Below are 72,089 nucleotides of genomic sequence, written 5' to 3'. Positions count from 1 at the left end.
TACTGAGTAGCTGTAGCTTGACAGCACTTGAAGAAAATGTTTTCAGATTTGGGGAGATGGGAAAGTTTTTTAAAAACCTCAGAAGAGCAGCGAGGACTTAACACTGCCTGAAATAAGCTCGTGATTTTCTGGGTATCTTTGAAACCTGGTCTCAAAGTGAGAGAAACTAAATCTCTATGTTTTGTGACACAAATCCAGTGCCTTGATTTCCAGAGTCTCAAATCTGGTTTGTGCTGACCATATAGAATATTTAGCATGGCTGAACATCACCTGTCCCAACAAAACCAACTTCAGCATTCGGGGTGACATTTTTCTTTTGTGCTTTTGTGCTTTTGTCATAAAGGTTCCTCCCCCACGAGGGACAGACAGAAACAAGGACAGTGCCTAGCCATTTGCCAGGGATTCTGATTTCAGCCTAAAGGCTTATTTCAGCAGAAAGAAATCTGTTTTGGTGGAAAATCCTACAACAGGAACACCTCCCAGCACCGTGGACTGAAGCCAGCTGATGTCAGTGTAGACACCAGAGCATCTGCAGGGATTGGGGTTGAGTCCCCACAGCCTGAATTGAGGGAGCTGAGCCCTAAGGGAGGCAGAACCCCAAATCATGCCTGGATTCCTCTGAGCTTGCCTGGTTCCTTAACTTCAACACCAAACCCATCTCTCTAATGGGAGTGCAATGCTTACCCTATTCCCCTAATTTTTCCTGCAGACTTTGAAATATGCTTTGGAGGCACTCGAGTGAAAAAAAGTTGGAGCACAGAGAAAGAGCCTTTTGAAAGCCAACATGGAGGTGTCCTGTGAGGGAGGAAGGAGAAGTTAGTTGTCCTCTAAACACAGCACTTAAATGTAAAAGCAAAATTTAACATTGCTGGAAAAAGAGCCCCAGTATGGAATTTCTCTAGGCTTCACTTGACAAACTCAAAAGCATTTTTTGAAACACTCATGTTGTTAGTTCCTTGCTTGGAAAATTACCATTGTCTCCTCTGAAGAGAAATGGAAAGGAAGCAAGGAGCAGGGTGGAAAGGGGAAGACACATTATTTGATGAAACAAGACGTTTCTACCAGCCTGGGGCTCGCTGCCTGGGCACACACTCCTGCCTGCCAGCCAAGGTCCACTGGGTCAAAACTCGGCCGCAGAGACTGCCCTGAGCTAGTGTTTACCTAGAGGAGCCATTGCAGCCTCTCAGGAAATAATCCACATTTCCAAATGAGCCTGCGTGCCCAAATATTTATTTGCTAGTTAGGTGGTAATGGCCCTAGAGTGGTTGTTATAGCCTTTTGGGGACAGTGTGCAGCTTGTACAGCTACACAGGGTTTGTGTAGCAGGTGAGGCATGAATCTGGCTAGCTGGAATACTATGTTCTGTCCACAAATCATTAATGCTGGCTCCAGTGCTGAACGCTGCTAACACGTGTTCTTCAGGGCTGGTCAGTCAGCCCAGTCCCACAGAGCAGACATTTAGCCCAGAAAGCTCTGCAGACCTTTCCCAACCCCATTTTTTTGCTGGCCATGCTGCTGGACCAGCAGAAACCAGTGCAAGGCATGGGACCATGGGAGGAGGCTCTGGAGTTACAGCTGCAGCAGGGAAAGGCGGAGGAGAGCAAGAGATCTGCCAAAACAAGCAGGGGTGGTGTGGCTTTCAGAAGACAGGGGCATCGAGCAGCAGGGAGCAGAGCTTGCTGGAGTGGTTTTTAAAGATGTCTTAGGAAACAGGCTTTGATTTTAGCAGCCGGTTCTACCAACAGAGACCAAACTGCCCTCGGCACAGCTCTGTCCTTTTTCTTCGCCTACACAGCACCACAAGCCACAAAGCACTCACCAAGACTGTATAACAAACTGAACTTCAAAAGACCAAAAGCCACAAAAAACACAATGTCCCACAAGAAGGGAGCAGGAGCATAAAGGAAGATAGTAGTAGTGATTTCCCCAGATTCCTTTCTGTGAAAAGCGAGAAGTGGGCAGCCAGGAGGTTTAGGATACACTTCTACCTCTTCTTTCAGCTCCCAGAACTGCTCCAGCTCCCCTTAAGGGTTCCCAGCTTCAACTGGGGGATACAGAAATACAATGTGGATTCAAAGTAATCATGCAGAAGATTTTTGCTTCCAGTGAGTACTGGGAACCTCTTTCTAACCTCACCAAAGTTGTCTTTCAGGGGCAAACAGTAAATGGCAGTAATGCTGCACTCCCCATGGCCGTGCTGTGTTCAGATTTGAGGGACACCCCAAACTTTGTGAGGACCCATTCTAAGGCTGCTGTTCCCTCTCTCAGTCTTGCCATCCATCTTTTTTCTCAGATGTGGACTTGACTTTGCCTCCACTGATAGCAGCGTGGGGATTCCATTAAGGAATCTGCTCTTGGAGCATTACTGGAAAAAGTTGATTGCACAACATGTGATTGTTGGGTGTACATCCCTGCCTCTGCCTTCAGCAGTGTTCCTCTCACAGGAGAAGAGAGCACAGAGGATGCTCTTCAGGGAAGGACATTTTCCCCCACGAGTGCCTTGGTGGTGTCACTGGCAGTGAGCAGAGTGTCACTGCAGTTTGCACATGGCAGGCATGATCCGAACAGATCCCTCCTAACTCAGAACAGACAGCATGTCACTGGGATGGATTCACCATTGGCTTGCTCCCCTGCACAGCCAGGATTAAAACTAAAACAGAAGAACCCAGTGTTGTGTGTAATCAGGGATGTGAACACCAGCCCAGAAGTTGCACATCCCACACTAGACAAGCCAAGTCGTACAGAGATAACAAAAGTTCAATAACTCCTTCAGCAGATTGAGCATTAGATTACTCTGAACAATCTGCTTCAAAGAGCTGCAGCCTTGCCAGGGGGGATTCATTCACCCTTCCTCGAGCCAGGAAGCCACCTCTGTTGCTGCACCATGGGCTGGGAAACCTCCAAACCCCTCCAGGAGCTCTTGAAGGTGCTTTTGTCGTGGAGAAGGTGTCTCCTCAGTCGTGGTGAACTCAGCCTGCTTTCAGAAGGTTTTTCAGGCCAACAGAGGCACCTGAAGACTTAGAGAAGGATGACACTGCCAGATGGCACAGCCCAGGGAGAGGATGAAATGAAGGCTGCGGGGGATGCGTACACTGATTTCTCCAAAGACTTATAACCACGATGAAGAAAGAAATAGCTCTGCCACAAGAGAGTCTGATGAGAAAAGTCATTTGCTACTGAAATGTAATTTAAAAAATGTATTTAATACCACTTAGCAACACAAGCCTGTAATATCCTCTTATCTAAACTGCTTGTGGATTACTTGCTTTTCACTTACTAACCTACCCAATAATTTCTACAAAAAATAAAAATACAGGTCAGGCTTTTGCTACCAGATTTAGTTATTTTACTACCAGACAAAGATGAGCCAGAATGGTTATCAAGAAAAATAAGGGGGGAAAAGAGAATTGGGAAATCTTAGACATTGTATTAAAACAACAGTTTTTAGGGTGTTTGATTTACTATTCAACTGTGCGCAGCTGCTGCTGTGAGAAATAGGAAGCATGCCAAGGGAAAGAGATGGGGGAAAAAATTAACGGGTGGGGGAGGTTTGCAGAATCAACTGGTTAATGAGATATGAAATTTTTTATGAGTAAGCCCCTGCTGAAAAGCTCTTGTTTGTTTGAACCAGCTTACTGCTTACCCACTGACACGGCAATTCGGGTTCTCTCTCCCAAGGACTTAATCACCAAAATGCGAAATTTAGACAGCATTTGGGTTTTTCAAGAGCTGGTTTAGATTCTCTGTGTTTTCTCCCCCTTATGCTGGAGCAAGCTAAGCCTGCTGGGGTCCTGGCACAGGTTTCCTCCTCTCTGCAGGCTGCAGTGTTCTATGTGAAGAGGAGCACTGTCCGTGGGGAGGACAGTAAATGACTCCAATCCTGCCACGGTGTGGGGAGGAATCTCATCAGGGTGAGGTAAAATCTGTGGGTTTGAACGCCTTCAGGAAGAGCACAGAAGGAAAGTGGTGCTCTCAGCAGGCTGTTTCCACCTTCTCTCCTGCTGCATTAGAGAGCAGAGAAGAACTTTCCTTTCTCCACCGTTAGTGGAAGGATTCAGCTTTCAAATATCCATGGAAGATGCGCAACCAGGATTTGTTTAAGAAGGAAAGCTCTCTGCTTGGTCCCGAGGAAGGCCCCTAAATCTTTTAAAATTCACACTTTCACTTTGCTTATCCTATAGGGAAAGGCCAACTTAGGCATTCCCCTGCTGATGGTCCTCAGCTGTGTGATTCCCATTCCTGGGCTCTGAGCACTTTGCAGACACTTCGCCTGGAAACCTAAGCACCAAAGTCAGGATTATTCAGCACCCTGAGTTTCACAACAGTTTTACTGCTTCTTAATTTGTTTTCACATAACCTAAACCTTGTTTTGTAGTCCAGGGAAAAAAAATACTTCAATATCCTCAGAACAAGCTTGATGTGTTTGCAATAATTTCTTGGATTACATTTTTCCCAATTTCTCCTATGAGAAAGCCCATCATATTTACAGATGTCTTTGCCATCACTTGGTGGTTTTCTTGTAAGTGTCAAAGGCTTAACAATTTTGGAGAAAAATAAATGTCTCAAATTCTCTAAAAACAAAACACACACCCTGAGGCACAGAGCTCAAGTTTGCCCCAAAACCTGGTCTGTGATATTCCCCATGAGGAGGAGGGAATAGGCACCACCAGAAGTCCTGGTTTTCCTCTTGGTTTACTCACTGGTGAAAATCTGATGCTGGAGAAACTTTTGAACTCCAAATGCTCATTTGCAGTTGATTGATAAACACCCCCAAACAATGTTTTATTGTCATGTAGATCCAACCATATCTACAGCCATGAGGCAGCTAACAGGCTTGGCCCCAGCCTGCTCCTACTGACATTAATGAGGGGTTCTTTTCTAGAACCTGTTCAAATAAAAAGCATTTAAACCAAGGGATTAGAGCTCTATGCAGTGCTCCTTTACAACAGAGCCCCGTGAATGGCCCTGTTTGCATCTGCTGCATGGTCAGGAGAACACCCATTGTGTTGGCACCCCAGAAGGCCCCACTGTGGAATATTAGACTTGAGAAGTCATTTATTGGGATCTTATCTTGCATACCTAATTGAGATGTCAGGCCACTGCATTTAAACTATAACTTGCAGACTAATTAAAGGCAACAACTTAGTGCTTACCTAGGGATTCAGGGAGATTGCATGATGACCTGCCTGTGTTGTAAGGAAAGATTAAACAGACTGAACTAAACAATGTCTGTATTTTTCTGGTGGTATCTGATTTGGGGGAGTAATCCCACTTTAACCCCCAAACATAAACCTTTTTGTTATTTAGAGGGATATAACCTAGAGGTGCCTTATGGACCTTTTCACCTGGCTTTGATGTCCTAACAGTTACCAGCCTTAAGCTTGTTGTTTTCCTGTTTTATCTGTGTCTGAATTGCATCCAAGCAGCTATGTGGTTAGTGGGAAAACCTCACTTTTCTGCAGGGAAAATGGGAAATGAAAGAAATAAAATTTTATATATGGTTTGTTTCCGTTTGTTTGCAAATGCATATAGTCTTCTAACTCCAAATTCTAATCTTTGCACTGAATACCAGCACATGGGATCCTCCTGCAGAATAGAAGATCTGAAAAGGCAAGTTAAAAGCTATGGGGTCACTGCTGGGACAAGAGGAAGCAGGAGGCAGTTTTCCTGCCTTCATGAAGATGATGATGATGCCTTGATTTCACACGGTGAAGAAGGAGGGAGGCAGACACTAAATATAAAAAGCAGAAGTTTATTTGACAGTGTTATGAGGAGGGTATCTGGAGGCAAACATTTGACATTGACATGCTGGAATGCTGTAAAAATTTAATTAGATGGGTACATTAGTCATAGTTGTATTAGGGGGTTCATACATGACATGCAAAAATGCATGCTCCAGTACAAAAGAAATATTTAAGTCCTTCCTGTAAATACCATTTCCCTCATTATTGGGAAATGTGGTCTCAGCGGGACCATTGACCATGTCATTGTATTTACAAAAGTATGGTTAGAATGAAATTAACAGCATTTATGGGAAGGGTTTTCCTACCCAGAGAATGATACCTTTTATACAGGGAAGGCTGTGCAGCCGAGGTGCAGTGAAGTAGGCATATGTGGCTGCTCTCTGGTTTAATGCAGGGTTTACTTCTACACTGTTAAACTCCCTTTAATAGCCTCATGCTCCCTTATACAAGGGCTATTGGTGAGCTCAGATGCACTGAAGCACTTCAAGAAGTCCCACTGCAATTCTTTCTGCCCCTGGAAACTCTTGGGGTACTTTTTATGGCTTCACATCTGTCCCAAGGAGAGCTCAGCTGACTTGCTCACTCAGTCTGGGTAGTTAAAAAAAGTGTTCACAATTTGGTCCTTGCAAGGTGATCCTTTGGGAGTGAGTTTATTTGAGAAGTTCATCTGAATCCAGTGCAGATCACTCTGTTTGGGGTTTCTCATAGCTCCCAGTATGGATCTGCATGACTGTGATTAAAAAAATTGGATAACTTGCAAGATTAATGGTTGTTTTCTTAATTTTTAAGCTTCAGCTATATCCAAAGTCTTGCAGGCAGATATTTAGATTTCAACTATCCTTTTCTGCTTTGTGGTGAACAAATAAACTATTTAGTGCATTTAATTCAAATATTTCTCACATGCTTAACATAAAGAACCAGGCTACTGTGGGGCTGCTCTAAAGGCTGCAGAACCCAAATCTTTGCAGAAAAGGTTTGAATGTGAAGATCAAGGTGGTAACCCAGTTCCAAAACAAAGAACTGGCAAATCAGTTAGAAATCACAATTGAAAGGACATGTTCAGCTCTGTTGCTACGTACTCACAATGCTCCTTACCTCATAGAATCTTTGTGTCTTTAGTTGGAAAAAATGCATATTTCATGTAATTTGAAATTATTTCTTTTCAGCAATCCCTGCAGAAAAGGAGTTTGGACCATTTGCCTTCGTTTTCTTTCCCTTCAGCTTTACTACATGTGGAAAAATAGATAACGTTTTGATTTGACAATGTTAATTTAGTAGTAAATAAGCAAATAATTGGTCATGTTTTATTTCAAACAGTGGTTCAGTTGTGGTACCATGTGGGACATTCAAAAGTAATTATGAGATTGAGGTACCGGATAGGAAAGGGATGAAAACAAAGGGTGACTCAACCAAAATCAACTAATACTTTGTCTTAATCAGTGTTTGGATTGTTTTGATGAATTTGATATCAATGCAGAAAAGGAAAAGGAGAAGGCTATGCTGGTTATCAATTCATTTCCCAGAATTCAGGGAATTTTAAAAGGGAATAATGTTGTCTGCAATTTCCTGTAAGCATATAAAAAAGGAAGATGAGTAACTTCTGAGGAAACCAATTGTGACCCTAGAAAATCCCATGCTTAAATACCAGGAATTTATATTGGGAAAAGGTGTCTATATGTGTGTGTCCAGGATTATATACATAAAATAATGCACAGCAGCCTGTGCTTTTGATTGAAACACCAAAAAGTGGACAAAAATTCACCTTCACTCTGGGCTACTATTTACACAAACAGAAAAAAAAAAAAAAAAAAAGTGTTGCACTGGAAAGAAAATTAAGCCCAAACCCACAATTTTTATTAAGAAGACTTTCTTTTCTAAATCCCAACTACAGAATCACGACCTCACAAAGAGAGTTGCCCTTTAGTGTCATGTTGGCTGTTTGAAATCAGTAGATCAGTCAGAGCAACTGAATTGCTCTATCGGAAAGGATAACCAACCCAATGACCACACATCGATCACAGCGCAGATGCATCTGCACAGAATGGTTTTAAACAAGCAAGAAAAAAAAAGTCTACCCAGCTCTAAAACATCTGTTGTGAAACTTCCCCAGAACAGCTACAGTGAGAATCAGTTTGGGGCTTTTAGGGGTATATTGCCATGGAAGATTCAGCCAAAAACTGTATCTATTCAAACACTGGCATCAGTATCTCAACAAATTTGGGGGATCTCTGCAGGAACAATATAAGTGGATAAAAGTCTCAAGAGACTTGATTCCAAGGACATACTTAAGCATTGATCCTGCTACAGTCAGCAAGTGACAAGTGGGATTTTAATTTGTACAGCTCCAAGCAAAGGGAGTCACTCAAGAAGAGCAAGACAGAGAATGAAATCAAATTAAATAAAAAATATTCTGCATGAAAATGTGTAAAATTTACAAACGGTCACCAAAATTACACTGAGCAATGATCTTCAAAAGTAAGTAAGGCAAAAAGGCCTTACTTTACATGGGTCTTCTGAAATTATATAGAATAAAAGCTCTAGTGTGTTCTAGGGTCAGTAGCATGATGGTAAAGAAAAGCAAAATTTTAACATGGTAACACTATCATAAGGAAGGAATTAAGCTGAAATAGTAGGCAGCAACTTAAAGAAACATACAAAATGTGAGAAAGATTACAATGAGATCACAGCAGAGTGGTTTGGATGTGAGATGTGTAATAGGGGACTTGTTTTGGGCTGTGTGCCCACAAACACCACCTAGACACCCACCAACACCACTGGAGCAGGCAGCTGGATGAAATCAAGGCTCTAACACATGGTTTCTAAGTTTACCTGTCTGGTAATCACATTGACTTACTTTTAAGTTCAATTAAAACCAAGGCTCCCACTAACATACCAGCTGCAGTTCTTTAGTGATTTAAGAATTTAAGTCCCATTTGAAAAAGCCTGACAGACACTTTTGAAAATTGGATTCATAATTAGTAAACCAGACAACTGGACTCTTAGGATCATTAGAAAGATATTAGGTGGAAACTTCAAAGTCAATGGGATTTGTACACCTTAGTCACTTAAACTCCTCTGAAAATTTTTCCTTCATGTCAATCTGCATTCAAATAATTCTCCCTGCACTTGGATCCAGTGTGTTTGTCATGACCACTGAGCACGATAAATTGAATCTCAAAAATCCAGTAGGACTAGGAATTAAATAAATGCCTCCTTAAAACATTTTCTTTTCTAAAAGGTAAAAGAAATTGTAACTATACCGCAGGGAGGAGGAAAAAAAACTATCGTGTTAAATCAGACTGAAGTCGATCCAGCTCGTCCACAGCCTGTTCCCAAGTGAGTGCTGGAAGATCAGAAGGCTGTGACCAGCAGAGCCTAGGCAGAAGCAGATGTTGTGTCCAGAGCTCTCACTGTGGAATTCAATAGCTGGTTTGGTGAATCATTTGAACTGGTCACTTGGGAAGGCAGTGCCCACTTAGTTTATGGTAAATTTGAACAGTGCAGTGTTTGAACAGAGTATTCTTACCTCTTACTGGAACAAAGAGGCTGTGTTTGTAAATAAGATGACAATTTGTACCCTATTAGGGTCTTTTGCAACCAACAAAGCATTCCCATTTTCCATAGAAAAGGAAGCATTTGCCTGGGAAGAAATATCATCTGGCAGTGTTTCTAGAGCCATGTTTCAAAGAGAAATTTGAAGCCACTCTTGTACAATGCACAGGCATTAATCACCAAAAGCGAGATCCTCATAAACAAAGTAATCCAAACCAGCAACACAAACCCAGTTCCTCTCCCTTGCTGGGCACTGGTCAGTGTGGAGCACATGGAAATTTGGGACAATACTGGCCCAAAGTCACTGTCCCTACTGCCTGTGTCCTTGTCCCTTACAGCAAGAGCAGAGCGGTGCTGAAACCTTCCGGCAGTGCCAAACATGAGCAAAGCCAAGGAGACTGGAACAACAAAAATAGCATCAAAGGAAGCAGAGAAAAATGTCAGGTGTCTGTGGCAGAGCACAGGATGAATGGCAGCGTTACAGGAGTGCCACCTGAGCGAGGAGATCAATGCTATTAACACTGAGTCAATCAGGCTCTGGACAGGCACAGCAGTGCTGCAATGATGACAAATCTCTGGGTCCAAAGGGAGACATCCTTCACCTTGCTGGAAAGTGAGGAAGTGGCTACTGTGATCAGTTTTGGCAAGGCTTTCTGATCCATACCTGAGCTGCTCCCATCATATGTTGGGTGCTGGAGCTTTATGGCTTCCTGTGTGATGCTGCTGCTGCCACACCGAGCTGGAACTGCTGTGGACAAGCAGCGTTGACTGCTGTGTTTCACTAAAATGAATAATTATATATCTCCCACTCAAGCTGATTGTTTGAACATGTGAGAGGGAGAGCACAAGGGAGATGCTACCAATAAGGGAGCTTTCATTGCAGCTAATGTTTCCTCTGAGGAAAAGCAGACTGGAGGAATGAAGGGTGGATTCTGGTCCTGCCTGTTCACAGCATCAGCAATGCTTCAGTGGCATCTCTGTGAGCTACTGCAATGTTGAAGCTGACAACTTTTTTATGGAGGGGGGAATGAGGGGACCTTTTCCTGAGCCCATTTAATAGTCCAGTCTGAAAACAATCTTCTTCTCTCTCTTTACTGTTCTACCCTTGTCTCTCCTTCTTGGCATGGTGCCGCTTCCCCCCCGAGCAGCAGCTGTGCACGCTTGAATAGTAAATCAAACACCCTAAAAACCGTTGTTCAAAAATCTTTTCAGATCTTCCCTTCCTCTATTTCTGTTCTCCTTTTTCTTGCTAATGATTAAGGCAACTGGCTCTTTTTAAAAATTTTTAATCTGGTGTGATCTAATTCCGTGTTGCTAACAACTTGATGATTCACAGTGTCCATCAGTGAAAGGACCTGGAGGTACATCTGGTTCATCTCCCACCAGTGCATGAGTATCTGGGGGGTCCATGGTGAGGGGCTTCACATTTCCTCTGGGAGCAGATCCCAGGTCATCTTGTCAAAGGCCAAAGAAGATGGTAACAGTCTGGATTTCCAGGAGATAGCAACAGAAATCCACTCCAGTCAGGGCTGATTTACACTAACCAGGGACCTGAGCCCAATGTCCTAAATAGCATTTGTTTTTATGGTTTCAAGACCATTTCCACAACAGAAATGCCTAGAGGATTAATATTGCAGAGAGAGGCATGAGGACAGAACAGCAAAATACCAGATAATTAGCACCATGCAGTATATCATATGTTTTTCGTTGAGCTCAACATTCATCACAGAGCAGCAGTGAGTTACTCCCTGGAAAAATGGGTGCATTTTTTTCCCATAGAAGTTAGATTTATAGAAGGTAACTTAGTTGACTGAAATACCTGACTCCTGCCCAAACTACCTTGCAGCCTAACTGTTCCTGTATTTTGAAACTATTGCAAGAAACTGATGTTGCACCTTAAAAAAAGCCCAATTTGGAAAGAAACAAACAAAAAAGTGTATAATTCTGGTAATTCCCCTTTAACTTGTGTGATACACTTAAGCCCATGGATAGATTCTCCCATTTAGCATGTACATCTGTGAAAGGGATGTGATGGTAGGGCTTTGGCTGTGAAAATACAATGTATGCTTTATTACAAAGAAAACCACAGTTTGAGAACCAGGGAAAACTCTGATTCACCAGCATGACTCACACACACACCATAGAGCCTGCAATCCCTTTAGCAAAGATTCAAGGCCAGCAGCATGTAAGTACTTGCAAAGAGAACTTATTTTCTCTAAATGAATGATCTTTTCAAGTGCCTTATCTTCCTCTTTTTGAAGACAGTGGAAAATCTCTCACTGGACTTTGGTCGAGGCCCTTAAATGCAGGAAGAAAGTCAGTAGATACCATGTAAATATCCACAAAAATGACTCAAAGCCACCATCAAGATAATATTATCGTAGGAGATGGGAAGTGAGATTTCTGAGAAGGCTGTTACAAGCCCAGGAGGACCTGTTACATTGGGTAGAGTCTGATTGTGATTAGTAAAGCTGAACTTTTCAGGAAATGAATACTTCAGGGCTCCCACCTCGGGAGAGAATTATGACAAGTTCTCAATTTCAACAAATGAAATTGAGAGGGGATTGGAACTGGATGATCTTTACAGTCTCTTCCAACCCAAACCATTCTAAGAAAAATGCCTGAAGGCAAAAAAAATTGCAGAGGATTTTTGGACATCTTCAGAAAATGGAAACAACTAGACTGGAGGCAACAACTCAGTAGACAGCAGCATAAGGGAGTTCAAAGGATTTTCACATCCAGTGATGAAATAATTTTTTTTCCATTACTCCAACTCCTGAGACCACTGGTCCAACAGATTATAACAAAGTGTAATACTGGAGTAACATGGTGAGGAGTCAGGCTGTTAGAGCTTGCTACCTAACAGAGCCTCCACAAGAGGAAAGAAACCTCTTTGAGGTGTAATTACAACTCATTTTATCTGTTGAGGCTATGAAAAGCAGTGTAAGAATGTGCATGGGCCTTAGAGGGAGGAACTCGAGGTACAGATGCAGGTAAACTTGTTTATTCAACTCTCTCAAATAAGTGGCTTCTAATTCAGAAATGCAAAGCCCCATGTCGCTCTCACTGAACCAGACTGACAGGGGAAGGAGCCAGGTTGGTGCCCCTGGTTTCTCACTCACCATCACAGCCATACCTGATATACCCATTTTCCCAGTGAAAATAAACAATGAAAGGTTTACTTTTAATGTTTTTAACATATAAGTTAAAGAATAAAGCTCTTATTTTGGTTTGCAATGTTTTTCCCTTTGTTTCAGAATAGAAAATTTTTCGTATATTTTGAAAATTCTCATGAGGAAATTGTCTCAGTTCAGCACACAAGGAAGCTGCACTCACCACTTCTGCCCACGTTTCTGTGGCTGTGTTGAAGTCACCCCTCTGCCCTGGGTTTCTTTGAAGCCACTAATTCTGTGATATATTTCCCCATCCACACACCTTCTGCCTGGGCACCCCTGTGTGTGCTCAGCTCTACTGCCTTTGAACTGCAGGCCTTTAGCTGTATGGGCTCATTTCCCCTGGTTTTTGGACTCTAAATAGCATCCTAACCTTCCTCTCATCCACCTATAACAGTCCCAAATTGGCTGAAACCTTGGCTTTTTAGCCTGAGCCATGGGACAATCAGGGCAGAGCTGGTGTTACATGCAGGAGGTTGATGTTCCTCAGCAGGGAAGTGAGATGGAAGATAAAATCAACTGAGAACCTGCACACTCATCTCTGAACCACCCTCTGCTCACATGAAAGGTCATCTCAGTCCCATAAACTGTCATGCTTGTAGTTCCCAAGCAGACAAACGCCTCATTTGGACTCCAGAGCTGCCTGGAGTCTTTCCATGCTGGAATTGCTTAACTCTGGAGCCGGTGGTGATCATTAATGAAATGTATTGCCTACCATTTCCATGCCATCAGCTAACTTGGCTTTGGACTTCAGTACATTATACATTACTTCTGGGTGAAAAATAGAGACAGTCCTCTCCATTCCATAATATTATGTTGGGCCTGCAATCTTCTGAAAGGCTAGAGTTAGAAAGTATTATTTATCTTGCTTAGAAAGAACAGAAAGTAGATTAGTAACCATGCATGAAGTGTGTATTAAAGTTAATTAGTACCTGTGCAAAACCTCGACATAGGGAATTAACATTGAAAAAATGGTCTTTAGCATTGTCTGGGAAGAAAGAGCTGCATTTCCCTTTTTGTGAGTGATAAACCTCTGTATTCAGAGTTCCTGGTTCTGTAGGTATTAGATCTGTGATTGACCAGAGAATGCCATTAAGCAGAACCAATTTATTTCATAATTCACAAGGCTACTTCTGGGGGAAGAGGGCAGGTGGGAGGATGGACTAGTGGGAGAAGTTATCTGAGGAATGTTATCCTTGATTTCAGTGGAGACAGGATTTTTCCTGGTGTTCCCCTTCCTGGCACCCAGCTCAGACCTTCTCTGGAGCAGTTCCTCCACAAATCAAGAAATCACGAATGCAGACGCCTGAATGTGAAGCTATTCAGGACCATCTGCCTGCACAGTCCAACCCAGAGATGTCCAAGGAGCTGACATAATGAAGCATATTTATTTCTGCAGTCCATGAGCGAAAGACCCATGGGATTAGAGGCTGTGCTCTTCTCTAACTAAGCAAACTAAAACCTCTTTCTGTGGCTCCAGTGCCTGTCTTTGGATCCTCAGCAAGAAACTTCAACTATTTGATTGCCATTCTCCCATTTCACTGCCATCAGTGACAAAAATGCAGGAGTACCAAAGCCAGGGAGGGTTTATCTCCATTTCTTTTCTGCTTCTGTGGGGACACTGAGATTACTCTCTTTAGAGTAATCCTCAAACACTGAGGAAACACACACAGCTTGTGTTGCCCAAAAGCCCTTTGCATTACCCTAATCTGGCATCGACAGCATCCTGAGCAAGGGCTTTCCTCTGGTGGGAAGAGAAGTGTTTTCCAATGTTTCCATCCAGAGAGTCCTCTCCTACATTGCTGCATAATAAACTTGTTGTAAGAGGGATCTTATTCAGATAGGCATCTGCGTTTATGCTACAGAAATATTTGTTATTTATAGATGAGACTGTGTGTTCTCCCTCACAGAGCTAGATCCTATCTCAAGGACACACCCCAAGAAAGGAGAGGGAGGAAGATATTCCATTCTGAGGGAGCACAGGAGAAATTCCTCCCTAATTCTGCTTTGCTCCAATAGCAACAGCAGATATGCCCCCATTTCTAGATGGACTAGCTTGTGCTGGGGTGGTGCAATATTTGGCCTTTGTCTTTCTCCACCCACTGGTTTTTGTGTCTAAACCCAATCTCACAGCAACCACAGAAGTGTCTGTGCCTTTCCAGGAGCTCACACTCCACAATCCAGCTCAGGTACTTGTGTTTCTGCATATGGATTCAGGGAAGTTATGAACATGAATCTGCACGGCAAGATGAGAGAACACACAGAGAGAAACCCCAACAACAATGAGCATTTAGAATAAATTGCAAATAGAGGTGCATAATTTGTGGTTAGAGAGACTGAGTGCTAGTCATTATTCAGTATCACTCACTTCTTTCCTCCAAATATATGTTTGAAAGCCAGGAACAAATAATATTTTTATAAACAGGGAGGAGGTTTTCTTTTTTAAATTAGATTATGTTAAAAAATAATCTAGGATGACTGCAGTGAGATTGTACCTATATGGAGAAATTACTATACAGCCAAGTGAATGATTTATCCAAATATAATGTATAACTTTGTAGCAAACAAAAGCCAGACATAATAAGAATGAATTGTTTACAATAGAGAGTTACATATTAAAATGTATGTATAATTGTAACCTCCTGTTAACACCCTCTAGAAGAGAAAAAAACCCCATTTGCAGGCCTTAAAATGCTGTGTCTCAGAACTCTGTATGTAATGAAAGCAGCAGACATAGGAGGGATTCTCGCAGATTAAAAGGAAAATAAAATAGAAGAAAGAAAAACAGCTCCTACAAAAGTGTTTAGCAGAAGTTGCTCCTTCTTCATTTGTATCAAAGGAAATCATTGTCATCTCCAGAGACAAACTTGGGGGGAAAGAAAATGTGCTTTATTGAAAGCACGACATATGATTTAATCTGATCTCACCAGATTTTCATTCTAGCTCTCGGAAGGTTGCCCTGGTGACATCACACCATGCATGATGTCCTCATCCCACAGGCATCCATTGTCAGCTCTAGAAGGAACTTGGGATTAGTTTGGAATGGGAAAACACACATGTTCTGGAGGTCTGATGAGAGACATCTTCCATCTCTGCCACTGAAGGAAGCCCAGAACCTTAGTCTGGGTTTGCACTGAGTGTCTCCTTCTCCTCCAGAGAACTGGCAGAGACAGGGACAGTGAGCACCACATCTGCACCAAGCTCCTTCCCCAAATCTTTGGAGAGCACAAGGCAAAGGAGGATAATTGTTAGGACTTCTACTGTTTAAATTCAACCACCACAAATGACTTCTCAGAGCAGTATAGAAAGCAAAGAAATTAGTTTTATATATCTCTTCCCATTAACAAATTTATTAGAAGAGCCTTCTCATCAGCCATGAAACCTGAGGGGAATGAGAACAGAGGAAGAAAATAGAATCCCTTGAACAATAAATACCCATTTTGCTAACAGGCTGGCTATGTTCCCCTCTAACCCACAGTAACCAGTGGCATTACTCTATTCCACCAAAAATCCCCTAAATAGCCTTCTCTGTTTATTTGCTGCCCTTTGTATGCTCACATCAATTCGGCAGTAGTGTCAAAACCCAACTATTTTCCTTGTCCCGTCAAGTTCCCTGTTTTCCTCAGAGAAAATCCACTTCTGATAAACAACCCTCCTGAACCCAGCCCTTTTTGCCCCTCAGCTGGAGCCTCACTCCCCAACACCCTGTGCAGTGCATCCACAAGAGCTCTATGACTTCTAAGATCTGGGAGATTAGCAACAAAACTTACTGCACTTTTTGGATATTACAGCACTGGAAACCAGGGAATACAGTAGTTCAGGGGATGGAGACATAGAGAGATTTTATTCAGAGATAAAACTCCACTGTAAACCCCATTGCATCTGCCAGACCTGCCAGGAAAATAAGAGGAGCCACAATCAACGCAGTATTTGTGTGTGTCACACATATTCACATTTCACTGTAATCTCCAGGTAATCTCATTTCAATATTTTCCATCTCACTGAATAAATGGACAGGACTTAAAAATCCCTCAGACAATGTGGAGCAAGAGTTTCCTAACACAGAAGAACAACCCTGTCCCTCTTACCCCCTTTTCTAGAGCCAAGTGCAGGAAAGCTCCTCTGCCAAGTGCTCTGGGCAGGTGATAGACTCACCTGAACGAAGACAATGAGAAAGTGAAGATTGACTTGCTTGTTATCACAAGGTTCCCAGCTGCCTCATGCACATGTTGGGAGGATAATTTCAGAGGAGCTTTGTTGCAAGTGCCCCTCTTTTCCAATCAGTAGGCATCATCACAGCCAGATAAGGAGCTAGCACAGATACCAGCATTCGAGTCATTACAGAGACATGCAATACTACAATTTTCTGGGCTATTGATTGCTGCTGTTCTGGCTTTGCAACCCAAAACACTGGAGGAAGTCGAGTGGAGAATGAGAAGAGGTGAATTTAGCATGCTGGTGAGCTGGTTAAAATACCTTTGCTGAAAAGAGCTCCTTTTGTCGAAATCACAACTTTTGGCCAAAAGGTATGAATTTTGAGACAAAGGTTTTGTAAGTAGTTTGGGGATTCTTGTCTGGGTCTCTGACCTGCCAAATTACTTCCCTAGTCACACAGCTAACATTAATGTTCTCTCAGATTATACTTTGTTTTATTTTAGCATAGTTTCATTCTGATCTGCACACAACCAAATTTTTCAAACATCTCAAAAAAAAAGAAAAAAAGTGTTTTTCTGTCCCCAACCCCTCCTTAATGTTCAGATGGAGGTAAGTAACTCTGTCGTAAACTCAATGGGGAGTTTATTGATAACATAAAATAATACATTTTGCTTTCAAGACATTTCTTATTACAGTCAGGAGAGAGAGGATGTGAGTCAGAAGCTTTCTTCTCATTTTCGCTCGGTTCATTTATTCACTCCGTTTACTGAAACTTAAGTAGCTGTTAGAGCTAGAAGTCCCAAGGCACATGTGTTCTTTAACACATAACTTAATTTCCAAAACAAATAATTACAACTCCTTTTCTGAGTGTCACCCTTCCCGGGAGCATCTGATGCATATGCTAAAATGTAAAAACCTGCAAGCTGAAGCTCTGCTGCAGTTAACTGCTCTGTGTCTCAGGGAGATTTACCCTCTACCCACCATTTCTTCCACTCAGGCAGTCATTTCTACATCTGGAGTGCTTTTGGATAGTTTACTCCGAGCAAGCAGAGAATGGCAGGTCACAGCTTTTTCTTTTACAGATCCCTCCAGAAAAACCTTAAACACTGAACAGACCTCCCTCAACATCAGACAGAGGTGACACTCAGTTGCCCCACGGAGAAAGCTTTCTAATTGAAAGGTTGAGGATTTTGCATCATTCAAGAGTGGCTCCTCCTCCCCTTCACTATAACACTGACCTAATTATACAGAACCTCAACGCTGCAGCGCCGAGTGGTTTCAAGTTCGCTTGTTATGTGATGCCTGCAACAATATTTATTCACCAGCTATTCCAAATAAAACGCCTTGTTTCACTGCGTGAACATCAAAGCCAAGCTTGTAGATGGCATTGGTTTCATTTATATGATATGCATACCTCTACATGTATGTATTTATATATATGTGTACACACACAGATACACACACACACTCTTGCCCAGGAGAAAAGCAGTGCAGGGCTGCTCATAATAACAGCAAACAACAAATGATGCTTGTGATTTTGAACCTGGCAGCACACACCTTTCATATTGAAATGCATGTGGGGAGCAAAGGCAGGCAGCTGCCTGCACAGTGCCCTGCCCATGGCCCTGTCACACTGAGCACTGCAGCCTGCAGAGGTGCCATCCTTTCTGCCCCAGGGGAATCCCTTTTCCTCCTAGCCAGGCAGGCAGGAGTTTAGGGCAGAAGTCCCTCTCTTCCAGCATCTCTGTAGGTCAGTAGAGATTTTCATCACACCTTCTTGCACAGGCAGTGGCTGGAGGTGGTGGATGGCTGTGTGCTGAGCATTAATGTATTCCAAACCAGCAGTGCTGTGTTAGAGAATTCAAAATGCTGTCCAGAAGCTTTTTGGTGAATTCTTATCTGCAAGACATCATTTCTGGTGGGCTAAGAGCAAGCTGTGTGGGTTTCCTCCACACCCAGTGAACTGCTTGGGGTGGTGTGTACAGCACACCATGTGTTCCCAAAACCAACCAAGCCAGTCCACTTGCACACCTGCAATGTCTGTCTGCTCACAGAGACACATGATTTTTCCTTGTGTCTGATGGTGGTTGAATTTGAAAAAAATAATCAATGTATACTAAGGGATGATCATCTCAGCCATCACTAGGTCACTGTATCATGAAGCAAAGCAGTAAAATATCTGCTACCCTCTTTCTCATTTCACTGTTCTCTGCCCCAATCCTTTTCTTCCTTTAAAAGTTGAAACTGAACATGTACAGAGCAAAGTAGATGAAAATCAATATCCATAGTGAGCTGCAACATAGAACTTTGGGCCAAGACACATTGTGAATAATACAGATTTGTCAAAAATATATGCTCATGAAACCAAGCCCTTGCATTTTGAGGTGTTCTTATTTTTGGACTCTAAAATCTTTGCATTCTCTTAAGTCCCCACACTCTTCCTTTCTCTCTCTGTTTTGTTCATTTGGGTTATTATTTTTTGTCGTCTCTGGAGGTCTGCACAAACCTCCCTAGAACTAGCCAAAAGAAGAGCTATGATCCAGAAATAATCCTTAGTTCCTTTCTCCAATTAAGCTGTGGGAGTATAAACTATTTGGTGACAAACATTCTGCCGTTTGGGAAGATGAGGCTCAAGTGCTCCTGCTCCTCACTCATCAGCGTGGGAAAGGAAAACATCAGCTAGGATTGCAGAAGGTTTTCTCCTCCCTGTCTTGGTTTGGCCAGTGCTGAATAGCTGTGTCCATGCTGCTGTGGGGGCACAGCTCAGCACGAGCCAGCAGGAGGAATGTGAGAAGGTGGAGCCAAAGACTTCAACTGGAATAATCCCATAAATGTCGTTATCACGTGTAAAAGGGACAAACTGGGATCCTTCCGAGGTTTCCCTGCAGATGCAGTGCTTCTCTTTGCCAAATCTGAACTCTTCTTGCACAACATAAAGCTTTCCCAGCAGAGGTGGCCTGGGCAGCATCTTATTTTTTCATTGCCAGCAAGTATTTCTGAGAAAGGCTAGGCTAGAGCGTGCCAGAGTCTGGAATTAGATACAAATTAATTGCATGTAATTACTCAAGAGCATCAAGTATCTTTTTGGGATTTTATGGTTATTGTTATTGTAATGATGTTCAATTTGCAAATACAATTATTGTAAATTACTCTATTGATAACTTCAGCTCTCCTATTGTGTGTGATCACCTCACTGGTTTTCTTGTGGTCTTTTGTAAAAAGTTTTTATAGTCTTGATGAAGACACAAGTAGAGCTGAAAATTCACTGCTGTTCTCACAATGGCTTTCTGTTACTCAGAAGTGGAGAATTGGTAAATTATTAGCTTATGATTAAATTACAATGTCACTGCAACATCTAAGAGGTCAAAGTCATAAACAAACTTTATTTTTGTCTTTCACCACAAGCCTGATAATAACAAACCGAGACACATTAACTCTTAGACACATTTCCCCTTTGATTTAATTTTATTTCTCATTTTTTCCTTTTACATCCACCTGAGTCACTCTTATCACTTCATGTGAAGGACTGCCAGTGCTTCAGGGAGGTGTTGGGAGGCTAATAAAACAATGCTTAAAAGACTTTCAAAAGCCAGTTTGTATGTGAAATATGTAAGATTAGTTACAATTTTTTGTTCTTGGGCTTCTCACAATGTGTAAGCAGGTATTGATATACACAAGCAGAGAAAGAGGTCTGAAAATGTTTTGTAGTGGAGTATGCATTCATTTACAGTCACTGATGTTGGTTTGGCCTCAGAAATTCCCTGGGCATACTGCACCCTGACAATTTAATACATTGTTTGGTCAATAAAACCTATAGAAGAAAAAAAACCTATAACTATAGGGAAAAAAAAAAACTATAGCAGAGTTGGAAAGTGGAATACTAAGAAGCATGGAGAGATGCAAAAGAAAAAAAGGTATAAAGAACATAAAAGGGGAAAGGGAAAATCATTGAAAGGAAAATTCTTACTCTCAGAGACTCTTTTCCCTCCCCCCAGAAAATGTTTTCTTACAGCCTTGTGCATGGAACTACATGTCCTCCTCTGCATGGCCTTTCCTCTTGACATTCACTTCCTTTTAAGTAAATTTTCCAGTTAAACATATTTCTTTTCTTCATCCAACTCCCCTTTTTCACACAAATCCTCTTTTTCCCCACCATTTTTTCCTTGCCCAGCTTGGTTATTTTTCTGTATGGTTTAAACTCGAGGAAGTTTATCAGGTTAAATATTATGAAAATCCTCTCTGATAGTTTGGACATTCTATGCACTGAAACAGATTCCCCCAGGAGGTGGTGGAGGTTCCATTTCAGGGTGGTTTTAAGGAATGAATTCAACAGAGATGTGCTGGGGATTTCCTAAGTCTGGCCTTGGGGCAAGGGGATGGACCATTCAACCCCTTCAGATCTCTTCCAGCCTCATGTTTCCATGATTCCTTTCACCTCTCCAGGGTCTGAGGGTATTTAACTGGCTCAGGGTATGTCAATGCTTAATTCAAACTTTACAGCACAGGGCAAGTGTGTAAACCAGTATATTCTGTTTTTCCAGGGTCACTGTGCTTACATCCAGCAAGGTGCTGACACAGGAACACAAACACTCATGGTGTTGTAGGAGGTGTGCTCATCAGTTATTTATGAAGTTTATAATCTGACACTTTAGGGGAAAAAAAAAAAAAAGAGATCCTAACAGGCTCCAGCATTCCACAGCTGTTGAAATGTCACCTCTCACATACAGATATTGATTAACAGTTTGAGTCCAAGCACATTGTATTCTGTGCTAGCAAGCTGGTACAACTCTGCTTGACATTTCTCACCAGAGGAGAGGACTAAGTCATGCTTGGTGGCTTTTGTTAGAAAGCCCTGAGTTTGTGGGTGTATTTTAACATTAGGCTGTGAACTGGGGAGCCTGCAGACCTGGCTCTGTTCTGTCTGAGTGAAGGTTAAATGAGAGCATCAGGTTTTTATTTAGGGCCCACAGGGCTGCAAAGAGGGTTTCTGAAGGAGCTTGGTGTTGGGAGCCCCATGGAAAACAAGGTCTAAATGAAACCTGGTCACTTGGATGTTTCTCTGGCATGAAATGAAACAATTTTTATCTCTTCACTTTCACAGCTTTATCGAAATCAATTCAGCCACCAGATGATAGTTACTCCAAAAAATATTGTGCAATAGTGTTGGTTGACCTTTTTTGAATAATCACCTAAATTAGATGATCCAGCTGGAATCCAGGTTGTCTGAAATGCTAAAAATAGCAGCCACAGGTCCTGGAGAACACACCAGCTGGCACACACAGGGAATAAACCCATGATGGAGGTGCTGGACAGCTGACCACCAGGGAGGCAGTGAGATCTACGTGGTAGCTGCATGAAACACAGAATCCCAAAGTAACGATTCTGCTTCATTTTCATGGAGCTGATTTATAGATCAGAAGGCAAACACCTCAGTTCCAGCACAGGCAATGGCAAAGTTCCTGCTGACGCTGCTGGGAGAGCAAAAAAGTTTTCAAGACTTAACTTGAATGAAAACTTCCAAAAATTAAATCCCTAATGAACGGATCTGTATATTTTTCATCATAATCATTAGCACTGAGGCAGATGCAAGACACGATTGCATTTGCTGCTACTTTTTAAGTAAATTTGTAACTTTGGAATCTGTCTCAGGTGTTGATCATCCTGTACACCATGCCAGGCACAAAATGAACACACCATCCTTAATGGCCCCCATCCCTAAATCACAACATAAAATGAGGGATGAGCCCCCCTTGGTGACAGTCTTGGCCATGATCTGCTGGTTACTGCAGTTTTAATTGCTGTTTTCTAAAACACACAGGCTTGAGTGCCTCACTTGCAAAGAGCTGTACACTGAATTGATAAAGCTCACAGCACTGGAAGGATAAAATAACTTACTTTTGCTCTCTGTGTATTTGTTGATAGAAAGACAGGCCATGCTGGGAAGAACAGGTGAGTTTCTGATAACCAGGAGGTATTAGCAGATTGTCTTAAAATTTTCGTCTTTCTTTCCAAGCATCTAACTTGGCTGCAAGTTTTATTTTAAAATAATATATTTCCTTTACATGACTTGGTCCCAAATTTCTCCTGCTTATTTAAAGAATTGTTTGCCTGCTCCTCAGATTTTATTTTGTCAAAAGATAAGCTGGAAGATCTACTGAAACCTTTTTTCCGCATTTCTTACCCGAAGCAATCCAACAATGTTAACCTTTCTAATATTACACTGAAGAACTTCCACTCAGCCTTTATTTTTCAGAAGGGCTTTTAATGTCTTGCTTTCTGGTGCCAGCCTTTATTTATTTATTTGTCTATTTATTTATTTATTTTTTATTTACAGTGGTGCTTTGTGGTTGGTGTTGGGTGCTCGATTGCACCAGTGGAAGGATGTGCAATCAAACTTGCAATGAGACAGTAGTCTCTGATTGTCATCAGCTGCAGCTCATTATTCTCTCAAGGATTCCTTGTGCCAATCGATGATAAACAATGTGTAATCACTTGCAATTGATTGCAAATCAGATTGCATAGACTGGCATGTGGAGTCCTTGACGGAATAATGAGCGATGCCTTTTGCCCATCCTGGGTCTGTCAGGCCCCCATGCCATCAGCTGGGAGCTCCTCTCCTCTCCTCTCCTCTCCTCTCCTCTCCTCTCCTCTCCTCTCCTCTCCTCTCCTCTCCTCTCCTCTCCTCTCCTCTCCTCTCCTCTCCTCTCCTCTCCTCTCCTCTCCTCTCCTCTCCTCTCCTCTCCTCTCCTCTCCTCTCCTCTCCTCTCCATCTCATCTCCTCTCCTCTCCTTTCCCACAGCACAAAACACGTCAAAGTTGTGTTTATATTTGGCACACAGTATTCTGGTACTCATTCCATCCTGGCCTTTTCTCCCCCCAGCTGTGCTCCAGGGCTGTTTCCCTGGGATGTCACCCTCGGCAAAGTTGCAGAGACAAAATCTGAGTGGCTAAGGGGAAGTTTATGATTCAGTCCATCAACGGGGCACTGAACCAATTTTCTTGTCTGAAGATTCTCAACTCCCTCTGTTTTCCCCTTCAAAGCTGGCTCAGTTTTGAAGCAGTTGTTAGAGAAATGGTCTGGACAAGTCACAAGGAACAGAGGAATAAGCTCCTGCTGACTTGTTCCAAGGCCAAGGCAGATACGTGGTGAGCTCCGCTGGGTTTTGCTATTTAGACTTTTACCTTCTAAAGTAGTGCTAATCAGATCTGCTCTATTGACCATTGGTGGCCTGAAAAATGCCACAAAAAGCAGACAGTGAAATTAGAGAAAAAAATAAGAAAATGTGGAAAATGTCTTCAGTAGCTCTTTTCTGATTAATGTTCATGAGTGCACCAGACATAGTTGGCACTAATTGAAAATGTTGGTAGCCAAACACTGATGTTTCGACCTAAGAAGTATTTTGTTTAACTAATTTTTAAATACATTGTTATTTACCAATCTCCCTCCCAAGTTCTGTAGGGTAGTAGATTTCTGGGCCAGAAACACAGTTTAGAAAAAATATTTTCTTTTACATATTTGGTTAATTAATTAAAGGAGTTCAAGAAAGATAATTTTAAATCTGTTCTCTTTCTGGTTTTAACTTTTCAGGTCTAGGTCTGTGTGAGACTGCAATATTCTCATTCCAAGTACTGAACTTAGAAGAGGACATGAAATCCCATCTGAATTCCGCATTAAAAAATTTTTAAAATCTACTAAAAATATTCATGGAGCAGTTTGCTCAGCTGATAGTGGGGTTTTTTGACTTCAAGCAAGCAGGGTCTTGGCTTGATCTTTATATTTAAATGAGAAAAGAATAACATTAGCATTCACTGAATATTTTGATAGAGATAATAATCTCTATTGATAACATACTTCCTTTTAAACATCTGTAAGGCAATCAATTGGAAACTGATGCACTGCTCTAATCTTACTTCAGAATCTCGTTCTTACTAAGGACTTGAAAATCATAAAGGACCAAAAAATAGACTTTAATGGAGATGAAGCTCTTCCAGTAAGTATGCTTTTAAATGTATTTTAATGTGGTGGGGGTTTTTTCTGAAGAAACTTTTCCTTGCAATTTTATATAAACCAATGGAGCTCCACACATTTCAGCAGAATTAATTGATTTCCCCAAGTATCAGTGAGGTCAGGGAGAAAATTACTCAATGAAAAAATGCACTGCTAATAATTAAAGAGATGGCCTGGTTTTGTAAATCTTTTTCCAAGTGTTTCATTAATAGTAATTGGTGTGTTAAAGTACAACTTTTTGAATCTGCAGAGTGGCTTGCAATTGCTCTTCTATGAGCTTCACAACAGCCATCATTAAAGAGATAAAGCACATCTATTATCTCCAGCAGCCTTCTAGAAAAATAACATTCCCAAGGGAATTCCCCCTTCAGAAACAAAAAGGGTCATGAATTTATTTCAAGTCCATTTTCCTTCACTGACCAGCACTGGTATGTCAACAAAGGAAGAAACAAGACAAGTTTGGGTTTTTTTGCTTCATAATTGCAGTTTATAAACAGAAACAGAAGGAGATATTTTCTTAGCTTTTTGGATTTGTTTTTTTGTTTTGCTTTTTTTTAGGCACGGTCTTATCATCAATCTGAAGTATGTCAAAATCCTCCAGTGTTCTAAAAGGTCAGATATTTGTGTAGTTGGTTTAAATTACCTATATTAGAAACAAATTCCCAGCAACCCACCTCCCAAAGTGGACAACACACTCTGAAAATATGTGAAGCTTTTGAAATATTACACACAAAGCGTGAGCTGAAGGGGTTTGGAAGGGAAGGAGCAATTTCTCTCTGGTGTGAGCAAACCCCACAAGGCGAGGGCCATGGCAAGGCACACTGCTGGCTTTAGTGGCTTTTGGATCAGGATCTTCTACCCTTTCCCAAATGAATTTTGGTTGTTGAATTGAACACCTCAAGCTCTTCACCTCCGAGCAGCATTAGCCCAGGACAAGAGATGAGTTTTTGGGTGATGTTCCCAGGCTAGCACAGTGTGGATTCATTGCTGTGAACAGAACTCCTCTGTGACACTCATCTTGGAGGTCCCTAGCACCAGCAGCTGGCTTGCATTGCCTCTGGAGCTGCAGGTACAGATGGCAGCTCCTTCCCAAGCCAGGGCACTCCTGTCTCCATCCCCTCTCCAAAGAGGTGGCTCTCTGAAGGCTCTGCTGCAGGAATTGCCCATTGCCCCCGAGCAGAGCACACAGGGCTGGCTGAGCTACAGAGCTAAACCTGCCAGGGGTGCTGAGCTGAGCTTTGTCTGCCCTGCTGAACACGAGGGTGGTTTGTGCATGGTTGGTGTCTGCTCAGTGCTGAGCTGAACAGACAATTTCAGGTTGGCTCTGTTACCTGTCTACAAAGGCAGAGCTGTACCCAGCCCTGCGATAAAGGGATGATGAGGGTGCAGATGGCACGCTGGGATCTCTGCTGTGCCTACAGATCTCTTGTGCAAGAGGGGCTGTGATGTGGTGTAAGCTGTGGGAGACATCCCATATAGTCTTATTTATTTACAGTGAGGCTCCTGTGTGACAGATATCCAGCATTTTACATGTGTGTCCTGTGTGAGTCAAAACGTTGGCCAGTTTACAAACAGAGTGGGCATGGATGTTCTGCAAAGTGCTCAGTAAATAATTACACCCAGGTTTGTATTAACTGCTCTTGCTTTCTGCAGTGTGCTCATGGAAATATGCAATTGGTGAGCATTTCTGGTAGGAGTTGGGCTTTTTTTTCCTGGTTTTGTCTTAGTGTAAGAAAAAGCAATTTAATTACGGACTCTGAAATAGATAAAACATAATTCATTTCTGCTTTGACACTTGTTAAGGATTTTTAAGCATTAAGCAGTAAAACAAGAGCTATAGTTCTGACTAAAGATAAATAATTGCAGAAACTGTGTAAAATTATGGAAACACTAAGGTGGGACTTAAATCTTCAGTGTGATAGTAAAGAATATACAATCTTCAGTGTGATAGTAAAGAATATACAAGCTCTCCTACACAGACAGTTCTTTCCCTGAGTATTTATATTTTTGGTGTGTTGAGCAACATTTTTAAACCAGAGGTGAACAACTGAGTTCACATCTCATAATCAGACAGGATTGTCCATACCAAAGAAACCAGACTTGTTTTAACCAATGTCAAAAATAAATACAGCATGAAATACAGAATGGTGAGAAAGATGTTCGTGCCTGGAGGTGGATTCAATTTAGGGCTAGTCTGGGTGCTGAGTTGAGAAATCAAGAAAAAAGGTTGTGCTCAATTGCAGAGAAATCTCAATTTTTAAATTATCTTGGCCAAAATCTTCTAAGAATCACTGTTTTCATGAGATTATATTTATAGCATATACAAGTGGTCCTCTGGGCTTGCAAGTGACTTAGAACCAAAAAACCCAACAAACCAACTTCAGAAAGTTCAGATTTCAAAATCTAGCTTAGGTCATTTTTGCCTAATGGTAACAAATTCACAGAAGAAAAATACATTAAAACACCATGAAAGTGTGAGAAAACATTCAAATTTGAACCATGGAAGATGATGGGTCTCTGTCACCAGCCCATGTCTATTTAACTTGCTACCAGAATCCATGGTCTCCTGTCAGACAGTCCTAAACTGCTGAGCAATGTGATATATTGTTGGAAAGTACTTAGAAAATGTTCATGGCTGAAGTGTGATTTACAGGTCTAGGCTTACAACAGCAGCACACAGAGCACGAGAGAACCCTTTTACTGCATTTTTGAGCAGATTCTTTGCCATACTCTGCTTTGCAGGTAGCTTGGCGCATTTCGCGTCCAAACCGAGTTCACTTTTATTTTCTCCTCTGCAAATCTTTAAAAACTTTTCCTTGAAGATGAGGCCTCTATTAAATGGTGTGTGTTACAGAAATTAATAAAGCTAATGAAATCAAGCACCGTTGGCTCTTGTGTGACTCATCAGTCACACATCTCTGCTTAATGTGCACAGGTTTGGAGCCTGCTTCTCACTTGCACAAGAGTCTCATTGTTAGTTTAAGAAATGCTCATATAAATAGAATTCATTTTCTGATGCACCATAAAATATCTAAGAGCAATGAATGATTATAGTCACAAGAGCTATTTTGGCTGTGCTCATGGTAGTTCCCCAGGCCCAGGATTAACACTGCTTTCCCTGCATTTGGAGAACAGAGGAATTGTCAGGATCCTGCAGCAAGCAATGACTAAAACCAGATGTTTCAGTGGAACAAACCTCTCATTAGGCTTGTAGGGAATGAGCTTTGAAAAACTGGTTTGCTTGTTTGTTTGTTTGTTTTAACAAAGGGGAGTGCAAATGCACCTGAGTGTAAATGCAAATTGGGCTTTTTGAGTTTCATGTTGATACAGCAAAGCCTAAAGGAAATGACAAAAATACCCAGGCAACAAACAACCCTATTAAGTTTGTGGTTTCAGAACTAAACTCCAGCTTTTCAGGATCACTGAAGGCAAGTTCAGGTGAGAAATTTTGTCCTTTAGCAAATTCTGCTTTTTATACTAAAACCCCAGTCAGGTGAGGGAAGTTTTGTTGTAAAGAGCTCATGCAGGGCTACCTTCATTACCAGGTATGCAGGTTATTTAAAATGGTGTTATTTGGTTATAGAGAAACAAGAGATGATAAGCTGGAGCCCTAAATGCAACACTGACACGTGTCTTCAAGTTGGACAGGTTTTTAAACAGTAGCAGTAAGGCAGGATAAAATGAAGCTCAGATCCAGCAATGCCTCCAGTAAAAACACCACCCAAGGAAGAAGGATGGAGGGTGGTGTGTGCTCTGGCTGTGGATGAAAGAATCCACTTCAGAAAGCAGGCATGAAGTGAGGCATCCTGGCTGTAGCAGTTTGCTTTGAAAGTGAACTCCTCTCTCCAGGCAGTGCTGTTGTGTCCCAGCTGCAATCAGGGCACATTTGCCTGACAACTGCATTGAAATCAGGCTTTGCACAAGGCAGGAAAATGCTGAGGGAAAGATCCAGACCTCTGCAGCCAGGGACACCTACTTCAGCACTTCTTTCCCCTTGTCTGATATCTATCAGGCCATCAATACAACAATACAATATGGGGTTATGGGCAATTAATAGAGGTTGAATGTTCAGCTCGTTGGGAGTCAGCTCCATCCTGGGAACGGTGAAGCCAGGACATGCTGCCTGAAGGACAGGTGTGGATAAACACAGCACCATTGCCCTGGCTTGCTCAGCCCATGGCTCTGGAGCTGATGGGACAGGGGGAAGGTATGAGAAGCTCAAGCATTGCCGTGGCCTCTGTGCCAATAGCAATATCTGCCAGGTGAGTGGCTTGGTCTGACTCATGTTTCTCTGCAGTGAGACATTGCAGGGTCCTTTCTGAGGGGCAGCAGGAGTCCTTGAGTCCTCCTGAGGGCTCTGAGCAGTGCAGAGCCCCAGAACAGCCTGTGCAGAGGGGAAACCCCTACATCCTTCCTACTGCAGGGTTGAAAACCACTGACCCACAGAGTGAGGCTATAGGGATATATCCAAACCAGAGAAGGGCATCCTTGAGGGATTATGCATTTTCTGCTTGAATAATCTTGTGTGTCCCCACTGTGGGGCTTTGCCTGACATTGTGTTCTAGGTTTGCAGCTAGAGAGGTGTGCTCAACAAAGTATCTCAGAGAGCACACTGCACAGCAGTGGAACTTAGTGAATTTTGGATTGTTATTTCTTTTTCCATTTAAAAACAAAATTCCAGTGAAATAACAAGTCCTTAAAGCATGTATTATTTATTTTCAACTGAGTAAAAGAGCCCCTACAGTATTTTGAAAGAATGTCTGCTTCATAGGTCTGCAGTGATAACATGTTGGAAGTAACTAACAATTGTGTTATTTTTGTCCTCACTAATAATGCTCAGGGAGCAATTGATGTTTCTTCTAGAGTTAATAAGAAACATTTGCAGCAAAAGCAGGAACTGTGGAGATAAAGCAATTGGCAAGAAATAGTATGTTTAAATACCATAAAACAGCCAGTATCCAAACAGGTGTGAGATAAAGTGGTATAAATAAACTGCTCTGTATGCAGCCCATCATACAGCAGAGTTGGGTAAAAAATTGCATGAAATAACTTCGCTTCTATTCAGAGGAAAATATAACAAAACTGATCCTTGTGTCTCCTAATTAGCTTTAGCAGCTGAGAAAACATTTCTCACGCAGAAATTTCTAAAAAGTTGCTCTTTCTAAAAATGGAAGACAAACAAAAGAAGCAGTCAGATTTGCAAACCTCTTGGAGAAACTGCTTCTAAAGTTTGCAAACCTCTTCTCCAGTTAAAGCCAGTATCCTGAAGAGACAGTGGAATTCCTTTCTACCTTGCAAAGTTACAACTGGCTCTTGTAGTAATTCTGCATTGCCTGATGGCATTACAGTCTTAGATGGTGTCTGTGTTATTTTTATTGGTGCTGCTTTCCCAAACACACAGACATTTGCCCTTTCTTCTTCCAAACATTTGGTTGCACTAAGGGTTGTTTGGTTTAGATTAAAGATTTTCTTTTTTTAAGACCAGTCAAATGCAGAGTAAATCAGTGCTAGCAAACATGACATGAAAATAATTGCCCATTCTCACATGACTGATAAGCAGAACTATGGAAAATTTCTTACAACAAAATCCACCTGGTTTCTGTGGCTCCAACAAATGACAAGCCACAATGGGTTCATTGAAAGGTTTGTCAAGATCCATCAGCCTTTTGGATAAGTGGAATGGCTGTATTTTTTTTGTTTAATCAGCATGTGAATTTGTTCAACATGAGTTTTGTGAGTCTTTGGGTTCTTCCACACTCACAGAAAGGAAGAAAAGGATTTGCATATGCCCATGTGCATGTTACCCTTGAGGTGAAATTGCCCAATTACAGATGGTTTTAGAAATCAGAGCTTTCAAATATTCCTCACTGTAATTCTCTTTTATGTGAATCAGGTCCCTGAACTCAGCTCTGTGCAGTCCAAGACATGCAAAAACCCAAGAGAGAAACCACAGCACCTCTTTGGAGACTCATTCCGTGACCTGTAACAGATTGTGGCCTGGGACAAGGAGCCTCTCCACTGATAGTCTGCTGACAAAACCCTCCCTGTAATTTGTGTTCTGTACAGCCTGAGGAGTCCCCAAACACAGCAATGTGTTCCCATCCAGTGCCTGGACTAAGGAAAACACTCTTCATGTAGCACCACTGCTTGCTTCTCCTCTGCCATTCTGTGCCGGAAAGATTCAGAGGGGTTGATATGGAAAATATCTATGCTTTTGCTATCTCCCCCTGAGCTCCCACACTGGGATTGCTCCAGCCTCCCCTCATCAGGAATAAATCACACCATACCCAGCTGGACTCCACACTTATTCTGGAGTCCTTTGAATCAAACATGAGCATGGCTCCCTTGGCCAAGTCACACCTAAATAAATGTGGTGTCACAGAAGGCCTTGGCCCCATGGCTCTTCAGGAGCTCATGTTCTTAGCAGCCAAGCTCCACTGTCTCAGTGAGTAGAGGTGATTGTTCTTCAAGGATGCTGCTGTGAGATGCCCTCGAGGCAGCTGGAGCAGCCCCTGTTAGCCAGCCTGGAGGTGCTATGGGCTTGTCCTGGTGCAGCACCAAACAGACCTGACCTTGCTTTGGTTGCTCCTTTCTGTGGTTAAAAATCTGCCAGGAGAGCTGCAAGCTGCCCTGTGTGACAGCCATGGGGTGTCCCTGCTCCTGGGAGCAGAGGTGCTCAGAGAGCAGCTGGAACCTCACAGACAGAAACAGAAATGGGAACACCTCTTCTTCATGTCGGCCCTTTTCAGCTAACCACTGATAGAAGTGATAAAATCCCAGTGCTGCTGCTAATAAGCAAAGGAAAGGAAGCCAATGTTCTTTTATCCTCTGACACGTGGTGCAGTTTGGTTTCACTCAGAGGAGCAAACCTTTCTTTCTCGTAGCAAGCATTATAAATAGGCCCACTCCTTATCAGATCCTCCTCTAAATGTTTTTCATCAGAAAACCACAGTTAATTTTAGATAATTGTTGGAGATAATCTCAAATTTGTGTGTAATGTATGCCCCAGTTCTAAGAAAAACATGACATTGGGGAAGGTACTGCCTGCCTAACAGCTTTTCATTTACAAGAGTGGTGTGAGATCTCTCGTTCTTTTCAATTGAACTCTCATGTCTTAGACATTCAGACCCCTATCTCTCAAAGCAGATAAAATTTTAACTTGCTTAGTATTTATTGTCTTCTCTGTTTTGTAACGGCTTCTGAGCAGCGTGTTCAGGGACTGAGCACATGTCCTGCCAAACAAGAAGAAAAAGGTTTCCAAGCAGTGTGTGCCAGAATTTTTGATGGCATATCTGACTCCTTAAGCTTTCCTGTGGGAGTCAATTTTACTTTATTTGACAGCAGTGGCATTTGCTGCCAGAAGAATAAAGACAAAACAGTTGTTTAAAAAAGCACGTGTGTCACCCTGCACTATCAAACAATCTCCTCCACATTGCGAGAGTTTTAAGATAAAATGAACAGATGAATTCCCAGGACCAAGGAGAAAAAGTGTTTCTAGCACCAAAGGGGGAAGGATGTTCATTTACCAATAAAAAAGGATTAAAAGCAGACTGCAAGTAGTCCATCAAGCTTTCTGGAAAGGATGAGCAAAACCCAAACATGATGAAACTTTAGAAAAAAACATTATACATTCAAGGGCAGTTTTTGTTCAGTATAATTTCTGGATATCTCTTGAATAGCCTGAAAATAAACATAAAATATAGTGATATTTGGGCTTACTGTCTGCAAGACATTCATAAAGGTAAACAGAAAAGAAAGGAACTTCTAATCTTCCACTTTAAGAAAGGCAATGAGGAAGAGTAGTGCAGGGATTTCCTCGAGATGGTCAGAGAGAAAAGTGAAGGACTGAGATACCCTGGTCTTCCTAGTCCCTGGCAAAGACATCTATTTCCTGAGCAATGTTTGCTTTAACAACCAGGGCTGGATGCTGCAAATATTTGTAGCTGAATTATCTCAACATTATGAAAACTATGTACCTTGAATGTTGTGTTTTTTTTCTGGGAAACTGAGTGGAAAGACTTCTTCTTGGCATGCAGAAATGCTAGGAAATTCTAACATCATGCATGAAATTTCAAATCTGCCTTTAGGAAAAGCCAACTTCCTTCATGAATTGGCTCCTCCTCACTGGCAAAGGTGAGCAGGGTCAGACAAAAAAGCAAACACAAGCCGACTTTAAACTTTGTGAGGAAATTTTAAACCCCATAAATTTCAATACATTTTGCCTCTTATTGTGAAGTCCTGGCATATTTCTAATAGCAAGTTTCTTGAACAAAGTTTAACCCTGCTATTCTATACTCTCTGTTTATGATATGTGTGAATGGATGTGTATCCAAGTTTAGGGCTGACAGATCCATCAGAAGCTTGGCAGTCTGCAAATTTTTGGGGTCAGTCCCACTTTTCATCCCTGTGGTCCATGCAAATCCATAGTTTAGAGACCTTAATAGGGGACCATGGTGTTTGCAACCAGAGTGAAATATGTTTGAAACCATCAGGCAAACAGTTTTTCTCTGATAAACACCCAGAAAAACCATCTCACTTTCATGATAACTGGTGAGGGAGAACGAACTGAGGGTTGATCATTTTATTCATACACAATATCTCTGCTAATAAGCCTCATTTCTTGTCTTGTCATTCCTGTCTGGCACCTCAAATGAACAGAAAGTGCTGGTAAGATCAGAAGATGGAGTGTTTTTAGCAAAGTGGTATATTAAACTAATTTTCACATGTGATCAGAAGCCTTTCCAGGTACACTTAAAGAAGTTAAATGTTAACGTGTGTAAAGGTGTGTAAAGCAGAGATTAACCAAACTGGGGTATCATAGAATGCAAAATTCTGCTTTTGAGTGTAGAATATTCTTGTGACTGCATTAAAAAATGAAGAGAAAAAAAAAATGCAATGAAAAACACATTTCATACTCTTCAAAAACTATCCATTAGATCATTACTTATCTGCAGAAAAATCAAGTTTTAAGACTTCAAAAGTCAAAACTAGTAGGTTTGCACTAACTGATTGGTTCTTGCTGTCACTGTAGTGCTTTGTAGATCAGCAAGATCAGGATAGCTCATGTCGTGTATGTCCTTCATCATAAGCTTTAAACCACAAAAAAAATCTCTTTTTCCTGTTTTAAAACTGCAGGTATTTGTTTGACATCAAGATAAGTTTGGCCGGAAAGTCCATACTAAAAATCCCCAGGGTGAAATTTAACCTTATATAGCTGATTAACCCTTTAATAAACATGCTGGCAAAAAGGCCAAGCCATTGCCTGCACCCTTCTGGCCAAGAACAAGGATAATATTGGCTTTTAAAGCCATTTTTTGCTTGCTGAATTATGCAGCGTGCTGCTAAGTGGGATCCTCTTCTCAGGGCAGCTCTCATGGGAAGGTTTATAACTCCCAACACTTGCCTACACAAAAATCTAGCAACGAAATTCACACTTAAACAATGTCATTTGTTTCAGGCGTCCACTAAGTGACATATTTACAGAAACACAGACGTGGATTTCCTTTCCCCTTTTCTGCATGTTGAATTGAGCTCCATGACAAGAGTGAACCAAGACCACAACCTCAGGTGTGTCCACTGTATTGAGGCGATTAGAGGATAAAATCCATCCTACCAACCCCAGCAGGCACTTTGGTCCTCCCATTTCTATCAGTGGGGAGAGGAAGACAACACTACAAATGGAGCTTTCTTCATTGCGTGGGGCTGCAGAGGAACTGGAGGAACCTTCACCCAATTCAAACCCCTGAGCTGCTCACAGCTCTATGGCCAAACCTGCAATTCATCTCCCACCTGGGCTGCAATCACCACACGGTGATGGAGATGACCAAAAAATGCATCCCACTTTCCGAGCGCAGCACAGCAAAGAGCGGTTTTGGCTCGGCTGCTCTAAACAAGGCAGTGATTAGCCAGTAATCAGCGAGCGATTAGCACAGACAACTGGGTCACTGCGAGTTCAGCTCAGCATTGTTTGCTTCGAGGCACTAAAAGGCTCAGCCCGGCAGGAGCACAAGGCTGATACCATTGTCCACCACAAACATCCACTCAACAAACTTGGTTTGGGGTAATCAGCTTGCCTCCCAGAACAGTTTAATCATAAAAATGTTGCAAAATAAGAATCATGGTACTGACTGGCTTTGAGAAGCGTTATAAGGTCATTAATGGTTTGGATTGAATACTCCAGTTTGTCCTACATAATCAAGAACACTGGGCAATAATGAAGAACCATCTTTTTCTTTCCCAAATATTATAATAAACAAGCTGTATCAGGCTGTTCCACAGCTTAGCCACAGTCATTCGGTATCAGATCAGGAGGTACCAAAGCCACTGATAGAAGGTTTGCATAAAGGATAACTATGGATCAGTCCTTGCTGGGCAGAGCCACACAGGAGATACACACAAAACCACAGCTGGTCTCAGCCAGAAGGTCTTCATTAGGGGCAGCTGATACCTCGTGCATTTGTAGACCTGCTTCTCCACCTCCAAATCAAAGCTTCTATTGCCATTGGTGAGTCAAAGCTACTCCCTGTGAAAACTGTGAGTCCTAGTTCTGCACTTTTATTCTGTGTGCCACCTCCTAGACATCAAGGGAAATAAAAAAGACAGTAGTTTTCTACCTCTTAAACTACAGGGATAAACTGAGACAATTCCATTTTTTCCTCATTGCCCATTGCAGTCATTTTCTGTTAGACTGAAGAACTCACTGTATCTCAGTAGCTCCTCACCAGGTATGTTTGAAATCTTCTCTGTGTATGGAGTGTGTGAATGGAAGTGGTCTCACTTCAGGAGAGCATGGCAGACAGGGCATGGGATGGCATTTTGGCTATCTGGAAGTAAGCAGGTTTGTATACCAACAACCTTATCCCTTTTTTGTTGCTGTTTTGAATAACTATTCCTGCCAAAGGCAGAAAATGCCTGTCTGTCTTCTCAGCTGAAAGAGCTCCATGCCAGGATCATCGTTTTGAAACTCAAAAGTCAGGAATCACGATAGACCTATGGGAAAGATCCTTTCTTCACAGGCTGCCTCTTCCTTCTCCCCTTTTATTTCTCTTTCAGTTACAAGACAGAAACAGAAACATCTTGTAACCAGCACAAGCCTCCTGTGTGGTGACACTGCATTCCCCAGCACTCTCCTTCCCCTTTGCCTGCAAACACAGAGCTTACAACCTTTCCAGGCATGATTTCCATGGAAATCTGCAGCCAGACTGTGCAGCACTTTGGTCTAGCAATGGCCAGGGTGCACGTGTGTGTTTGCACACATGCAGTATATACACATTTATTTGTGTCCATATATATATAAATAACATGACTAATAGTGCCAGAAACTTGACCCTTAAGACTCCAGCTAAGAACTTGAATACAGTGCTGTGCAACAGGCCTCTTAAGTAGTTTGCATTTCCTTATAATATCAATTTGAGTGCCATGGGACTTCTGTTCCTGCTTCGAACTTTGTTATTGTTGACTTTAACAAAGATTGTAATGTAAACTTCCAAAATCCAATTTTTTTGCCAGGTTAAAAAACAAAAATAATAATAAAAAATTCCATGTGAATCTGGCTTCTTTTCCTGTAGTGCCTTTCAGTGAGTGTTGTAAGAAAGCAGCTATTCAGTTTTTACAAGCAGTGACTGTTTTGCTAAAGCACAATATTTGAAGTAAACAGTTATAGCAGAATAAGAGTATGTCCCAAAGTTAAGCTAAGACTAGAAGCTGGATGCACTGAACTCAACCAGAGTTAAATTGAGCTGGAACAAATATGGACTCCTCCAGCCAAGAGACAAAATAGCTGTTTGTTTCTAGCCTCTAGGACAGTGAAAATATCCCGGCATGGCAAGACTGTAGAACACTTGAAGCCTGATAAGATACAAAACAAAGTCTGAAGATGCTCTGCTGGATGCATTCCTTGCATGAGCTCTGAATTTGGTCCATAAGCTTGTGTTCCATCAGAGGGTGACCCCAGCCCCACTTGGACAGGCAACTGGGGGTGCAGGAGGAGGCTCCAACCTCAAGCAGAGTCCCAGTCCAGTGCCATGAGAGGGTGACATGCTGGAGAAACTGGTCATTTAAGACACTTCTGCTCTCATCCTCTCTGCAGAGTCTTTTCCTTCTCAGGGGACCAAGTGGGACAGAAAGATTAGGGGTGTCACTTCTGTGTCCAAATCTGGGCTGCTGTGCTGAGGGGAGCAAGAACAGTTCTGGTTTTGCCCCATCCAGGCTGTTGTAACCAAATGCATGGAGAAATGCAACTGCAGATTGCAAAGCAGAAATGAGGTGTGCAAAGATTTACAGGAAATGCAGTAAAGGGAGAGGAGAAACATTTGAACCTTTTCTCCTTGCCAAAGTCATACATAGCCATAAAGTCAGTGCCACACCAGTGCCTGCCCTCAAAATAATGCCTATAGGGCTGAGGGAAAACATCGCTGTAATTATTACAGAATGATTAAAGAGTCTTTACTCCAGAAAAAAAAAGCAGGACTGGAAGAGCAGGGCTTCTCATCATGACTTCATGGACAACTGAGTTATAAAAGTACCTTTATTAGCAGAGAAAATGCTCCAGAGGTGGCAAAAATCATCAGGAGAATGCAGAGCAGGGAAAGAAACTACACCAGCAAAAGTGTGGGTGCAGGAAGCAAGTTTTACTGCTTTATGAAACCCCCTTGATTTTTATTTCAGCTGGAAGTGGTTAAGGAAAGTAACAAAACCTCTCATGTTTTTCCAAAAAAACCCACCACTGTATGTGGAATGAGGACAAGGCTGACCAACTTGGCAGCTTCAGCATGAACCACCTTGTGCCTATGAATAGCATCAACCAAGCTGAGATGAAGAGGTATTATAAACTCTTCTTGCTTAAGCAGAATGTTTATGCTCTTAATTGCAAAACATCTGCATCTCGTTGTCCATAAAATGAGCAAACATTTTGAAGACACCCAGGGAAGAAATGAACTCATAAAACTAGGGGATTAAGAAACACGAGAAGCTATTTAATGGCAGCCTTTCAGGTTGGAGAGTGTCTAGGCCATGAGATTTTGACTCAATCCCACACTTTTTAAGATCACATAGACCAAAAATAGGAATATAGTCTGCACGAGACAAGCAAGGGAAAATTTGATCATTAACTGGTCCTTGCACTTTACCTCTCTCACCAGTATCTTCAATCCTCTTTTTTTTGGTAGATTTCCAAGCATATTACCCTGATCCTTACAACAGAGGTGGTAGGAAACTTTGAATCCATATGGACCATGGAGCCCTCCATAATTTTCATTATGTACTTTCAGGCGAAATAAAAATTTTCTTGATATTACATCAGAGCTCTTCTAGAAACAACCCATTCTGGCATTACTTTATTTTTATGTTTTAGCTTAAGGCATCTCTTTTTACCCCTTTGGAGGCTCACACTGGAGCACACTGAGCTCCCGGTCAGGAACCAGAGGCAAAGGAAACGAAGCAGAGCTGCTCCTGCTCCCGACGATGCACTAACAGTGCTCACTGCTGCACACGGGAAAGCAAGCAGCTCTTTCAAAGCTTCTTAAGAGGATTTGGATGGCTCTTTTCCCTTAATTCCAGAAAGTAGAAGTGTTTCGGGGTGGTTATGCAATGACCCCAAAGCTGACAGAAGTGAAGGAAGAAAGAGCACAAGGGCAGCCACAAAGGGGAGTCTCTTCCATACTTGAGAGATTCTGGCTTCCTACTGCACTGGGATTTTGGCTTTTGATTGCTTACAGTATTAAACAGCTTGATGCATTCTACTGGAAAATATAGCAAACACTGGGCAAGGATGATAATACATGCACGAAGCAAAAGGCAGAGCTTGCATCATTCCTCAGCCTGTTAACTCACATTTGCCTCGTGGATTTCCTTGCCTGCTGTTGTTAAAATAATCCTAAAATTACAATTGAGCAGATCTCCTAAGAAATACAGCCAGAATATCAGCTTACACTGCGAGAGGTTCCTGTGCAAATAGAAAATGCCAGCTTCTTGGAAACTGGAAATTCCTATCTCCCAGCCTGCAACTCCATCCTGACAGTCATGTGTTTGCAGCCCATCAGGGCTAATAGGCTCTACAAAACCCAAGGACTGATTATACTCAAAGCACAACACAGCACTGAATATTATGTAGCAACTTAGCTGGTATATAATTACTTTTGAGGAAAATGCATTGCAGAACAACATCACTGCTCAAAGATTTAAGTTATTAAGGAAGATTAAGGAATTTCACTCTGGAAAAGAGACTTCACTGTGACCTAATTGAAGTTTTTAACATTCTCAAGGGAACTAATAAAAATTGGTTCATGCAAATTCTCCATACTTTCAAAGAACATGAACACAAGAGAACATTATCTTAAAAAAAAAAAAAATTAGGAAATTGAGATCAAAAAGAATTTAGAACAAAAAAAAAAGAAAAAAAAAGAAAAAAAGCCAACAACAACAGAATCCCAAATAAAACAAAATAAGAAACATAACCCAAAACAGAATAATTTGAATTAGAGGGGACAATTTTACCAGGTCATTTAATCCATCCCCTCCACCCCATGAATCACAGAAGGATTGATTTCCTTATCCTTAAATAATCCCTAATAGATGGGTGTCTAGGTGAGCCAGTGATGACTATTCCACAACCTCTCTTGGCAGCCTGTACTTTCAGAAGAATAAACATATTGAATAAATTATTAAAAAAGGCCACTGTGGGCAAGGCGAATCAATGAAATCAAGGAAAAACTTGTTAATATAGAGTGGGGGATGAAAGGTAGGGAGTAAAAATAAGCTCATTAGATGAATGAGAGACAAAAATGGCAGAGAGAAGCAGAATCTTGTGGTATATTCCTTTACTCTTGAAGTACTGTTTTCACTCACAATTTAAAGAAGTTGCACAGAACACCTACACATTTGTCCAAGCACGAAGCAATTTCAAGAATGATCACATGAAAGCTGCAGCCAGTGTGCTGTCAGTCTCTGACAAAGGAAAATGAACAAAAGCAATGCCCAGCAGTACAAACAGGAACAACTTTCTTGCGAACTGAAACCAACACATTTGCAAAAGACAATTTCAGGTAGATTCATAATGAATTCACGTTCAGGGAAGCATACAGAGGAACAAACCACACTAACCAAGCACTTACACATGAAAGCTACATTTTCAAGGACATGAGGTATAAATACATAAAGCCCCTCACCCAAAAAATGCAAGCAGGCATTTATTTAGCTTCACACATAAGAGCAGCCCTGGGCAGCTCATGGGGATTAATCACCTCCACAAATTGTTTGCCAAGTCCCCAGACAGTGCACAGCTTCTCCCTCTGTGAGCACTCTGCACCTGTTAACCTTGCCAGTGTCTTTGGTGCTAGACTGTCACCAGAAAAACAAGTATTTTCCCCAGAACTGTTACCTAAATACATCCTGCTAAAGCACATTTATGATTTCACATTTCAGTTGGGGCTGCAGGGGAGTTAGATGGGTGCTGCTGCCGTCCCTTGCTGCTGGGGAGGACATGGGCAGTGGAGAACCATGTGAACAGACTGTCTCATCAGGAGAAAAACTCATCCGATTTTTTCATGGCTTTTCCAATACCCACTTGATGTGAAATCATGCAGGAGATACTCCTACAGGACAGCAGGAACCCTTCAGAGGTTGCAGAGCAGGGTTGTGAGAGCCTCCTGAGATGCTCATACACATTGCAAGTGGCACTATATGCTCCACCTGATCTCTGGGTATAATTCAGATTATTCACATAAACTTTTACACTGGAGTGTCACCAGCTGATGCACTTTCACCAAAATACCTGGAGATATTTTTTTTTCTAGAAAGGGGTCAAAACTCACAGCTCCTCCTCACTTCCCTTTCCTCAGAGTGCCCATGGCAGGTTATTTTTAGATGTATGTGAGTCTCCAGAGAGGAAAGAGATGGATGTGGCTTGATAGCTTTTGTTTGGAGGGATTGACTAACTGCTCATGGTTACCTTTGACATTTGGATTATTTCCCTTCATGCATTTTTGGGGTTTGGATTTCAAGTGGGGTCAGAGCACTTCTGATAGACTTTTAATAGAGACTGAAAAAACACAAAGAATATGCAAGTGAAAAAAAATCTTCACTCCCTACAAAGTCCTAAATAAGCATGATTAAAGAGGGACAGATGTAACTACCAAACACTTAATATTTCTGATTTTTTTAGATCCCTTCGAGATACTCATATACAAAGTCTGCAGTACATGTTCACTCACTGGTATTCCTGAAACTCTGGATCACTCTACTTACTGTCACTGTTGCTTCCTGACAAGAATGTTTATTTTTCATTAGCCTTACTTCTACATCTTTACTATTTATTCAAGCTATTATTCATAGTGCCTGTTCATATTCTGTTTATGGACTGTCCATGCAAGGCATTTAAGTGACCTGCAAGCTGTAATTATAACTGTATAAGCATATTTTGTCTCTTTTACTACACACCTTATTGATTCACACAAGATTGTACCTACTTTATTTTTAAATGTAGCAAAATTTTCCTCAAAAAGAAAGAACAACTCTGATTTAGGAGCTCTTCTGCTAAGTTTAGCCTGTATTTTCTCAGGCTTTAGCTGTTGTGCAGCCCTTGCTGAGATTATTTTATGTCTATGTAATGGATGCAGACCAACTTTTTTGTTTCTGACAGGTAAAACTATACTTCCCCAGGCATTGAGTGCATTCAGTCTCAGGCAGTTTTATATTTTTGCTAACTCCTTTGTTTTTGGGATGTGAACTCTTGTTCTACCTTGAATTACATTTTGCATTGTACTTGGACTGGTTACTAAAATCCAAATGACCTCATTTCAGTTCAGGACGCATTGTGGGAAAAAGAAGACAATTAAGACATAAAAATTTTGGGTTTGTGCATTTATGTTTTCTTTTTCTCCTAAGGAATATTTAAGTGAAATTGAATGTAACTTGACTTCAAGTTTGTTTAAGCTCAACCGTCATTGGTTTATTGCAGTTACTTTCAGAGAATTTTTATCTTAAAAATCTTTGGCAATAAACCAGAAAACATTCTAGCTTTCTTCTCCTTCGTCTCTGAGCTTATGACTTGCTTGTGCAATTGTTGCATGAAAGCAATTCTACATTTTTTTCTCTTATAGGAAAACAGATGGAGAAGAATTTATCTGCAGTTGGGATTTGCTGCTTATAATTTATTTCACAGGATCAAGCAAAAGATAACTGTGAGCTCACCCTAGTCAAGCTTCCAGGACGCCGTCACTTCTAAATTATATATATTTTTGAGATTATAGTTATGGAGAGACACAGCTAGAAAGCCATTGAAGCATTTTTTCAGATTTCCATGAGATCTTAATGCTTCTCTGCAGCTATACAGCACATTCCTAGTGCTCCCTCTTGACTGGGTGGCTCCCATTAATAGAAATATATTTCATATTCTGTTTCCCATCCTTCTGAAGCACTTGGTATAGGACAAACAATCTACACACCTATAGGAGTTGCTCCCTTCTCCACAGCCTGCACAAAGACATGTCACTCCACCATATGCTCAGGTTCTGGGAACAGGATGGAAATCATTTTGACATGAGCTTATTACAGAGCCCCATTCCTCAGTGGAAATTTTTCTGGTATGTCCTATTGTTTTAACATTACATTTTATTATTTTTTCGTTAATACAGTAGGAAAATCACATTGCTTCCAGGACACGTTGATGCTAGTCAGGACGCTCTGGAGGCTAACAATGAGTCAGGACTCTGGACTGAGACCAAGCTTTTCTTCCATTGAGCTCTGCTCTTTTTTTTCTTCCTCCTTAAGGAACTGGCTTTTATTGGCCTCTTTAGCTTTGGATTAACTTACATCATACATTTCATGGTATATATATTCCAGTAAAAGAATACGCACAGCACCATGCAAATTAACCTCCTAATCAAATTAAAAGGTTGAGTGACTTGTATAGAGCAGCTTGGAGAAGAGGTTCCACACGTCAACACAATGGCTCACGTCATGTGCCTCAGGAGAAAGACACCTACCAAGCACCCAGGGAGGGAGAAAGCCAAACTTGAGCCAAATGCTGAAAGAGTCGTGACAGAAAGTTGTGCAGAGAGCACCTTTCCTTCCCAATGGGTTCTGACACATCAAGCGCAGCACCAAGTTTTGGGGAACATGTAGAAGGTCTAAAGGGAGAGGAGGAAAGGAAAAAAAAGTGGTTTTCTGTCAATGGCATGAAGGGACATAGAGGTACAGCTCCTTTTATTTTCCTAAGCACCTTTAAAAACTTCCCTGGGAAAGGTGTGGGAGCCATGAGCAGGCACTGGGCTGCTGAGAGCAGCAGCTGCTGGGGAGCATTTCCTGGGATTCTGGAGTGTGGGTATCCATGTGCTCCTCTGCTCTCATGCTGGGAAACTCTCCTACACAAACAGGGTCTGTGTTATGGCCAAGGTGGAGGATGAAATAGTGCCAGCATATGCTTTATGGCAGGTAAAAGCCTCCCAACACCACTTCAGTGCCAACAGTGCTGTGATAATTCCTCTCTCCTCCACACCTTCAATTGTTTCATTTCTCAGCAACATATTTTAGCTCTATGGCTCCATTAGCTTTTTTTTTCCTTTTTTTTCCCTTCTGCTTCTAAGCATGGGGTCATTGACTGCCTTAATCAAATCTCATACCATAATGAAAAGTAAAAGGCATAATGTAGCATTTAACAGACCAACCATCCCCCGTGCTGACTGGCATATGATGTTTCTAAAAGAATGAATCTTCAATGAGACCTGAATGGTTTAGCTTAGGAAGAGAGAGAGGCCAAATAGTCTTTCTAATCACAAACCTTTGGCCCATGTGGTCTGAATTCTCACTTTAAGGACCACATCAGAAGGTTTATGAAGTTTGCTCTTTGTTCCCATTTTTAGGAACCACTCCAAGTCACACTGCATTCAGTGGGAGTCCTTTCATTGACACATCAGCTTTGGAGCAGGTTCACAGAGAATGTCACTTTTTATGATAAAAAGAGAACAGCTCTGAAACTACCTGCATTTCCACTGATGCTCATGTAGAGTGGAAAGTGCTTCTTTCAGGATGAGTGATCACCCTGCACAGTCTGTAAAAACTATGCAGATGCAGAACACGCCCAGTTCTTCATCCCAGTTCCTCAAAGTGAGGCAGTACAACAGTACAGACATAGCTTTAAGAACATTTTAAGATAAACTTTAAGATAAACTGAAATTCTCAGCTTCTCAGCTAGACCCTTGCAATGCTGAACTCAAAGGGCCCAAAGTGAAGGCAGGTTTCACTTGGTCAAAACACCACTCTTTATAAAAAGAACACTGAAAAATTCATTACAAATTACTGCCATGTTTGCCTGGGTTTTTACATTCTTTTGTGGCCCAAATACAGGTGATAAAAACCATTGTGTTAGTGTGTGTCAGTTTTCTAGGCATGAAAATCAGATCTGTGTAATGCCCTAAACCTCTGCATCCCAGGGCTTCAGAAACACCTCAGATGTGACACCTGAGACATGAGGAGCAGAACAGATGTGGTTTTGTTGTAGTATTTTATAACCATCCTTTCAACACAAGCTCTTTGTCATAATTACCAACACCTTCACTCACTAAACGACAAGAAGTCACCTGTTTCCTACTGAAATTTTTAGTAATGGGAATAGAACTAACATTGCTTCAGCTGGGCAGTAGTTTCTCTCAGAACCTCAAACACTGAAGTGCTCATCCCCTTTGCCAGAGGAATCCTGGACGATGAAACCACTTTAGTTATAGCCCAGAAAGATTCTGTGTCCTTAGAAGAGGAACCTGAAGTTGTCCAGAAATGAAGCCAGTTGAATTCCTGGTGCTTTTACCAACGTAATAAAGAACAGAAGATCTTCACTGCTGAAGCATCGTGTTACAGCAGCAGCAGCAGCTGGGTTCATCTCATTCTCCAGTGAGCAGCAACAGATTCCATCTCCTCATTTCAGTAGGGTTTACGAGTCCAAGACACACTGTTTTTCACTACACTTTGATAAAAAAGGATGTCACTAAAAAGAATGCAACTGATACACACGGAAGAGAAGAAACAAAGTTGTCCGTGGGAACACTGTGTTATCTCGTTCACTCCCAGCCATAGCATGCAATCAGTATTTATTTACTTGCAAGTGGAAGGTGTGCCATTTCAAATACTCTCCCTCTGATGGATGCAGGCTGCTGCTGGATCATGCTATTTAACTCTCTCTTTGGGGCTGTTTGTCTTTGGTTTTCAACTGTCTTATCATGATATATGTGTGCTGTGCATACCATGGCATGTCAGGCTAGATCAGACTACAGCTTGTCACACAGAACAACAAATTAAGGCAGTCTGAGTGAGCTGCAGATACATATCGCGTGGCATTGGGAAGTTCATAAAACTGAGTTTGGTGGAAAATATTTTGGTGTGTAGTAAGCATCCTTTGGATCATGTTTCCTTCTCTCTTGGCTGGCTGGATTTTTTTTTCATGTGTACAGTTTGAAACTTAAAAGGTAATTATGCTATTTAGAGGTATATGTTTAAATTTATGTCTTTGTTCTTCCTGCTGTTCCCTGAACAGATTAATTGTTAAAGTAGTCGTTGCAAAATTATTTCAACTCATTTTTATTTTATCACTTATTTTGCATTATTATGATGAGCTATTATAAGAAGATGGAAAAACTCTTGGCAACTAGGAGAAATTATCTGTGTATTTATTTAAATGAAGTTATGCTCATAAGAGGGAGAAGAACATTTTAAACTAATATAAGAATCACTGAAAAATGTAGCCCCAGTCTCAGTTTCAAATCCACCCAGGCATTTCTTTCAGCTACTGAAAGCACTTTCATAAGCACTGAAAGCTGCGAAGGGAAATTTTTTTTCTTTGCCCCCATCCTTGCTTCTTAAGCCAGGTGTGTTGTGGGACCTTTGCAAACCCGGAGGATAAGAAGGGTCCTGAACACAGAGCACCAAGGGGCCAGCAAGGATTCTCCCCGCTGGGCTGTGCCCATCACCTGGTTTGACTTCCCAAAGTTTGTCTGGGCATGGATTCAGGGAGACTCAAAGCCACGTGGCTGACTCCCAGCATAGGTTGTTCCACAGGAGTCAAGTGAAAACAATGGAGCTGTTAAACTGCTGGAGCTGTACAGACGTGTTCCCTTCGCTCCGGTGGCTGAACGGCAAATTGGGAAAACGATCCAGGTGAGCTTCAACCTGAAACACACAAAGTGTTGGTGGAACAGGCATGAAAGCCCCCCAGAGTTTCATTTTGGGTCAGATCAGATTGCATTGCTTGATCTGGAATGGAAGTTTTCATATTGTTTTCAACCCAAAATTTAAACAACAAACATCGTAGCTGAGCAAATCCTCCATTTCAAGAGACCAAAATGAAACTTTAATCAGTGACAATTCACTCTCTTACTGAGAAGTCTAACATTCAGATTACCATATTATTTTCAAAATGATAATGAACAAAAATGGTTAATTTGGAAAACTAAGTGGTATAAGTAAGGTCAAAATTATATAGTTCATTTTGAAAATAATGACATAAAACATTTAAACTTCCCTGATTTTCTTTCTAACAAAACTCTGCATTACATTCAACCAGCATTTGTGAATAGTTTTCCACTTCAAATTGCACTTTTGGCAAATGCAGTCTATCCTGGAAAGATTCCACCAGCTCTGTTAAAACTGGCACATGCTCACATATTTTACTGGATAAGAGATTTCATCCTGTAAAATGGGGATAAGAATAAAACTTCCCCACTGATGAAGAAAAATCTATAGGTTGAGCTGTTAATGCCTGTAAGATATACACGTCTAAGGCAAGCACCAAAGTTTTTGGTTTCCTGGGGTATAACACTTCACAGAGAAAGGAATCTTCTTCTTTAATGGGAACTAGATTAGGTCTTCAAAACCTTAACTAGTTAGATGAATAAAAAGCTAAAAGACAACACAAGCCTAAGTGCTTTAAAATTATGATCTAGAAGGCCTGTAATTTGCAGTATTACAGTGGAGCTGTTCAGCTTAGTTTGAAGTGATAAATGGGCACAGGCATCCCACAGAGCTGTGGCAGTGAGGCACACAGGGGTTCCCACTGCAGTTGCCACACGGGGATCGCATCTGTGTCTCCCAGAAAACCACCAGGATAACGCTCCTGGCTGCCCCTGTGCAGGTGTCACCCACCAGTGTCTCACTTGTCCTCCTCTCTTTCTATCCAGGAGGGAATTTTCCTCTGAAAGCCAGCGATCAGAACGTTTTGTGTGGAATTTTCCCGGTTCATTCCATGTGACATGTTCGAGACGGGGCTTCGCTGCAGCCTCGATGGCCGTGGGCAGGGGAGATGAGGCTTCGCTGAAATGTGGAGCAAACACACACGGAAAGAAAATGGATAAAACATTAAAATGACAGCTTGCTGAGGTGGCTTGTTGTCGCAGTGGCTTTAGCATGAGCATAAAGTGATGTGCAGCACTTGACAGAGCTGGCTCCTACGTGGTGAAACAAAATTGATGCTTGGTTTGCCCCAGTAGATCAGGATTTGCTAAATGCACAAAATTTCCCACCCCGGGTCACAACAGGTGTGCCAACAAAATTGTGAGCATGGGAAGAGGTGTGTCTGTGCAGAGGGCTGGAATCAAACACCTGATCAGACTCTGTCAGATGGATTCAGAGCTTTGATCCATGAGCTGTGGTCTGCAGCTCAAGCCCACTGTTAATTTTAAAATGTTCTTGCACCCCATGCAATGTGACAGCAGAGACGCAGAAAACAATGTCAGAGTTGATAAAAGAAAACTCAGAGCCAGAGGAAGTGTAAGTGTTTTGGGCAAAATTCTGGCATCAGTAAAATCAATGGCAGTGCTCCCATTCCCTTCCGCAGTGCTGGGATTTCACCCTTTGCCTATAGAAAATCAGCGGATACGCAATAATAGAAATATCCATTACACTGGTTTTATTTTGCAAAAGTGTTGGGTTTAAGTTCTGAAAATAATTTCAACTGAGCTTTTGTTTAGCTCACCAAGGTCAATTAACGTAATTCCAGAACTTCTGGATGAAGTTTTGTATAGATCATTTTCTCTAATGCATTTATCCGTCATGAAATACTCACATCTTCTATTTTCACTTAATTCCCTTTGAAGTTACCTGTATGCCTAAAGTTAAGCCTCTTTTAAAATTCTTTACAGAATCAGGGACATAGTTTTTGCAATTCTCCATTCAGCTGCTGTGGTAAGAGTAATAAAAAAGGGCTGTGATGTATGTAGAATTACATGCTGTGCTCTTCCTCTGAGCTGCTGCATTTCTATAGCTGTACAAAAAAATCCTGTCTGCAGGGAATCTTGTTGCGGTTAAAAATCTATATTTTCGTTTTCTCCATTTGTTCTACAAAACTGAACTAACAGGCAAAACAAACATACATGCTAACATGCATAGAAACATTTAAGAACAGCAATCATACTGGGGAGGATGTTGGAAAAAACATGCACTTGTTTTAACCAATGTAAAAGGGTTTTTTCAGAGTCTGAAAACCAAAAAATACTACTTGCTAATTACCACAGAGTGTGCAAATAAAAGAGGGGATTTTTCATGTGTTTTGAGAAGGTGTACAAGAAATGCTGTGTTATTTAATTCACAAACAGCATGAAATACTAAATTTACATTCCTATTGGTTCCAAGATGATTATTTTATAATCTAAAGAAATAAAAAGTACCCATAATTATAATGAAACCTGCTTGCATAACACGCTCTATTTTAAAGGAAGAAGATAACTTATCCTAGCTGCTGCCAAATATTGAAGTCATCTCTGTTTCTAGCATTCCCTCAAAGCTCCAGGACTTCAGCTGGGAAAGCTCTTGGAGCAGTGCAGGCATGGACTGGAGAGAGACCATACCCACTGTCTGCAGCTGCAACTGGCAATGAGGAGGGGAAAAAACCAGTTTAAATGACAGATGCCAGCTTCCCAGTCCCTCATCTGCTAAGGACAACAGGGAAAATGAATCCTCTACCTTTTACAACTTCCAGCCAGAATTTGCCCAGCTTTTCCCATGCTTTATGTGTGTCCCTGGTGTGTTGAGGACTTCCTGTTCAGCCACAGGCAAGTGTGACATGGCATTTAACACAGCTCTGGTGCAAAAGTACACCTTTTGAATTTTTTTTTTTCTTTTGTTATTAGGCAGCAAAAAAGCCCAGAATTCCCATTTTTTCACCCAAAAGCAAGGCTTTGTGCACACCCTGAGCCAGGGAGGGCTGTGAGCCCTGTCCAGCAGAGGCACATGGTGGCCTGGCTCCCCTCTCCATGTGGAGCAGCCAGGACAGTCACCTCCTCCCATGCTTTCACCAAACCTCTCTCACTTTCTGTCACTCAAATTGATGATTTTGAGCACCAGCTTGGAATGGCCTCATCCTGTGCCCTGTAGAAGTGGTGAGGACTCCTGCAAATCCATAACAGGGGCTCTGCTTTCCTAGCTGGGGTTATCCTGCAGTAGCAATTTCAAAGCAAATCTTTTTCATCACTACTCTACTTCTTTCATTCTGTGTTTTTGAAACCCAGCACTTTATTCTGCTCTTCCAGAAATACCTAAAACTGCAGAGCCAAGAGAACCTTTTCCAACCTGGCGGTGAAGGAGTTAACAATGCCCTTTCATGCAAAACCACAAACAACTGGGGGGAAAGAGAGAGGGGGAAAAAAATAAAAACGAAAAAGAAAAAAAAAAGTTTTTAACTGAGAAATGGAAAGGATCCAATTTCTAACCGAGAGTAAAAGCACAGAGAGAGTATGAAACACACAAATCATCCTGGGGTTCGGAGTTGATAAAGTTATTAAAAAAGAAAAAAGGAGGAAAATGGTGGGAGGGGGAGAGAGAGAAAAATCCCTTTGTTTCTGCCCTATACCTTGAGGCTGTGGGAGCAGAGGGAGGGAGCAGAACGAGTCCGACCGGAGCCCAGGCTGAGCCCATCCATCCCTCCATCCATGCCAGCCGGGCACGGCCTGCTGCTCCCCAGCTCCCCTCTCTGCCTCTTGGCAACACCCACGGAGGGTTTGCTTGCATAAACTCGGCACTCTTTTGGCTCCTTTTTCTTTTTTTTTGAATTATTATTATTAGCAAGTGGGAGAAAAGAAGCTTTTAAGGCGGGCGGGCTGGAGGCTGGATGCGGCCGGAGCACTGTGGGGTGTGGAGGCCCCGGCGGCTATTGGGCCATCGGCTTAGCAACAGCGTGGAAAGGGCCAACCCCAGCGTTTGTGCAGCTGGGCCACCTTCCAAGGATGGGTGCCAAACGCTCCTCTCCTCTGCCAAGAAAACAAACAAGGGCACTTTTAAAAACTCCAGAGTTAAAGAGCGTTTTTTCCTCCTCCCCCCCCCCGCCCCCCCGCGCCCCCCCGCGCCTTTTCTCTTCTCTGCACAGACTCCCCTCGCTCGGAGTTAATGATCTCTTTCCCTTTGTCGCCGAAGTTCAAGCTGCAGGGAATTGTCACTCGCGCAGGTTTCAGGAGTGGTTTCCCCTCTCCTGGATGTGGCAGGCTCCCCTCCCTGCAGGCTGGAGTGAGCCCATTTCTCTTCAGATGCTGCAGGTTCCCTCCTTCCTTCCCCCATGGCAGAAATCTCTGCCGGCAGCAGCAGCATTGAAACCTGCTTGCCATTGCCACGCATTTATAGAACTTACATAATTTACTGCCTATGTCACTCTCTCGTCTGCTACCTCTTCATTCATTTCAAGCCTGTTAAAGAAGTGGAATAAGAAGCACAGCGATTTAAATAGGCAAAAAGTGGCATGTAGCCACAGTCCTTTCTTTTCCTTTTTTTCCTTTTTTTTTTTTTTTTTTGCAGAGGAAGGAAAAAAGAATTTGAGAATTCTGGTTTCATTTTATTAAAGATATATTTTTACATTATATTTTTAGTGCAGTCTTTCTTATGTATTAGTCTTTGTGATTGCTGAAGTTGGGGTAGCGCCAAACTTTTACTAAGAAAAAATATGGACTATGCTTTTTTACTAGCTGAGAAACGTGCAGGTCCATACTGTGTCCCAAAATCTCCTCTTTCCCTGGGAAGGAGAAAAACAGAGAAGTCAGAGCCCATTTCCAAGAAACACCAACTGCCTTCAGGTCCCTGTGGCTTAGCGCCTGCCCAGAGAGAGCGCTCGCCTTGGATCCTGACTTTTATGCACTAAAGGAAGAAAATGGAATTGACTTTTCTGTTGCTGTTGTTGTTGTTGCTATAAGACACTCCGTAGGAGGTGAAGCCAAACTTACCTCTGGGGAAATATTAAACACTTCACAGAGAAAGGCCTAAAGAGGCAAATATTGCAGCCCTTTTCTCATGCCAGTCATCCCATTAAGTTCGGAGACAACTGCTCATATGAGTGAGGCTGGTGGGGTCAGGCCTTTGTACACAGTAGCACCTCCAAAGGTTAAAGGATGTCATGATCTTGTTTCACTTCCTACCTCTACCTCTGATTTACTGAGAAACCTCAAATAAATCACTCAGCCTCTCTAAGAAGAGGTTTACTTAAGTGCAAGAACATTCTGAGCCTCCAACAATATTTGCGAAGTGCTTTCAGGTCCTTGGAGGAAAGATGTACTTGCAAATTATGAGGGTAGCTGCTTACATGGAAATAAATCTCAATTTCTGTGTCTAAGCATATGTCCCAGCTGCATCCCAGTCTCGTGTCTGCATAACAGTGGTTATGCACCATAATCTACTTGGATTTCATTGGGAAAATACACAGGAAAGCAGCTTGAAAGGGCATCTCACTCATTTGCAAGCAGGTCCTTGGTTCCAGAGAGCTGGGCTTTGGGCCTCCTGTATGGTGATTTCATCTGCAAAAACTCGCATCTGGCATATTGAGGGATGCGTTTCTGCAGCTGTATTCTTGAACTGAACTGCAGGTCACTGATGTGGTACCCATGGTCCACGCATTATTTGCTTTCTCAAAATGACCAAACATCTGTTATTGGGGGGGAAAAAAATGGACTGGGGAAGATTTTTTCTGAGTAGTAAAGAAATACGGTGATGGGAACTCGTGTGGTTGTGGCTGTGCTCCCTGTCCTAGGCAGAGCTAGGAAATATATGAACAACAACAGGAACTGTACCAAAAAAAAAAATATTTTGGGTAAAGGTTCAGTGCAGGGAGAAAAGGGAAGGGGCTTCCTTTTTATCTGTACTCGTTCTGCTTATCTTTTACTAGAGGCTGTTTTTAGTGATGAGGAAGTAGAAGAAGAAATCCATTTGTTTTTCTCATGACACAGCAAAATACACAACCTAATAACTCAGAATAACATCCCTTCTGCCCTAAAGAAATAATCTCACAAAATTAAACCAAGACTTTATCCAGAGATTGCCCAATTCAACAGTAAATTTCCATTCAACTGAAAAGGCTTCGAATAAAGCCTTCATGTGGGAATCCAGCAAATTGAAGCAACTTCATAAATGCTCGATAATAATTCAGGACTAGGTTCTTAATTATTGTTCATTCATTACTTAGGTGAGCAAAGAGCTGCATATTTGGATGGGAATTTGCAGGACTACAAACCAGGACAAAATTTTGTGGCACATAAGGACACCTGGATCAACCTGCAGGCTTTGAGCCAAGAGTCAGCCGATACACATTGAAGCCCCATTTATCACCATGCTTTCCCCAAGAACAGCTTCCCCTCCTGTGCTGCTGGCTCCAGCATGTCCAAAAACACTCCGCCACACTCTACAGCACCTTTTCCAGCTACCTGAAATTGTATTTTATTTAAAGGGTACATGGTTTGTGTCAGTCATTCCTATAGACCCATAATTGTTTTTATAACACCTGGTTACAGCAGGTAGTATAATTCGCCAAGAAGTTGATATAAATGCATTTCATAACATGCTTTATATAATCCATTATTAGAGGACATTGCTGCATCTGTAATTATGTTTGCAAATGCATTTTATTGAGTTCTACATAAAAGCATGCAGGACTGAAACCAGCTCTTAATATATATATATACTTTGCTTCCTTCCATATATTTTTTTCCCCATATGGTCAACACTACAAAGGGGAAAGAGCAGAATTTAACCATGATTTCCTAGCAGACTCAACCCCTTAATCCAAGAATCCTTGAACCTGGGGACAGTTCAGACCTTCACTGGAATCCTGTAATTTTTATCAGCTTTAGTAAGCAGAAGTGTTTATGTGAGTTCTAGCTTCAGGTTGGTCAAATCTTTCGGTGTCTCTTGTGCTGCTGACACCATTGCGAGAGGACAAATTACATTTGGTACAGGCATTCATTTACCTGCGGAACCCACACAGGTAACTGAGCTGGGATCTACTACAGCTAATGCTAGAAACAGCAAACATAGGCTGATTTTCCAACCTCTTTTTGCCAAAATATGAGCCAGAGAGAACCTGGGTTGATTGTCACATCCTAGATCAGCTTGGAGTGACCAGCAGCCTGGGGAAGCGAGCTGCGTTCACTGGTCCTGATGCCCATTTGGCTCACTGCAAGCAGTGGAGCCTACAGATTTCCAAGAAAATCCCTCCTTTAGGTTGTTAATTTGCAGGAGTCAGGCAGTTCAGACAGCAGCAGCTTCTTTTCTCATAGTGCCTTTCCAATAAATGCCCTTTCAGTCTGGGTTGGTTATTTCATCTGAAGCTGAAGTCCATCACAAGCCCTTCCATACTCTGAGCAAATATATGACCAAATTAATCTGTTGTGAGCCAGTTATCTCTTGTGTACTTAAAAAATAAAGACCATGTGAGTTTTGATGTATTTTTTTCTCGTGCATGGAAATGTGGTAAAAAGCTCGGACAAGGTAAATTAATTATAGTTCAAGCCTTTTTCCATTTATGGTGAACTTTCTCCTTCCTTCCCAGCCCCCCATGGAACCACACTGTAAAACACTCTCTCAAAGAGGTTTTATCTCATTCTGCCTCGCCTCCATTTCTCTAGCTCCTCTAGTGAATATTTGTCTTTTCTACCTGCTGCCCTGTTAAATCAGCCTCAGAGGCAGTGACATATGCCAGATCACAGGGGCTGTCACTTTAATTCCCTGTGCTCATATTTTTCCCCTCCAGTGGGGTGCTGGGGGCAGATGTTTGGAGAAGGGACCCCTTTGCTGCCTGGCACACTGAAGTCCTGACATTGGCTGCTAATTCTGGGAGGTGAATCCTGGCCCTGCTGACAGTGCCCAGAGTTGAACAGGCACTTCCCCTAAGAGCAGTCGAGTGGAGGTTCTGGATTTTGGAAATGAAACCTCACACCCTACAACAGAGCCCTTCAGGAGCAATTCCATCCAGCTTCATGTCAACTATCTTGTCTGATTCCTGCCTGAAGGCACAGACCTCCACAGGTTGAGCATGTGAATGCTGCTCTGCTCCCTGCCCTAAGCCTGCTACAAAAGGGCTGTTTTCCCAGCCCTGGTGACTTTGGATCACTCCACTGCATCACACTTTGCTCAGGGTGAGGCCTCGTGGGGATAAATGGCTGGAGGGGTGCTGGGCACATCCCCCATAAATCCGTGCAATGGCCATACCATGCTGCAGATAAGCCAACAGATGCATACTCTGCACCTTCTCTCCTCCTCAGAGGGAAGGGGAATGATGTTCCTTTCCCCTTTAACACAAATCTGCTGCTCAAATTAATCTAACACAGGCTGTGAAGAGCCTGTGAGACCATTACCTTATGAGGTACACCTCAGAGTCCTTAGAAATCAGTGGAAATATCTCCATTGACTTCACATGGCATTCATGGGAATCTTGACATTAAAATCCTCATCAGGTCAAAACTGCAGTCCCTTCCTGGCTTCTTACCACACTTCTGTCCTAAAAAAAAAGCCACTTTTCTTTGTTGTCCTCTCAGGAAAGATACAGTTCTCAACACCACACCTTTCTTTTCAAGCTAGAACTTAACACCATCTCTAAACAGACAATGATATAACACACATTTCTAAGTGCGAGTATCCAGGGAGTGATAAATTGAGGGTTTGGGTTTTAGTTACATTAATAATGCATATAGAAAAGCTATTTGAAAATAAGAAAGTGATACATTTTATGCTACGCAGTTCATGGGGCAGAAATGGAAAGAAGAAATTCAGTTTTACACTTCCTTTGTAGCTCTGGGTCAAGGTGACTCCCAGCATAAGCTGGAACAACCCCACTGGCAACCTCCTACACACCTACCTCATGTTGCTCCAGCTCCTCTCCCCAGCTTAGTCACTTCTCCAAGCCTATCATAGGGGAAGACCTGGCAGAGATAAGGCTCAGGATTCCTGTCCCCTCCCTAGGAAGGCCTGGGGCATGGCATGGGGGATCTTTCCGCTCCTTTGGTCCTGTCTGCTGATCCGACTAAAGGATTTCAGTGGGAAAACTGTGCCTAACTACTGGATGTAGTTGTAAATCATGGAAGAAACAGCTGGAGCAGAGCCTTCAATTTGTAAATATTCAAAAGAAAGCAAGCAAACTGTTTCTACTGAAATTGGACCACCACACAAACCTGACATAAAAGTGCTCTGCAAATGTTGGTGTTGGAGCATGGATTTGCTCCAGCTGTGCTGGTACAAGATGGAAGACCATGGGTATTTGGATCCTGCATGGATTGGGAATGCATGTCTGACTGCTCCCCGGCTCTGCCCTATTGTGTGAGTGCTTAGTTCAGCCAGGGAGTGAAGAATCCCAGCAAAGACTGCTGGGAATGCTGCATCTTTCGCAAGAAGGGCTGCTCACACATACAGCTGCTTTTTCTGGGGGCTGTCAGGACAGGAAACTGCACTTGGGGATACTTTCCACGAGATGGGAAAGGGGCATTGCTTAACAAAGCAAGGCTACAGGCTTCCCAGAATACCACTGCACTGGCAATTAAATAAGCCTCTGAGCCACATGTGATTGTGCCTTAAGAAATTAGTGTGATTCAGAATGATTTGGGTAGAGGAAAATATTCCCTTAAAGGATCCTGCCTGGGCTTCTCAGTGCGTGGAGGGTGGGAGAGGAGAGTTTCCCAGTCCTTGTGCAAAGGTGAACTCTGCCCAGAAAGAAGAAACTCGAGCCCACTGCAGCCACCTAAGGGCATTCCACCAACCAAAATGGAAAATTAATTAAGAGAGTGAATCATTTTCTGAGACTTACTCAGTTTTGTACTGCTTTAGTGTTCGTCTCTTCTGTCAGTAGGGAAGCTCTTGATCCAACACAGTGTTTACAGTCACGTTTCCATAGAGCCCTGGTGTGCAGAGCCAGCTGGTGGGAATGACCTGCAAGACCTGTTTATAGACCTCCATTACAGAGCCTCTCATTTTCTTGGATGATTATCGTAGGTGTCAAATAAAGCTAGATTACCTGTTTTATGTCTTAGAATGATAAGCAAGCCAAAGCAAGTCATTTGGCTCATGCAGCTATACAGGTATACCTAGATATATGCATACATACATTATTTCAAACACTCAAGGCAATCTTACAGCCTTTCTTGTTGGGATTTCGAAATCTTTTCATTTTACCAAAATGTCCCTCTCCGTAAGGTGATGCCGGAATTTTGGCTTCTCTAGCTGAGCTGCAGAGAGTTAACAGACCATGGCAAGGGCACAGAACAGTGGTTTCTTAGGGGAAAAAGCTCCTCTCCCAGAAGGCTGGTGTGGAAGGGGCACCTCAGTCACAGCACAGCTTGGCTCAACAGTGGTGCCTGCGATGGCAACAAGGAGGTGAAGCATGTGCTGACAGAGCTCATTGCTGGGGAAGCTTATAAATGACTGCTGGCACTGTAGTTGGCAGTGGCCAGTGTTACCAGTCCTAGCATTGCATAACATCTGCACTTTACCACAATCACCAAAACAATCAAGAAGAAAAGCAAGCTAACGCTTGTTGGGGAATAAACTCAGCAGTCACTCTAATATCACACATTTTTCCAGCCTGCAGCTCCACCTCCTTCTCTTTTTCTGCCTGGGACGAGTGGGCTCCTGGCTGGTCCCCGGAGGCCCCACCTTCCCGGGTGTGGTGGGGAGCAGCCCTGCTTCCCCCGGGCAGAGATGTGCTCAGGCTTCGGGATGCGCTGACTCAGTGATGCAGGGCTGATTGCGAGCGGCAGTTTCAGCCAGCCCCAGCCAGCGCATCATATGCATTTACCAACACACAGACACAACCACAAGCTTTTATAAATGGATTCCAGAGCCCGGCCAGCAGCGAGCTGGCTCGGGCTGGAGCCTCACACAGTGCAAATGAGGGTACGTGGGAGGCCTGCGCAACGATGGCCTTTGCGCTCCCACAGCTTGGGTCAGCTGAATTCTCGGTGGAGCCCCATTCCTCAGCATAATCAAGAGATGCTCAGAGACAGCTCTAATTAAAACAGATTGTCACGGCCCCGGGGAGGCTGTTACGTGAAATGGAGTTCAGCGGGACTCAGGGAAGCTCTAGGAAAACCCCCTTTCTCTCCCACCTATTCCAACGTATTAATTAATGCCCTCGAAGGATCCACTTCTCAAAGGTATGTGCTAAAAGACAACAGATTCCAGTTCCTGAAGGGTGAGCCCTGGACCAAAATTATCCTTGCAAGAGTCTCAAGTTCTTGTTTGAGAGCAGCTGACTCCCCTTCCCAAAAGGAGCTTTCTAGCTGACATGCTGCTCCTCTCAAACGATGAGGCAACGTCCCTTGAGAAGAGAGGGTGTCTCTCTCACAGACGAGCTATTCCAAGGCTACTGGGCCTGATCCAAAATCAGTTGAAGTACATGGAGAGTCCTTCCACTGATTCCAAAAAGGTTTGAATTAGGCCCAAACGTCAAAGCCAACACCATAAACTCTGCCTGGAAGCCAATACACAGCCAAGTACCAACCCCTCAGCAGCAGTGTCATGTGCTTTCAGCGAGATGCCCAACTTACTCAGCAGAATGCTGCCTCCAGCGCTGGCTTCTCGTTTCCCAAAGGATTTAGCTCCCATTACTGCATTGCAGTTCTCAAGTCTTCACGTGATGAAAACATGGGTAACAGCACCAAGATCCACAGCCACAAGAGAAGGTCATTGCCAGACAGAGATGGGGGAGGAAAAAAGGACAAAAATCAACAAACCAACAAAGTTTCTATACATAAGAAATGGGGGCTCCGAGCTCTGTGCTAAATAGTGGAAAAATCCCCAACAACCAAATGGAGCAAAATGATGACACAACGGCCTCAGTGCTTTAATCAGCAGGACAAGTCAAGCCTTTTATTCCTTTGTATATTCCAGTCAATGGAAAGTTATTGCTTAATTAACCCCCTTGAATGAATACCTGATAATTAATAAACCCATATACTGTACCCCAAGGCTTTGAGTTTAAGAAATCTCTTCTGTTCAAGTATGAAAAAAGAAAACATGCTGAACTAATGGGAAATAATTCTGGTAGAAGGCAAACCAATTAGGATTAGTGAATTCCATTTCATTTAAAGTTCCAAGATAGAGAAGTAATTTATCTAGTAAATTAATAGTGTTAGTGACTTTCCTAATATATTAGCAAGTCTTTCGTATCATATTAGTGAAAACCAAGCTGGCTAATACAATAAAAGACTTATTATAAAGGTATGAAGGTTACTAATGTGATAAGATTTTTGCATCCAATTAGTATTAAAAGAAGGCTGCTCTAAAATGGACTTTTACATTTATTTATATGATTACCCAACCTACTGTAGAGACCACAACTTTTATCTTAACAAATCATTAATCCTCCTCCCAAATTCAGAGCTACTGTGTGTTATGTTCCTCATGCAAAACTGCATGTGTGCTCATATCTGCCAATCTGCATGGGTAACTGGCCCAGATTATTTGGTCTGTCTGCATTGTGTTTAGCACAACACTACAGTGGTTTTGCATTCTCCTAACCTTGGATCAGCGAGAGACTGGTCTAATCAGATACAGCAGCCTAAAGGCAAAACAATTACACTGAAATTATCATATGGAATCAAGCCAAAGCTCCATCTTGTCTGCTATCCTGTCTTCATCAGTTGCTAGATCCTCCCAGCCTTCTCTGGAGCAAGGTGAAAAATACCTGCTGCACAGACCTGATGGAGTAACTTACTTGCACAGGCATTTCTTCAGAGCATAACCAGATACTGAATTCCTGAATGAAACAACAAGGTTTGGGTCCTTTATAAAATCCAGAATTATAAACTTTAATGTTATAATACATACCTGTGCAACTGTGCCCAACAGAGGTTATGCTAATGTGTCAGTGAGTTTCAAAGGTGACTCTTCAATGGCATGAAAAGGGATATGCTTTGCTTAATCTTAAAACATGCTGGGTTTTACACAGTACTGTTGGACACTGTATGAACACAGCTTTTTGTTGTTGTTTTGTTAGAGGTCTCAGCTGCCTCCCAATGCCTTCATTGTGGGTGCAGCAGTAGAAGAGCAGATTTGCCTTCACTGCCAACTTCAGTGGAGGTTGCACATGGTAGCACACAAAAATGGAAAAGACAAGAACCAAAAAGAGGTTTTGCTACATCTATTTGACCCACTGTTGTAAAAATGGGTAAAATTTTGGATCTGAATATAGTTAATCTTATTTATTCAGTTCAGAAGTATCTGCCTATGTACGTAGCTTTGCGGTGTGTTCACACACAATCTTTGGAAAGAAAGTTTTCTGACCATCATAAAATCCCTTCTTACTGAGTTGGCAGTAGAATTGTACAGAATCAGAACCGTACACACGGGTACTAAGAAATCAATTGTATTAGAGAATATAATTGGTGCTATTTTTCATCTTTAGAGTTCCTGCAAGAGTGGTTTCCTTAGGTAGATCAAATTAGTAAAGTAGAAACAGCTGCAGTCGATTGTCCATTGTTCAGGTCGAGGTTTGGGTGATAAAGACTGATCACAGTCAGGGGATGTTAATGTGGGAAGATATACTCCTGCACATTCCTCCGAAACCGGAGCTGTGACTGATCTGATTCATTTCGTGCCCTTAAATCACTGGAAATTGTCATAGCCTGGATTTCAGACTTATGTCCTACCATTTCACCCCCATAAAAAACCCAGCATCTTACACATCAGCTTGGAATTTTGCCTAACTTTGCAATTCTCACACCTCTGTAGCTCCGAGGCAGAGCTAACACAGAGCAAGCACAGGTATGTGCAGGTGAGCTCTATGCCAGTGTTTGCTCTGATACAGGAGTGTGACGAGTGGGAAAGCTTAGGGTAAATTCCACCCCAGAGGACATCATGCACTTATATTTTTCAGCCTTGTCCCATAAATTTAGACCAAGGGAGTTCCCGGTGAAGTGTAAGGTCAGTATTTTAAGAACACAAAAAGCTGCATGTTTTGCTGCAACAGTCAGCCTGAGACATCATGGAGACAATTGCTCCAGTTAAATTTAATACAGAACCTCTACCTCTCAGAGTGTAGGAAGAATAATTATGCAAGTGTAGTAACAGGTATATTTAACTTCATAACTCATTTATTGCCCTTGTGGGGGTGAGAAAGGATCCCACATCATTAAACCACACTCCAAGCATAGAGGTAGCCAAATCTGTGTGTCTCTTAGAAGCATGGCTACATCTGAATGGAGACCACAAAAAAAAATTGAGTGATTTAAATTATTTCAAGGGTGAAGGCAAAAAGGAAGAAAGAGAGATAGAGGAGGAGAGTAATGAAGTTAGAGAGCAGACACTAGGGGAACCTGGAACCTGTGGTCACAGGAGGCACCAGCAGAGATGCTGGAAGAGCAGCTGGAGAAAGAGGAAGATATCTGCAGTGAAGGAGTTAGGGATGCTGTAGGAAAAAAAAAATTACTGTGTCAAAGCACCACATAAAACCAGACAGCTGAAGATAGAGGTCATGGGAACAACAAATACCAGGGTGGCTGTGGGGGCTGAGGAAAGCAAGATAATTTGATAAGAGAAATCTAGATTCAGAGGTCAAAGGAGAAAAAGTTCTTGGTGAAAAATAGGTCAAGGGAGCAGTCTGACTTCATTATTTTACTTTTCAAACCTTTAATTTAACAGTTGCTAATGACAGACAGTGCACAAAATGACAGTTGTATTACCCTCCAACACTGATGTAAAAATAGGCATAATCCTGTTTTTGTGATGATTAATGCAGTGTGAAAAAGATAATTAAACGAGGCCTGGTGTACTTTTGCTTTCCATGCCTCACTGCTACCTTCCGTGGCTCCTGCTCAATCTCCTTGAAAATCTATTAGGCTCTGCTACCAACATTTTATCACTTTCCCTGTGTTAAGTTAGAAATGCCCTCCCTGAGCTTTAGACAGGAAGCAATTCCTGGGAGGAGGCAGAGCAGGAGTGAGAGCCACGGTGTGCCAGCACCCTGCCTGCCACCTCCCACTCATGTGATTGCCTGGCTCCCAGAGAAATTCCAGCCCAGAAAGGTTTCACTGGTAATGCTCACTCTTAATTAGCTACTTCGTGTAATAATAGCAACTTTTACCCCTTCATCTGGTTAGAAAAACCTTTGGCAGCCGAGTTTGCTGTTGAAGGTGATGCACTTCAGCAGCTCACAGTTTGAGCTCTCATTTCTGAGAAGCATGGGAGGGCAATGGGGGACAGAGGTGTTCTGAAAACATTAAAAATACCCTGCAGAAAATATTTGCATATTTGTAGAAAGTATATATTTTTTTTAAGTTCTGCTTTGGAATTTTATCCCTGTACTATTTTTTTTAATTTAAAAAAAAAAAAAGGAAAAGGCATGAAATGTCTGAAAAAAGATTTTCGTAGTTTTTTTCTTTGCTGATGGCCTAGAAATTTGCTGGATTTGATCCGAAATAAACTGCAGGCAAATGTCAGCTTACTCCTGACATTGTCAAAAATGGATTTTCTTGCTTTATGCCACCCCGTCCACAGTCAAATGCACATTCAAAATACATAATGGTCTGATAGTTTAAAATTATTGCTTGATCCTACGGCTGTGGAAAAGCAGTGGAGTCAGCCAGTGTTTCTTTGGGGTGCATCAGCGACAGAGGCAGGACTAGAACTGAAGACACTGCAATACCTCCCTCTTCTCCTTCCAGCTCCCAAAGCAATAAAACCTCTCTATGCTAAATTAGACTATTGATCAGTGGCTACCATTCCTAATGGACATCCTGTCTCTCATGTCTGGGATTAGGATGTTCTTTCTACTGCTGGATAATCTTAGTACTGTACAATTGCTCTTTCTCTGCTAATGACTGGCTGCAGGAAGAAATATTTCCCTGTTGAGTCTGGTTTTTGAAAATCTCATCGCACAGATTCACATGAGATGAGCCAGAAAGGCCAATTCGTGACCTAGTGCTATCTGATCCCATTCAATCTAACTACCAGGTATTTGGGTTACTTTCTGTGAAGGGATGTTACATCATTAAACCACTATCTGCAGCACACTGTATGATACTCTGATAATTCAAGCTATCCTGTCAAAATATTCATTAGAAAGAACAGGAAAAACAACAACAAAAAAAGGCCAAACCTTTCTTCCTGTTCTGGTGATGGTCAAATGATAAGCATGACCTGAAAGTCACACACACCAAACTTCTGAAAAAGTACCACAACCTGAACATCTGCGCCACATCCAGCCTGTGTGGGCAGCTTTTCGGCTGGGGTAGCCCCAACACAATGAATGTGAAATTCTCTGTGATTGCATGAGAAATAGGGCAAGAGCCTCCCTTCCCCATGACCCAGAACCCACACACGCTCTCACACAGCCAGAGGAACATTTCCCATGTGCTCAGCAGATCCTGTTTTGGCCCAGCCTGGGTGATGGAGAGAGAGTCCAGGCAGAAACTGCTCCAGCTCTTGGCCACACTGAGGGCTGCTGGGCAAGGAAGACAGCAGTGGCAGAAGACAGCACTGCTTTCAGTACCTCTCTACCCTTTCCAGACAACATCTTTTTAATTCAGTTCTTCCAGATCCTTTATCTTTTGGACAGGGAAGAAGATCACACATCAGTTAAGGCTTTGGTATCTCAGCTGTTACCTGAATATATCACTATGGCCAAACTGGGGGCAGTTTTTATCCACTTCATTGAAATCTCCAAAATCTGCGCACAGCTTTTGTGTGGGCATGCGCCTATTCCATTTTCACCCATCTTTTTCCCAGTCAAAAACACTACTTAGAACTAGTTAGCAAGCCAGGCTCCCAGGCTGTACCCTAGAGGCCAACCTGTGTGACACAGGACAGCCAAGGGAAGAAAGGAGCCTGTCTCTGCTTAATGTACCCTAAACTGTGTCATGCTCAATGTCAACCTCTCACGGTGAATTAGCAGCCTGACACAAAGCTGGAACAATGGACATATCTGAGAGAGTTCATAGCACTTTCCCTGCCTTTTCTACGTCTACAATCAGCATCCAAATGGATGTCAAGGTTTGGGTTTTTTTTTTTTCTTCAAGTGTAAGCTGTTTTCTATCTCACTGTGGCCTGCAACTCAGTATACAAGATGTACTATGGCATTATGAGATAGTGACAGCTGCTGAAGAAATGCTGTGTTATAAACATGCAATGATGCAGTGAACTGGCAAATCCATATGGCTGGAAAAATGACAAGGAGCAAGAAGAAAAAATTATTCCAGAGTTTTTGAACAAAATAGATAGTCAGTGGTTTGCTTCAGCTTGCATGCCCTAATCACAGCTTTTTCTTTAATGGAAAAAAGTTTATATTCACTTATATACACACATAAATATATCTCTGTGTAAATAAATATATATGTACCTGTAGCTTTATCCTTGGGATGATCTACATGTGGCTGGAGAAGCAGAGGTGATATTTTCATATACTACCATATTTCTGCTTCTTATTTCTTTGAGCTCTTTGGCTGAACAACCACTGTCTTGAATCATCCCAATGCAAACTCCTTCTGATACCTCCACCAAAACCTCTGTGCATTTTCCCTCTCTCTGTGTGCAGATGGATAATCTCTGCACATATACTCCAGGGAAAGGTCAATCACTCACTTTTGCAGTGTCATCAGTCATGGTGGATTCTCTGAGTGTCAGAATAAATGAGCATGGACAGCATGGACGGAGGACATCACTGAGGGAGACCCCAAAACCACATGGAAATGTTTAAACAGCTTATATATGCCCTCATAATTGATGGATCTCAGCAAGCAGACACATCCATTGCTTTTAAAAACGCTGATAAATCCAAGCCCATGACACATGTTTCTTAGGAAAGCAAGTGTTATGGCTTTTTAAAAAACTGAATGAGGAGATGGAAACTTGCAGTCACATCAATCCCCATTTCCAAACCTGGCTGCTGCAGTTTGCTTCCCATTTCTGAATGAAGCTCCTGATGAAGGGGAAGCAGCTTCAGGGGCATCCTGAATGGATGTGCTAATGGTGGCCACACAGCCCCTGCTCAGCCCAGCCACTTTTGCTCAGGCCCTAAACACAAGATTAAAATCCCCAATTTTGCTGCATGGATTTGCACTTACAGCCCCAAAGCAGATGGAACCAGGAGCTGCAGCTCGTGAGTCTGCTTTTTTGTATGGCATTTTTCCATCCACCTTTAATCAATGATGTCTGAGAAATGAAGGCTCAACGAGCATCCAGTCCAGCGCTGGCAACATTTCCCAATGCTCCATAATAATCCTCAGACTTTTATGGAGAGTTTTCTCCCTGGTGATTTTTTTTCCTTGTCATTTAGTGCCACTATTTCAGATTTCCTCTTGCTGAACTGCTGGAGTGTCATCAGTGCATCTATATAGAGTAGGAGAATATATTTGGAAAGCTTATATCCAAGGGCCATTGGAGATGACTAACATTTTTACACTGCACAAAAGAAGAGAAAATAAATTTAGGAGTAGCAAATAGAGCCACAGTGTTATTTCCTTCCCTGTAAATAAATAACTGTAACACTTCTATTCCAATCGTGGAGCTGGGTATCCAGCATCTTTGTGGGGAAGGAACATTTCAGGCAGCCATAAATGTTCACCCAAGACATTGACAATGAAGGCTTAAGACAGCACAAATTATAGGGAACATGAAAGAAGCCCTGCTTCCCTTGAAGACACCACCTGTTTAAGCACCTGGGAAAAATTATTCATAGCACTTTACCACTACACAGACAATAAAGATCCTATGGAAATGTCTTTGTTTAAAATCAACATTTATGGCCCAGATTTCATAGAGGGCTATGTAAATCCTAACTGATGCCACAAATGCAAAACGAAACCCTTGTAAACACGGGCCCTGCACACCAGGCTCCAGCACAAGACCACTTAAGCTTTAGAATTTCATACTTTAGGAGCTGAGACCCAAGACCAGAATTTTCTTCCTTGTAATCTTCATTCTGGTTTGTTTCATCTCAGTATATATTTATATAATGAATTTTTCCCTGTACAAAACTGCCCTCCTCAGCTGAATACCTATTAACTGGAAAGTGGGAGCAGAATCCATTGGCATTCATCCTAATGCTGCCACTCAGTTCTGTGTCCTTGTCCAAGTCACTAGAGACCTGATCCCATAAGAGCAACCAAAACCTCTGTAGCTGCCCCCTCCTCCCTTTGCTGTGCAGATGGATAATCTCTGTATTCACCAAGAAAAGGGAGGCAGGAGACAGACATCAATCAGATGAGAGCCCAGGTGATTTGTGTCCTTATCCCATCCCCAGGAAACACATCCAAGCCTTCATTCCCCTGCATTGTGCCTAATTTACTTATCTGCAGAATGGGAGCCAGAATATTTCATAGTATGTCTTGATCACAGTTATAATTTAGAAGCCTTATGATGCTCCCACGGAAGTTTAAAATATAATGTTTAACAAATATCCCATAATTTAATTTTGAACAATAAATTTTACAGTTACCTTGCACTGCTTTGATTTGTTTCTGAGCCCTGTTTGAAGATCTCCTGAAACCAATTAACGTGCTCTGCAGCCATCTCAATTTTGACTCTTTCGTTGCTGGCACCTTTTGGGAATAAACACTTCACTAAGGTGGAGAAAGGGTTTGGGTGTATTGGTGTCACCACGTGGCAGATGTGGCCCATCATCCAGATGTTTTTGGAAGGTGCAGAGCACTGCACTCTCCAGTCTGAAGGATTCCTGGAGTACTGAGCAGCAGGACAAATGGAGTCGAGGACCTTCTAACCCTTCCCTGAATCATTTTAGCATCCAACTAGAATTTTTTCCTTATATTCAGGGAACAGCACTATGGATTGAAATATGAGTAAAGATTTCTAGCGCTGGCAGCCCTCACCAGGGTACTCAACCCTGTAGCATGCAGTGCCACCCAGCAGAGTTCACACATTCTGTGACACTTCTTCTCAGTCACGTAGGAAGCCTGATGGTTTTTGTCTGCTTTCTAAGCTCAGGAAAATACCAGGAACTGTCCTCTCCCCACCCCCCACTTCCTTTAGAGAAACCCCAACAGTCTTCACAGAAATAGGAAATGACTGTTACCTTTAGGCTGTGGGGTTTGGGGTTATAGTCTTCTTTCTCCTCTCTTTCAAAAATTGACTCTTCCTTCCATTTCTCTGTGCCTCAGCCTTTCAACCTTATTTGAATTGAATCTCCTCTTTCTTTCTGATCCCAATTCTAACTCAAGAGTGCTCCAGTCACCAAAGAGATGCCAGCAGCTAAGACAGTAAAAGAGACAAATAAATGAGTACAGTCAAATTTTGTTATTTTTATTACAAGCTAAATTCCTCCTCTCAAATATTGCTTCTTCAGAAGGAGAAAAGCTGGTGAAGGGACAGGGAAAATCTGGCTAGAGCAAAACTCTGGCCTCTGAGAGCTGGGTGAGTGGGTTTTTAGTGGGGTGAGGAGTTTGTCTCTGGTTTGCTGGAGCATGCATGGACACTTCAGGCTCTTGGACCTCTTGCCATGTTATAAAGGAGGAGCATGTGGCTTCACCATAGCAATATTCACAGGGTTAGGCTGCTTATCAAGGGGAATGCTATCATTCACAATGGCTGCTGCCATAGGTTTAGACTAGAGGAAAGTCCTAAAAAGAGTAATCAAGACATAAGAAGTTGCAGCATTTTGATTTTTTTTCCATTATATTTTCACTGAGTAAAAAGAAGTCCTTAAAATATTGTCTAAGATATAATGCAATGTTTAATATTGCAGTGGGAGATTTTCACAGTATTTGGTTGAGGATACAATCTGCTCTGGCAACAGTTGTGGCTGGTTATTTTTCCAAATGAATGAAAACACAGATACAAGCAGGAGTAACTGCAACTGCTGCTGCCTCATTTATCTCTGCAGTCAGGTTGCTACTGGTACAAGTGCTCAGTTTTATACAGGAAACACAATTGCAGGTGCAGAACTCCAAGCTCCTGTTTACACCCACCAGCGGGAGGCTCACCTTCTTAAATGCATCTGTCTATGTGCAAAGCACTGGAGAAATTGCCATAATAATGATACCTTCCCCAGAGCATACATAAATATTACAATGTCCCTTCTGCAAAGAAGAAAGTTAGTGCAGGAGTAAAAATACATCACTTCAGGTCACAGCAATGGAACAAAGAAGACAGCTCCTGCTCTTTAACACCACTTCTTCTCCATTCTAACTTGCTTTAAAAAGAAATGAATTAAATGATTGAGGAACTTTATAAAAACCCACAAAAAGTGCTAGTGAATCTATTTCACATTTGTTTGTTCTGCAGTTGCCAGAAGGTCTTTCGGTCTCCTTGTCATTTTGCACTACATGACCTAAGTAACACTGATATTTATTGCTCATTTTCATTTAGCTCTTTGAAGACCAATCCACTTAATGATCAGAAACCTCACACAATTTAGCAGATAACATCACTGCAGAGACTTGTTGGGAAGCTTTAATAAGTAAAATGAATACTAAGAGGTGGGCTGGGGTGATTGCTGTGTTTTAATCCTCCACGATAAGAATCAGAGTCATACCTGCCCATTCTTGCTCTGTGATTACACAGACAGAGCAGTTCAAGTGGACACAAATTCTCGGGGATGTTGTTACAGTGACTACCTCAAGCACTTGTAAGGCACACATTATGATAATAATGCCTGCCCTTAGTGTCACTTGTATTTACCCCCACCCAGCTTCTCATGCAGGAGGTGATGCCTGTTACCTCTGATCTGCAGATGGGAAAAACACAGAAATCCCAGCCCCAGCAAGCCCCAGGCAGCCCCTGCCAGGCAGGGCATGATGCTGGGGCAGCTGAGCAGTGGTATCCTCCCTCTTTCCTCCCCCAGCACCAGCTCAGGGACAGGACCACTTTGGAGCAGGAAATTCATATAGACCCCACCAGCAGGTCCAGAAGCTACAGGAAGCCAAACTAGAGTCATATTTCTGGATTTAAAATACTCAAGTATAAAAGGGAGTATCACAGATTTAAAAAGGAAGAATAACAGGGTACTGCCTGTACACACAGGCAGTGAAACTCAGTAACTTGTTCAAGGTCATACAGGAAATGGGAAGAGGAGCAAAGAGGAGAATCTGGTTCCTCCTAGTCCTTAGCTCATGTCCCAACAGCTGGACGTGGCTCTGTGACATATGGAAATATGCCTTTAGTCCCACAGCAAAATGCTTCAAATTACAAACTTCCTACTGTCCTCTGAGAGTGTTTTATTCGTGGAAAATTTAAAAAAACCCAAACCAAACAGTCTCTATACAATAACAAACATGGAAAGTTGTTTTCTTGCAAAATTGTAAATAAAGTGGTATTTATATTATTGTTACAATCTTTCTGGTCCTCAGTGACAGGGTGACCCCCGTTGGTGCACGGAAATGGAGCAATTAATGAGTAATGGACCATTTCCTGATATGCAGATGCTGCAGCCCATCTTTTGTTCTCAGATCTTCAGGGACTATCTCTTATCACAGGGCTTTTCCCCTGTGGAGAAACACTTGGAGGTTGCTTTAGGTAACACAGCAATGGGTAATTTTCAAAGCCTACTTAAATTAAAGAGTCTTTTCAGCAGTTTTGAGTGTGCCATTAGTGAATGACTGTGTAGGTAAATGGTTTGACTCACTCTCAAAGAGATTTAAGGTTAGAGATTTTATGGGTTTCTGACCTTTTGTGAGGAAGGCATGGGAACCTCCAGCTCCTTGTCCTAGGAACCTTCAAGTCTCATTTGAAACCACTGGGTTCTTTTCCATAATCTGCCATATTTGCAGGAAATTTCACTTTGAGGGCTGAATTGAAATTCATTGCCTATCAGAAAAAGCCAAATCCTGGGGTTGTTTGTTTGTTTCTTTCTGGGGATGTTCACCTTTTATATACAAACAGATGGCATCAGAACAACAGGTCTCTGTGCATGAGGCAGGATTTTGTGGATGTGCAGCTCTCCAGCGAGCATAAAACAAAGTAAAACCAGATTGAAAACTTTCATTACCCAGCAATGCAAGTCACAACAACAGGGTTAAATCTGTTTCTATTTAGACAATATCTGGAACAGCGTTTTATTATACAGCCTGTAAAGCACTGCCTGTGCATGGGTGGAAAGTACATTGTCTCCTGAAATAAAGAACTGGGGCAGGATTGTTTGGAACTTTCCTTTTTTCTTATTTTTCGTTAACCATAAATACAAAGTAACCATTTCTCCATAACATTGAACTCTTTGTGGCCTTCCTATAAACAATAAAACTATCCAAAAATAAACATCTACTTAGAATAAATATTAACTCAGAGGCCTTTAAAATATGAAGCAAATAGTCTCTGCAATATCATCTCTTCCCTGATATAATGCAAAAGCCACCCCATGGGGTTTAAAACTGAGGGATTTCAAGGCTTCAGGGTGTCTTATGATGCTCACTCTGAGCAGGCTGAATGCCAGGCTTTGTGAAAGGCTCTGTCTTAAAAGACAGAGTCCTAATCGCTTTCAACTTTTCTAATTCTTCACATTCCTTCCTAGCAAAATAACTGCCTCATAATGGCAGAAACATTTGGAGGCTAAAAGAAACAAACAAAAAATAATCAATTTTCAAGGTCCACTTGCAGACGGAGGAACTGTTTATGAAGCACTTACTGTTCAGTTGCAGGAGAAAATCTTGTCTTAATGGCAAAAAGGGAAGCATGGAAATACTGGGGAGAGGTTTTTCAGGGGGTGGGAGTGGGCACAGAAATTCTCTCACTCTACAATTCAGATGATTGATTTTTGTAGAAAATAGATCCCACCTGTGCCTCATCCAAGGGAACAGGAGTTTTCATCTGTGTGGAGCAAGGAGTGGGTGCTGCCACCTCTCACACAGCACAATCCACGTTTGCTGCCCTCAGAAGGGTCAGCTTAGCTTGTAGAAACATCCCCATTTTCAAACTGGCCAAGAGGATGAGCAGAGGTCACACAACTGCCTGAGTGCTTCTCCCAGGCCAGTTTTGGTTTCTGAACCAAAAATCTCCTGCTGGATCCAGGCTCACCATATTTTACACATTCCCCACTGACAGAGGATGAGACACTGAAATTCCAACTTCAGTCTTTTGACACGAGGCCCATTCCCAGCTTTTCTCCATGTTTTGCACAGCACTTGGCATGGTTCTTGCAGCAGAAGCTCATTCACATGGCCTTGCACCACTCCCAGCTCTGCACACCCTGTACTCCCTGTCACAAAACACTCACACCACATGGAAATGCTTCCGATTTAAACCTCATGGATTCACCAGGCTCCACGGACCATGCTCCAGATCATAGCCAGCCATTCTCTAAAACAATCCAACTCCTGCCATGAGGTTAGAGGCTGGGTATTTTGTTAGTTTTATCTCCCCTTGGGTCTGGTTTTGATCTTTATCTACTAGAGTAATATTCCAAAAAATAAAAAAATACAACGGCTTTTATCACCTTAATTTAAAAGTAAGACTTGCTTTTCAATTCCAGTTAAATAATTCATTTAGATCCTGCCAGAGATGTTGAAAAGCAAATATGCACAGATGAGAAGCAACCTTTCTAAAAATATGAATGGAAAACATCCAGTCTTTCCTGTTATGTTTATAGTTTTCTCCTTACAGCATAACATTAAAATTACCAGCTCTCATGTGGTATAATTTGGTTACATTCCCTAAAGACACATGAAAGTAGTCCTAAAGGAACTACTTACTTCAGTGAGAACAGAAGGTGCTGAGCACATCACTCAAGAACATTTATTTTTTGGTCATTAGTGGGTGGGAATATTGGTTTATTGCCTAAATCTCCCCAGACTGTCCTCCCATACGAATCAAGAAGGAGTGAGTGGGGTGGTCCAGCTCACATGCCACTCTTACTCTGAGGTTTCATGTGTCTGGGTCTTGGGTCTGTCACCTTTGCATGCACAGAGAAAAGGAGCTGGGACAGCAAAATGCAGTCAGCCCCAGAGCAGGGATGCAGTGAGAGAACTTGCACAAATGTGGAACATCCACGAGTGAACAAAGACCAGAGCTCAGCTCTTCTGTCTCCGACAGCCGCAGGGAAACCACAATGTTCCTCTCCCTATTCCCAGCCCAACGAGCAAAAAACTTTCAAAACCTTCAGCAGTGGCCTAACTCTGCTGCCCTTGAGGCTAATGCCAGAACTAGTGACACTTGCTTGAGGGCTCTGGGAAACCTGGTCTGCTGCTGGAGCTGCTGCAGACCTGCTTTGTGCATTTCCCTGCCCATTTCCAGCTCCATCCTGTCGCTCTGTCCCTGCCTGAGGAAGTGCTGGGCTGCACTGCTGCTCTAGGCCAGCACTGCCCTGCTTGGTTTAGGGCAACAATTTCTGCACAACAACAGGAAGAGTCCAGAATAAACACATTAAGTATCTTAAATTTGCAAGTAAGTGCACGAGCTATTAGGCACTGATATAGTACAACAGATAAGTTCAGTGGTTAACTTTGAACATACAAATAATACCACTGACTTCACTTCAACAACATTATGTTGCATGCTTAACATTAGGCTTATGCTTAAGTGCTTGACTGATTAATGCTCTCCCTGTGTACTTCAGCTCAAGTTTGTTCAGGGTCCCTTGATGCCATCTTACACAGATAGGCATAGACAATAAAACAATATGCTGGAACCAGTTTTCACACACTGGAAAGCAAAGAGGTTAGTGTCTGAGGAACTGTTTTCCCATTAAATATGGTCTTTAATACCTATGACCACATCACCTGAGAAGCTGAACCTGCAGTTCTCAAGATATCAAAGGTTCTGGATGCCATCTCGGCTCTGCCAGGGTGTGGCCATGGTACCAGCCCACCATGGAGAGGGATATAAAGTAAGTGTATTCCTGAAAATTTGTTTACACACTTAATACAGTTGTTAAACCAAATTGTCAGAGCTGAAAGAGTCATTTTGTTTGGCTGGGTATTACACATTACACTTTCATGGTCTTTGCACTCTAATGGCAAGTTTTGTCAGCTTCATAAATTGATCCATCATGAGTAGACAGATTTGTAGGAAGCAGAGAGTCTTTTCTATTGTCTTTGGGTTTCTGCTTAGAAATAACTCCTCTACAACTGTATAGATTTGAAATGAGACATGAGAGGGGAGAAGTGTGAGCAGATTATTCTTTGCAGATTCATTCTACATTGAGGAGTCAAGGAGTTGATTCTCAGTGCAGCCATGTGGGTTTCAGTGGATTGCACTGGCTTGACAAGGGAGAACCTATTCCTAGTGATTCTTTCACTATCTAACCTATGCCCCTTTCCCAGTAATTTTGCTTTAGGGCTACTTCACATTTGTGACTGTAAA

The 72,089-nt window shown here is 42.2% G+C and overlaps 1 long non-coding RNA gene across 2 annotated transcripts; it reads left to right on the top strand.

Annotated features, from left to right (window-relative positions):
* Window positions 1-34,821: 34,821 nt before the first annotated feature.
* LOC146432102 (uncharacterized) lies at window positions 34,822-36,135 on the top strand. 2 transcript variants are annotated; one of them, XR_014854404.1, is made up of 3 exons: window positions 34,822-35,165; window positions 35,305-35,356; window positions 35,685-36,135. It is a non-coding gene; the product is annotated as an uncharacterized LOC146432102 (long non-coding RNA). The 2 variants fall into 2 exon arrangements; XR_014854405.1 differs by having other exon boundaries at window positions 35,260-35,356.
* The last annotated feature ends 35,954 nt before the right edge of the window (window positions 36,136-72,089 follow it).

The sequence above is a fragment of the Lichenostomus cassidix genome, chromosome 11 (assembly GCF_008360975.1).
Source record: "Lichenostomus cassidix isolate B80296 chromosome 11, HeHo_3.0, whole genome shotgun sequence".
NCBI lineage: Eukaryota > Metazoa > Chordata > Aves > Passeriformes > Meliphagidae > Lichenostomus > Lichenostomus cassidix.
The sequence above is the reverse complement of the archived record's forward strand: the minus strand, read 5'-3'. Positions and strand labels throughout refer to the sequence as shown.